The 71,865-nt window shown below is 45.1% G+C and overlaps 3 protein-coding genes, 1 long non-coding RNA gene and 2 pseudogenes across 5 annotated transcripts; 2 read left to right on the top strand and 4 right to left on the bottom strand.

Annotated features, from left to right (window-relative positions):
- The first annotated feature begins 6,545 nt into the window (after positions 1 to 6,545).
- LOC125512724 (uncharacterized) lies at positions 6,546 to 7,189 on the top strand. The gene is made up of 2 exons (XR_015607726.1): positions 6,546 to 6,628; positions 6,843 to 7,189. It is a non-coding gene; the product is annotated as an uncharacterized LOC125512724 (long non-coding RNA).
- An 11,286-nt stretch (positions 7,190 to 18,475) lies between these two features.
- Positions 18,476 to 20,373, top strand: LOC147966310 (uncharacterized). The gene has a single exon (XM_087528803.1). It carries the CDS (start codon positions 19,323 to 19,325, stop codon positions 19,905 to 19,907), a length of 585 nt encoding a protein of 194 aa, XP_087384929.1. The 5' UTR covers positions 18,476 to 19,322; the 3' UTR covers positions 19,908 to 20,373.
- A 9-nt stretch (positions 20,374 to 20,382) lies between these two features.
- On the bottom strand, positions 20,383 to 27,461 carry LOC125515023 (uncharacterized). Of its 2 annotated transcripts, XM_048680436.2 has the most exons (7): positions 27,262 to 27,461; positions 26,970 to 27,168; positions 26,680 to 26,766; positions 23,615 to 23,986; positions 23,010 to 23,166; positions 20,886 to 22,817; positions 20,383 to 20,640 (listed from the first exon to the last, which is right to left on the bottom strand). In XM_048680436.2, the coding sequence occupies exons 1-6, from the start codon at positions 27,342 to 27,344 to the stop codon at positions 20,902 to 20,904; spliced, it is 2,814 nt and encodes a 937-aa protein (XP_048536393.2). In that variant the 5' UTR covers positions 27,345 to 27,461; the 3' UTR covers positions 20,383 to 20,640; positions 20,886 to 20,901. The 2 variants fall into 2 exon arrangements, with proteins under 2 accessions (XP_048536393.2, XP_048536392.2); XM_048680435.2 differs by lacking the exon at positions 20,383 to 20,640 and having other exon boundaries at positions 20,723 to 22,817.
- Positions 27,462 to 33,584: 6,123 nt separating this feature from the next.
- On the bottom strand, positions 33,585 to 34,308 carry LOC125516935 (anthranilate O-methyltransferase 1 pseudogene; annotated as a pseudogene).
- A 1,937-nt stretch (positions 34,309 to 36,245) lies between these two features.
- Positions 36,246 to 37,868, bottom strand: LOC125515024 (anthranilate O-methyltransferase 2-like). Its single transcript, XM_048680437.2, has 4 exons — positions 37,748 to 37,868; positions 37,243 to 37,656; positions 36,764 to 37,036; positions 36,246 to 36,684 (listed from the first exon to the last, which is right to left on the bottom strand). Exons 1-4 carry the CDS (start codon positions 37,829 to 37,831, stop codon positions 36,325 to 36,327), a joined length of 1,131 nt encoding a protein of 376 aa, XP_048536394.2. The 5' UTR covers positions 37,832 to 37,868; the 3' UTR covers positions 36,246 to 36,324.
- A 12,624-nt stretch (positions 37,869 to 50,492) lies between these two features.
- LOC125512750 (pathogenesis-related protein PRB1-3 pseudogene) lies at positions 50,493 to 51,687 on the bottom strand (annotated as a pseudogene).
- Between the last annotated feature and the right edge of the window lie 20,178 nt (positions 51,688 to 71,865).

The following is a 71,865-nucleotide window of genomic DNA, read 5'->3' as shown; positions in this document are numbered from 1 at the left end:
TGTCTCAGCTAGTTTCTCAGCTGCACCAAGTTCCTCAGCTGGCCCCTCACTGCTGCAGACAAAGGCCACTGATGGGCGAGGTCCTCACCCAAGTCCTCAAAAGAAACAAGTCGCTTTCCAAGTACCGTCTAAAGAAGACAAAGCTGATGATGATGAATTTGTAGAAATCATCAGAGACAGGCAAGTCAGGGCCGCTAGAGCCAAATGATCAGAGGTGTCACTGCTTTTGGATCCCAAGTTGATCCTCGACTACATTGATGTCTGGCACAAGGACCCTAACACTCCCTTGCCTGACTTCAAGCTGACTCCTGGCTAGAGTCACATGCTGACTCACTTCATTCAAGAAGAAAAGTGGAAATTTGAGAAGGCCAGGCAGATCAAGAAAGCGCAGTATAAGAAGGAGCGCTATCTGAAGAAAAACGTTGTCTCTATGACAACTGAAAAACTTGTCACTATTCAGACTAAGATTAAGAAACTCATTGATGACTTTGACGCATATCGCGCTGATTGGCTTGGAGCCAAGGTTCGTTTTGTGAAACTTGCGGATAACTTCACTTCCAATGTTGCAGCCCCAATGCAACATGAAATTCCTCAGGCTGAAGCATCTGCTCAGCCTACTGAAGAAAATGCCAGCACCGCTGATGACAATCAGGCTGCTAAAGAAAATATGAGTTCCAGGGCTGATGACTCCATTCCAGCCACTGAAGAAATTGCCAGGGCACCCACTAGTGGTCCGCCTGAAGAAACTGAAGAACTCAGGGCAACTGCATCAGTTGTGCCTGAAGAAAATCAACCAGATTCCTCAGCTTCTCCTGCACCAACTTCAACTCCAATCCTTCCATCTGCATCGGATGTGAAGAAGACCAAGGCTGCAGAGCGTGCTACAGTGAAGAAAAGGAAAGCATCAGCTGCTTCAGATTCTTCAGCTCCGAAGAAAATGAAGTCTATGACAAGTTCATTTGCAAATCCGATTGATGATGTTCCCATCTCAACCAGGCCATCAAAGGACCTTGTTCCTTTTGATGAAGAATATGTGATCCCCAGCGGATCTGATGAAGAAACTCCTTCTGCTGCTTCGTCTGAACCGTTGGATGAAGAAATTGAAGTGGATGCGATCCCTTCAAAACCTATCATCTCCTCGCCTATGCCTTAGTTCACAGCTGAAGAGGCTGGCATTGAAGAAATGGAAGATGAAGATGTGGACATTGGCTGCTCCACACCCATAATCAGTGATGAATTCTGGGAAAGTCAGCACCCAAACTCACCAATGTTCACCCCTCTACAGCAAATTCCTCGGTCCCCCACACAAAATGTACATATGGGCTCTGAAGAAACTCATCCCACTGCATCTGTCCATGAGGAAATTCCAGCCACTAGCACTGAAGAAACTGCTGCTGCTGAACAACCAACGACGCAGACTGTCACTGAGGAGGCACCAGAAATTCATCAGCCTGAAGAACCTGTGATTGAGATTCCTGAGGTCATGATGCAACTCACTGACACTCCTCTGCCGAAGCCAAAGGACCCATTCTCACGCAAGCAAAATTTCAAGGCTGATGATTTCTTCGGCGAGCACGTATTCTTCAAAGATTACAACCCATATAACTCTGCTCGCATTAGGAAGAGGCATTTCTGGACTGCTAGTCAAGCCAATTTCTATTCCTCAGTGTTGTTCAACAAGGAGAAGGTTTTCTACCATGAGCATATTCCTCACGTGGATATGGAATCTCTACCGTGCTTCGCACCAGTCCTCAGTGTTCTTCACGACGCTGGACTGCTAAACTTTTGCTCTAACATCTACGATTGGAATGAAGAACTGATTCTTCAATTATATGAAACGCTGCACATCACTGGAGATGCTGAAGATGTGAATTCCTGGGTGTTGGACTGGATGTCTGAAAACACTCACTACACTGCACCATCCTCTGAATTGCTTCGTGCTCTACCACTCAATCCTCCCCTTGAAGAAGCTCGCTGCATCTACAGTGAACCTGAGCTCACACATCATTACATGCAGGTGCTGATGAAACCTTTGAAGCCAGGTCAGGCACTAAGAACCAAATTCCTCGTGAAGGAATTGATGTACGTGCCCAGAACTGTCTATCGTATTCTTATGAGGACAATCAGTCCTATCAAAGGCCACGACTCATCTGATGAGGAAATTGTTGGCATCATGAAGAATCTGGTATTCAACATCGTTCATGGCATTCCTGTCAATTATCACGATTTCTTCATGAGGACTATGGCCAATGTTGCACTGTCTCCGTTTGAGCTGAAGCCTTATGCACCTTGGATTATGAGATTCCCCAGGACAAGGTCTTCACTCAACTACAAAGTTGATTTCCAGAATCACCTCAGCTACTTTCCCCCAATTGAAATCCTCAAGCAGACATATTCCTCAGTTGATGGAAAGGGCAAGGCACCAGCTGTAATAGATGAAGGCATTCGTCCATTGGATGGTCAGTTTAGCAAAGCTGCATCTTATTCCACCAATGATGAATCTGCCGCACATGACTCTGCCAATGCACCCAAGTACACTCCTCGAACCACTGCTCCGCGCGTGATGACTGACCGTGAACTTCTGCTTAGTCTTCACCAGAAGGTGGATCGAAATCACAAATGGGTTAAGCGTCAGTTTGGTTCACTTCTTCACAACATGACTGCCACACACAATGTAGTGAAGAAAAACCACTACTACCTCCATCAAGTCTTCGGTTGCACCTGGGCAATCCTGTCACATCTGTATGGTGAAGAAGATCTGAAGAACATGGGTCTCAAAGAAGATTTTGACTGGTCTGCACCTCCACCGAAGAAATTCAAGAAGGTCAAGGTTCCTTCTCTGGTGGCCAGCTCATATTCTTCATCGCGTGACACTGATGAAAATGAAGACTTGGACGACACTGCGGCAGGCCCTACTACAACAAACGACCCCAACAACGCTGGTGCTCCTTCATCAACTTGATATTCTTTAGGGGCATTAGTCCTCATATTTGTTCCTTTTGGTCATTTGATGACAAAGGGGGAGAATTTTGAGTTAGTCTTCAAGCGGGTCTTTCTATATGGGCGTTTTTTGTTAAGTTACAACTCTCGTTCTTCTGCGACTTTATTGGATCGAATTGTAAACTTAAACCCGATGGTGCTCTGATACTCTTGATACGGTTTTTTGCATGCTTATTCCTCGTTAATATTATTGCATGCATGCTGAATTACATCAGTCACCATATTTCATCATGCATTTCAAATTCTTCACTGTTATATATCAAATGCGTGTATGAATTACAAGATATAGGGGGAGATCTCCATGATTCAACTCTTCAAGTGTGCATTGCCTCAAAAGCAAATTCCTCACTATGCACATCTTCAGGGGGAGTTCTTCTATATCTTGCAATCAAATTCCTCAATATTAGTAGTTACACTTCATATGTTTATCCCCATTGAAAATTTAACCTATATTGTCATCAATCACCAAAAAGGGGGAGATTGTAAGTGCATCTAGTGCCCCTTAGTGATTTTGGTGTATTGAAGACTTATAGGTTAAGGGACTAATGTGTTTATGAGTGTACACAGGTCTATAAGTCTATGAGGAGTTTGATATTTATAGAGAAAGTCGACCCCTAAAAATGAAGTTCTTCGTCTGAAGACTTTGGTATTCTGAAGACTTTGAAAGTGAAGAAAATGGTGTGACCTTGAAGACTTGGTATTCATTCGAGGAACATAAAGCGTGAACACTTTTGTTTTCATAGTTTCATTTTCTCTTTCTTGAGTCATAGGAAACACCGTATTGTTAAAGGGGGTCGAGGAAATAGTAAGGAAAATTTTCCATGTGATGCTCAACTCAAAATCCTACACCTACCAATCCCTTCGAGTGAAGCCATTGGAAATCTCATACAGTCCAGTCATATTCTTCAGTGAGAGAGACGAAGTTCTTCTGGTCCCTGAGGAATTTGTTCTGACTGAGGAGTTAGAAATTCGCCAGTGCGGATTTCCTACACAGTGAGGAACATGATAGCCCTGAGGATTTTGTTACTCAAAATTCCGACCGTTGCTGTGCTATGCGCCAGCTGTCCCAAAATATCTATCCACCTAACGGTCATATCATTGAAGGGCATTTATGTCTTATCATGTCAGGCTGCTCCCTAGGCTATAAATAGCCGCCCCCTATAACCACTAGCTGGTTGGCTGCTCCGAGAGAAACTGACACTTGTCATTTGAGAGCAACCCATCCTCCAAGGACTTTGAGCGAAAATCATCAAGTGAGGAAAAACCAAAAAACCCAAAACCCAAACACCTACAAACCCCAAGTGATTGAGCATCACTGAAGAGATTGATCCTGCGTGGATCCGACGCTTGTTACCTTTGAAGAATGTGCTTCTTCCAGACGGTTAGGCGTCATGCTCTAGGGCATCCAAGAGGAATTGTGGATCGCCGAGTGACCAAGTTTGTGAAGGTTTGGAAGTCACCTGAAGACTTACCACGAGTGATTGGACGAGGTCTGTGTGACCTTAGTTCAAGGAGAATACGGTGAGGACTGGGTGTCCTGAGCTACGTGTTCAGGACTGGGTGTCCGGGACTGTGTGTCCTCGAGTTTAAATACTCAGCCGCTCCAACCAGACGTACAACTGAGACAGCAGTTAGAACTGGTCTACCAAATCATTGTCTTCACCAAGCTTACTGGTTCTATTTCCTCAACTCTTTCATTTTCTCATAACTGTGTTGTGTGCTTGTTCATATCTGTGTTTGAAGACTTTGACTGAAGACTTTCTTAATTTCCTCAGTTCAATTTCTTTAGTCTGTTTGTCTTCATCCTGTGTTATCCTGTGTTTACGCTTCTGTACTCTGTGTCTGTCTTCATTTCATCATGATGACTATGCTTGTAATCTGTTATGTTTACTTTTGAGTACTCATTCCGCTGCTGGTAGTTCTTCGCTAAGGAATTTCCTCACCAGCAAATTCCTCAGTGAAGAATTTCATAAAAATCGCCTATTCACCCCCCTCTAGTCGATATAACGCACTTTCACTCCCGCGTCTCAAGGGTGGCGGGGCCCCAACATACGTGGAGGTGCCGCCGATCTAGAAGCGACGGTGTTGGCTTCGACGATGGCGGTGCTCGACCCTGCCTCGGGCCACAGGCGGCGGCTGCGGCGATTGGCCTGAATCGGGCGGCGGCGCGATGCGGTCTTCGGCGGCATGTCATCTGGCTTTAGATTGGCGGCGGTGTCAAGGGCCTGGTGGACTGCTTGGCGGCACCCATGGCAAATCTGTTCTAGCCGGTGTAGCCAGTGGTGGTGTCCATCTTCTTCGTCGGCGGTGGCCGGCCAGAAGCTTGGTGACCGGATCTCGAGATCCATCATCTAGTCCCGGCTGCGAGTTGGGGAGACATGGTTGCCGGTGAAAACTGAGCCGACGGCAGGCGAGGGCGGCGTTCTATGTTGTTAGCTTGATGAAGGCATCGTCTTGTAACTACTGTCGACCCACTCGTGCTGCTCCGGGGGAAACCCTAGGATCTGATGTTCCAGATCAGACGAGGCACTGCGGTGTCGTTTCTCTCTTGGGAGCATCGTTCATGGAGCAGCGCTGGAAGTCAGAGGCAGGAGGTGGAGCGGCTTCGTCTTGCACGGAGCTTCGGTGGAGATGTCAAGTCATGCTTGACCGACAGGTGCTACGTCTTGTCATGCCTGGTCGGCAGGTGCTACGCACGACAGATCTTCCAAGGACTTCAAGCTGTGTCGGCTGGTGGTACTTGGCAGCATGGAGCTGAGGTGTATCAGTGGCGACCGTGACGTGCTCAGCTGTTTGTGCGCAGGGAGGAGGTGCCGTTGGGCGCCGTGGTGGCGTCGATGATAGCTAGACCGAGCAAGGTTGATGCGTCAGTACAGTTCTGAAGATGGAGTGGTGGCAGTTGGCGGCGGCGGCCTCTGAGAGCACGCCGGACCAGTGAGTGCCCAAGACCCGACAAGTGGCTAGGTTGGGGTCTTAGGTCTTAGATGTTAGGCTTGGCTGTGATGTCTGTTTGGTATTAGGCCCTGGCTATCTGCGCCTCTTCATCAACTGGATAGGTGTAGCGACATTTGTTGCTTAGACGGCGGCTTTAGTCTTACTGTTGTATGATTTTATAAGGTCTTGTGAAAATAATTAATAAAGTGACCGTATGCATCGCCCAGATGCAGAGGCCGAGAGTCATTCTCCTTTTCTAAAAAAATGAATATATACCTGACTCGCTCGCAGAAGCAAAGAACATATTCCGAGCCATGCATGGACGATGGCAATCATGCATACACGTGAAATATCTAACTAACAGCAAACCATTCGAATAAAGATAAGACACGGCGTGCTTTGGCACAGAGGAATAAGACAGAGAAAGCAACATATTATTGGCAAAAAAAAAAGATAAAAAAAACCATAAACGAAAGCAACATATTCCAAGGAGAGAAATGGGTAAAGATAAAGATAAGCATCTCTTGTATGGCAAGACTGGTCGTGCAGGGCATGGCAAATGTGCTTGCTTGTGTATATATTACTAGTTCCATGTGCTCCATGCTCTGCAGATATCAAACAATAATCAAACAAGGCCAGGCGGTCGATATCCACGTCGATCTCCGCTTCATCGCCCCTGGCTACGACGTACGAGGTACATTCCTTTACTGACTTCATCACCATATATAAAACTAGGTAGAAAGCACCACAGTGTGTTGAGTAGAGTTTTGAACTTTCTTTTTTCTTCATTTCATTTCCGACTTAGTTCTGCATGAACGTCATTTTCATTTGCACTGCATCAATAGTTGGTTCCATTATCGTCTTATTTTCCTCATCGGGTTATACTGATATTCAAATTTGACCATCAGCGATCATGGCGGATGCTTCTGAGAACTGCGGCAAGGACATCATGAAAGAGTTCTCCAAGCACATAACAGGGCAGCTGTGGCGAGCGGAGGTGATGATGCTCCTCAACGCCATCTTCGCAGGAGTCATAGTTGGAATAGGCGCCTTTGGCCATCGTTATCGCCACTATGGCTTCACCCGCTATCTCTTGCTGGGGGCAACCACCTTGTTCCTACCCATCATATCTTATGTCCTCTCCACACAAGGCTCCACGGGTGATGCGTTTGATATCGTTATCGAACGTGAATTGGTAGCCACTTGTTGGGCAAACGGCATGCACTCATACATGGTCATAGCATCTGCCTGCCTCATTCTGATTTCTGCTATCAATACAAGCCCGATAGTTGCTACTGATGATCGAGAAGATCGAAGTGTACGCCCCCCCTTTGAACTTCTTGTTCAAGGAATTTGGATTCTTTACCTAGCTATCCCCAACTTTGATGGTGGACGATCTTTTAAGATCGCAAGGGGTTATTTCCTAATAACACCTTTTGCTCTTATTTATGCCAAAATGGCATTGAAATGTTATGCATTTCTAAAGGCCCGGAATGTTGGGGAACGTAGTAACTTCAAAAAAATTTCTATGCACACGCAAGATCATGGTGATGCATAGCAACGAGAGGGAAGAGTGTTGTCTACGTACCCACGCAGACCGACTACGGAGAGACAGTCGCCCGCAAGCCACCTATGTGCAAAGCACGTCGGGGGAACCGGTCTCGCGTAAGCGTACGCGTAATGTTGGTCCGGGTCGTCTCGTCCAACAATACCGCCGAACCAAAGTATGACATGCTGGTAGGCAGTATGACTTATATCGCCCACAACTCACTTGTGTTCTACTCGTGCAAATAACATCAAACCATAAAACCTAGGCTCGGATGCCACTGTTGGGGAACGTAGTAATTTCAAAAAATTTCCTACGCACACGCAAGATCATGGTGATGCATAGCAACGAGAGGGGAGAGTGTTGTCTACGTACCCACGCAAACCGACTGCGGAAGCGTTGACGCAACGTAGAGGAAGTAGTCGTACGTCTTCCCGGTCCGACCGATCCAAGCACCGTTACTCCGGCACCTCCAAGTTCTTAGCACACGTACAGATCGATGACGATCCCCGGGCTCCGATCCAGCAAAGCGTCGGGGAGGAGTTCCGTCAGCACGACGGCGTGGTGACGATCTTGATGTTCTACCGTCGCAGGGCTTCGCCTAAGCACTGCAACAATATGACCGAGGTGGAATATGGTGGAGGGGGGCACCGCACACGGCTAAGGAACGATCACGAGGATCAACTTGTGTGTCTATGGGGTGCCCCCTGCCTCAGTATATAAAGGATGGAGGAGGAGGAGGCCGGCCAAGGCTATTGGTGCGGCCAGGATGGGAGTCCTACTAGGACTCCAAGTCCTAGTAGGAGTCCATCAAGAGGGGAGGAAGGGAGAAGGAAGTGGAGGAGAAGGAGAGGTGGCCGGCCCCCTTTTCCCTAGTCCAATTCGGACCAAAGGGGAGGGGGGCGCAGCAGCCCCTTGGCCCTTTCTGCTCTTCCCACTAAAGCTCATCAAGGCCCATTGCTTCTCCCGTAACTACCCGGTACTTCGAAAAATACCCGAATCACTCGGAACCTTTCCGATGTCCGAATATAGTCGTCCAATATATCGATCTTTACGTCTCGACCATTTCGAGACTCCTCGTCATGTCCCCGATCTCATCCGGGACTCCGAACTCCTTCGGTACATCAAAACTCATAAACTCATAATATAACTGTCATCGAAACCTTAAGCGTGCGGACCCTACGGTTCGAGAACAATGTAGACATGACCGAGATACGTCTCCGGTCAATAACCAATAGCGGGACCTGGATGCCCATATTGGCTCCTACATATTCTACGAAGATCTTTATCGGTCAGACCGCATAACAGTATACGTTGTTCCCTTTGTCATCGGTATGTTACTTGCCCGAGATTCGATCGTCGGTATCCAATACCTAGTTCAATCTCGTTACCGGCAAGTCTCTTTACTCGTTCCGTAATACATCATCTCACAACTAACATATTAGTTGTAATGCTTGCAAGGCTTTATGTGATGTGCATTACCGAGAGGGCCCAGAGATACCTCTCCGACAATCGGAGTGACAAATCCTAATCTCGAAATACGCCAACCCAACATGTACCTTTGGAGACACCTGTAGTGCTCCTTTATAATCACCCAGTTACGTTGTGACGTTTGGTAGCACCCAAAGTGTTCCTCCGGCAAACGGGAGTTGCATAATCTCATAGTCATAGGAACATGTATAAGTCATGAAGAAAGCAATAGCAACATACTAAACGATCGGGTGCTAAGCTAATGGAATGGGTCATGTCAATCAGATCATTCAGCTAATGATGTGATCCCGTTAATCAAATAACAACTCCTTTGTCTATGGTTAGGAAACATAACCATCTTTGATTAACAAGCTAGTAAAGTAGAGGCATACTAGTGACACTCTGTTTGTCTATGTATTCACACATGTATTATGTTTCCGATTAATACAATTCTAGCATGAATAATAAACATTTATCATGAAATAAGGAAATAAATAATAACTTTATTATTGCCTCTAGGGCATATTTCCTTCACGGAAATCCTTTGCACTCGGACGCAATCCTCGTCTTATTGTCGGATATATGTGTTGGAAATATGCCCTAGAGGCAATAATAAATTGGTTATTATTATATTTCCTTGTTCATGATAATCGTTTATTATCCATGCTAGAGTTGTATTGATAGGAAACTCAGATACATGTGTGGATACATAGACAACACCATGTCCCTAGTAAGCCTCTAGTTGACTGGCTCGTTGATCAATAGATGGTTACGGTTTCCTGACCATGGACATTGGATGTCGTTGATAACGGGATCACATCATTAGGAGAATGATGTGATGGACAAGACCCAATCCTAAGCCTAGCACAAAGATCGTGTAGTTCGTATGCTAAAGCTTTTCTAATGTCAACTATCATTTCCTCAGACCATGAGATTGTGCAACTCCCGGATACCGTAGGAATACTTTGGGTGTGCCAAACGTCACAACGTAACTGGGTGGCTATAAAGGTGCACTACGGGTATCTCCGAAAGTGTCTGTTGGGTTGGCACGAATCAAGACTGGGATTTGTCACTCCGTGTAAACGGAGAGGTATCTCTGGGCCCACTCAGTAGGACATCATCATAATGTGCACAATGTGACCAAGGAGTTGATCACGGGATGATGTGTTACAGAACGAGTAAAAGAGACTTGCCGGTAACGAGATTGAACAAGGTATCGGGATACCGACGATCGAATCTCGGGCAAGTACAATACCGCTAGACAAAGGGAATTGTATACGGGATTGATCGAATCCTCGAAATCGTGGTTCATCCGATGAGATCATCGTGGAAAATGTGGGAACCAACATGGGTATCCAGATCCCGCTGTTGGTTATTGGCCGGAGAACGTCTCGGTCATGTCTGCATGGTTCCCGAACCCGTAGGGTCTACACACTTAAGGTTCGATGACGCTAGGGTTATAAGGAATAGATATACGTGGTTACCGAATGTTGTTTGGAGTCCCAGATGAGATCCCGGACGTCACGAGGAGTTCCGGAATGGTCCGGAGGTAAAGATTTATATATGGGAAGTCCTGTTTTGGTCACCGAAAAAGTTTCGGGTTTTACCGGTAGTGTACCGGGACCACCGGAGGGGTCCGGGGGTCCACCAAGTGGGGCCACCAGCCCCGGAGGGCTGCATGGGACAAGTGTGGGAGGGGACCAGCCCCAGGTGGGCTGGTGCACCCCCCCACCAAGGCCCAAGACGCCTCCAAGAGGGAAGGGGGGCAAACCCTAGGGCAGATGGGCCCTAAGGCCCACCCCAGGTGCGCCTCCCCCTCTCCCCCTTGTGGCCGCCACCTAGATGGGATCTGGGGGGCTGCCGCCACCCCTAGGGAGGGAACCCTAGGTGGGGGCGCAGCCCCTCCCCTCCCCTTATATATACTTGAGGTTTGGGCTGCCCAAGACACACGAGTTCCTCTCCTTCTTGGCGCAGCCTTACCCCTCTGCCTCCTCATCTCTTGCGGTGCTTGGCGAAGCCCTGCTGGAGTACCACGCTCCTCCACCACCACCACGCCGTTGTGCTGCTACTGGATAGAGTCTTCCTCAACCTCTCCCTCTCTCCTTGCTGGATCAAGGCATGGGAGACGTCACCGGGTTGTACGTGTGTTGAACGCGGAGGTGCCGTCCGTTCGGCACTAGGATCTCCGGTGATTTGGATCACACGAGTACGACTCCTTCAACCCCGTTCTCTTGAACGCTTCCGCTTAGTGATCTACAAGGGTATGTAGATGCACTCTCCTTCCCCTCGTTGCTGGTTTCTCCATAGATAGATCTTGGTGACACGTAGGAAAATTTTGAATTTCTGCTACGTTCCCCAACAGTGGCATCATGAGCTAGGTCTATTGCGTAGATTCTATGCACGAATAGAACACAAAGTAGTTGTGGGCGTTGATTTTGTTCAATATGCTTACCGTTACTAGTCCAATCTTGTTTCGAAGGTATTGTGGGATGAAGCGGCCCGGACCGACCTTACACGTACTCTTACGTGAGACTGGTTCCACTGACTGACATGCACTAGTTGCATAAGGTGGCTAGCGGGTGTCTGTCTCTCCCACTTTAGTCGGAACGGATTCGATGAAAAGGGTCCTTATGAAGGGTAAATAGCAATTGGCATATCACGTTGTGGTTTTGCGTAGGTAAGAAACGTTCTTGCTAGAAACCCATAGCAGCCACGTAAAACAAGCAAACAACAATTAAAGGACGTCTAACTTGTTTTTGCAGGGTATGCCATGTGATGTGATATGGCCAAAAGGATGTGATGAATGATATATGTGATGTATGAGATTGATCATGTTCTTGTAGTAGGAATCACGACTTGCATGTCGATGAGTATGACAACCGGCAGGAGCCATAGGAGTTGTCTTTATTTATTGTATGACCTGCGTGTCATTGAGCAATGCCATGTAATTACTTTACTTTATTGCTAACCGGTAGCCATAGTAGTAGAAGTAATAGTTGGCGAGCAACTTCATGGAGACACGATGATGGAGATCGTGATGATGGAGATCATGATGATGGAGATCATAGTGTCATGCCGGTGACAAGATGATCATGGAGCCCCAAGATGGAGATCAAAGGAGCTATATGATATTGGCCATATCATGTCACTATTATTTGATTGCATGTGATGTTTATCATGTTTTTGCATCTTGTTTACTTAGAACGACGGTAGTAAATAAGATGATCCCTCATAATAATTTCAAGAAAGTGTTCCCCCTAACTGTGCACCGTTGCAACAGTTCGTTGTTTCGAAGCACCACGTGATGATTGGGTGTGATAGATTCTAACGTTCACATACAACTGGTGTAAGACAGATTTACACACGTGAAACACTTAGGTTGACTTGACGAGCCTAGCATGTACAGACATGGCCTCGGAACACAAGAGACCGAAAGGTCGAGCATGAGTCGTATGGTAGATACGATCAACATGAAGATGTTCACCGATGATGACTAGTCCGTCTCACGTGATGATCGGACACGGCCTAGTTGACTCGGATCATGTAATCACTTAGATGACTAGAGGGATGTCTATCTGAGTGGGAGTTCATAAGATGAACTTAATTATCCTGAACATAGTCAAAAGGTCTTCGCAAATTATGTCATAGCTCGCGCTTTAGTTCTACTGTTTAGATATGTTCCTAGAGAAAATTTAGTTGAAAGATGATAGTAGCAATTATGCGGACTAGGTCCGTAAACTGAGGATTGTCCTCATTGCTTCATAGAAGGCTTATGTCCTTAATGCACCGCTCAGTGTGCTGAGCCTCGAATGTCGTCTGTGGATGTTGCGAACATCTAACATACACATTTTGATAACTACGTGATAGTTCGGTTAAACGGTTTAGAGTTGAGGCACCGAAGACGTTTTAAAACGTCACGAAACATATGAGATGTTTCGAGGGCTGAAATTGGGATTTCAGGCTCGTGCCCACGTCAAGAGGTATGAGACCTCCGACGATTTTCTTAGCCTGCAAACTAAGGAGAAAAGCTCAATTGTTGAACTTGTGCTCAGATTGTCTGAGTACAACAATCATTTGAATCGAGTGGGAGTTGATCTTCCAGATGAGATAGTGATGTTTCTCCGAAGTCATTACCACCAAGCTGCTAGAGCTTCATGATAAACTATAATGTATCGGGGACATATATGATGATCCTTGAGATATTCGCGATGTTTGACACCACAAAAGTAGAAATCAAGAAGGAGCATCAATTGTTGATGGTTGGTGAAACCACTAGTTTCAAGAAGGGCAAGGGCAAGAAGGGATACTTCATGAAACGGCAAATCAGCTGCTGCTCTAGTGAGGAAACCCAAAGTTGAACCCCAAACCCGAGACTAAGTGCTTCTGTAATAAGGGGAACAGCCACTGGAGCAGAATTACCCTGGATACTTGGTAGATGAGAAGGCTGGCAAGGTCGGTAGAAGTATATTGGATATACATTGTGTTAATGTGTACTTTACTAGTACTCCTAGTAGCACCAGGGTATTAGATACCGGTTCGGTTACTAAGTGTTAGTAACTCGAAATAAAAGCTACAGAATAAACGGAGACTAGCTAAAAGGTGAGATGACGATATGTGTTGGAAGTATTTCCAAGGTTGATCAAATATCGTACGCTCCCTCTACCATCAAGATTGGTGTTTGCGTTGAGCATAGACATGATTGGATTATGTCTATCGCAATACGGTTATTCATTTAAGGAGAATAATGGTTACTCTGTTTATTTGAATAATACCTTCAATGGTCTTGCACCTAAAATGAATGGTTTATTGAATCTCGATCATAGTGATACACATGTTCATGCCAAAAGATATAAGATAGTAATGATAGTACCACCTACTTGTGGCACTGCCACGTAAGTCATATCGGTATAAAACGCATGAAGAAGCTCCATGTTGATGGATCTTTGGGCTCACTCGTTTTTGAAAAATTTGAGACATGCGAACCATGTCCATTGGTGTATATGCATGAAGAAACTCCATGCAAATGGACCGTTTGGACTCACTTGATTTTGAATCACTTGAGACATGCAAATCATACCACATGGCCAAGATGACTGAAAGCCTCGTTTTCAGTAAAATGGAACTAGAAAGCAACTTGTTGGAAGTAATACATTTTGATGTGTGCAGTCCAATGAGTGCTGAGGCATGTAGTGGATATCGTTATATTCTTACTTCACAGATGATTTGAGTAGATGTTTAGTATATTTACTTGATGAATCATGAGTCTGAATTATTGAAAGGTTCAAGTAATTTCAGGGTGAAGTTGAAAGATCGTCGTGACAAGAGGATAAAAGATCTATGATATGATCATAGAGATGAATATCTGAATTACGAGTTTGGCATAGAATTAAGACATTGTGGAAATTGTTTCACAACTAATACAGCCTGGAACACCATAGTGTGATGGTGTGTCCGAACATCATAACTGCACCCTATTGGATATGATGCATACCATGATGTCTCTTATCGAATTACCACGATAGTTTATGGGTTAGGCATTAGAGACAACCACATTTACTTTAAATAGGGCACCACGTAATTCCGATGAGATGACACCATATGAACCATGGTTTAGAGAAACCTAAGCTGTCATTTCTTAAAAGTTTGGGGCTGCGACGCTTATGTGAAAAAGTTTCAGACTGATAAGCTCGAACCCAAAGCGGATAAATGCATCTTCATAGGACACCCAAAACAGTTGGGTATACCTCCTGTCTCAGATCCGAAAGCAATAAGGGATTGTTTCTAGACTCGGGTCCTTTCTCAAGGAAAAGTTTCTCTCGAAGGAATTGAGTGGGAGGATGGTGGAGACTTGATGAGGTTATTGAACCGTCTCTTCAACTAGTGTGTGGTAGGGCACAGGGAGTTGTTCCTATGGCACCTACACCAATTGAAGTGGAAGCTTATGATAGTGATCATGAAACTTCAGATCAAGTCACTACCAAACCTCGTGGGATGACAAGGATGCGTACTAATTCAGAGTGGTACATAATCCTGTCTTGGAAGTCATGTTGCTAGACAACAATGAACCTACGAGCTATGGAGAAGCGATGGTGGGCCTGGATTCCAAAATGGCTCGAGGCCATATAATCCGAGAGAGGATCCATATATGAAAACAAAGTGTAGACTTTGGAAGAACTACTTGATGGTCGTAAGGCTGTTAGGTACATATGGATTTTAAAATGAAGACGGACAATGATGGTAAGTATCACCATTAAGAAAGCTCGACTTGTCGTTAAGATTTTTTTCGACAAGTTCAAGGAGTTGACTATGATGAGACTTTCTCACTCGTAGCGATGCTAAGAGTCTGTTGGAATTATATTAGCGATTACTGCATTATTTATGAAATCTTGCAAATAGGATGTCAAACATTGTTTCCTCGACGTTTTTTTGAGGAAAGGTTGTATGTGATACAACCGGAAGGTTTTGTCAATCCTGAAAGATGCTAATAAGTATGCAAAGCTCCAGAAATCCTTCTAAGGACTGGAGTAAGCATCTCGGAGTTGGAATGTATGCTTTGATGAGATGATCAAAGATTTTGGGTGTATACAAAGTTTATGAGAAACTTGTATTTCCAAAGAAGTGAGTGGGAGCACTATAGAATTTCTGATGAATATATGTTGTTGACATATTGTTGATCAGAAATGACGTAGGATTTATGGAAAGCATGTAGGGTTATTTGAAAGTGTTTTTTAATGGAAAGCCTGGATTAAGCTACTTGAACATTGAGCATCAAGATCTATAAGGATAGATCAAAACGCTTAATGGTACTTTCAAATGAGCACATACCTTGACATGATCTTGAAGGTGTTCAAGATGGATCAGTCAAAGAAGGAGTTCTTGCCTGAGTTGTAAGGTATGAAGTTAAGACTTAAAACTCGACCGCGGCAGAAGAAAGAGGAAGGACGAAGGTCGTCCCCTATGCTTTTGTCATAGGCTCTATACGGTATGCCATGCTGAGTACCGCACCTGATGTGTGCCTTGCCACATATCTGGCAAGAGGGTACAAAGGTAATCTAAGAGTAGATCACCAGATACCGGTCTAAATTATCCTTAGAGGAATAAGGATATGTTTCTCGGTTATGGAGGTGATAAAGAGTTCGACGTAAAGAGTTACGTCGATGCAAGCTTAACACCTATCCGGATAGCTCTGAGTAGAGATACCGGATACGTATAATGGAGCAACAATTTAGAATAGCTCCAAGAAGAACAGTTATTTGAAATGGCTCCAAATATAGCGTAGTAGTTGCATCTACAAGATGACATAGAAATTTGCGAAGTACATACGGATCTGAATGCTGCAGACCCGTTGACTGAAACCTCTCTCACAAGCATAACATGATCAAACCGAGAACTCTTTGGGTGTTAGTCACATGGGGATGTGACCTTGAGTGTTAATCACATATCGATGTGAATTGGATTATTGACTCTAGTGCAAGTGGGAGACTGTTGGAAATATGCCCTAGATGCAATAATAAATTGGTTATTATTATATTTCCTTGTTCATGATAATCGTTTATTATCCATGCTAGAATTGTATTGATAGGAAACTCAGATACATGTGTGGATACATAGACAACACCATGTCCCTAGTAAGCCTCTAGTTGACTGGCTCGTTGATCAATAGATGGTTACGGTTTCCTGACCATGGACATTGGATGTCGTTGATAACGGGATCACATCATTAGGAGAATGATGTGATGGACAAGACCCAATCCTAAGCCTAGCACAAAGATCGTGTAGTTCGTATGCTAAAACTTTTCTAATGTCAAGTATCATTTCCTCAGACTATGAGATTGTGCAACTCCCGGATACCGTAGGAATACTTTGGGTGTGCCAAACGTCACAACGTAACTGCGTGGCTATAAAGGTGCACTACGGGTATCTCCGAAAGTGTCTGTTGGGTTGGCACGAATCGAGACTGGGATTTGTCACTCTGTGTAAACGGAGAGGTATCTCTGGGCCCACTCGGTAGGACATCATCATAATGTGCACAATGTGACCAAGGAGTTGATCACGGGATGATGTGTTACGGAACGAGTAAAAGAGACTTGCCGGTAACGAGATTGAACAAGGTATCGAGATACCGACGATCAAATCTCGGGCAAGTACAATACCGCTAGACAAAGGGAATTGTATACGGGATTGATCGAATCCTCGACATCGTGGTTCATCCGATGAGATCATCGTGGAAAATGTGGGAACCAACATGGGTATCCAGATCCCGCTGTTGGTTATTGACCGGAGAACGTCTCGGTCATGTCTGCATGGTTCCCGAACCCATAGGGTCTACATACTTAAGGTTCGATGACGCTAGGGTTATAAGGAATAGATATACGTGGTTACCGAATGTTGTTCGGAGTCCCGGATGAGATCCCGGACGTCACGAGGAGTTCCGGAATGGTCCGGAGGTAAAGATTTATATATGGGAAGTCCTGTTTTGGTCACCGGAAAAGTTTCGGGTTTTACCGGTAGTGTACCAGGACCACCGGAGGGGTCCGGGGGTCCACCAAGTGGGGCCACCAGCCCCGGAGGGCTGCATGGGCCAGGTGTGGGAGGGGACCAACCCCAGGTGGGCTGGTGCGCCCCCCCCCCCACCAAGGCCCAAGGCGCCTCCAAGAGGGAAGGGGGGCAAACCCTAGGGCAGATGGGCCCTAAGGCCCACCCCAGGTGCGCCTCCCCCTCTCCCCCTTGTGGCCGCCACCCAGATGGGATCTAGGGGGCTGCCGCCACCCCTAGGGAGGGAACCCTAGGTGGGGGCACAGCCCCTCCCCTCCCCTTATATATACTTGAGGTTTGGGCTGCCCAAGACACACGAGTTCCTCTCCTTCTTGGCGCAGCCTTACCCCTCTCCCTCCTCGTCTCTTGCGGTGCTTGGCGAAGCCCTGCTGGAGTACCACGCTCCTCCACCACCACCACGCCGTTGTGCTGCTGCTGGATGGAGTCTTCCTCAACCTCTCCCTCTCTCCTTGCTGGATCAAGGCATGGGAGACGTCACCGGGCTGTACGTGTGTTGAACGCGGAGGTGCCGTCCGTTCGGCACTAGGATCTCCGGTGATTTGGATCACGACGAGTACGACTCCTTCAACCCCGTTCTCTTGAACGCTTCCGCTTAGCGATCTACAAGGGTATGTAGATGCACTCTCCTTCCCCTCGTTGCTGGTTTCTCCATAGATAGATCTTGGTGACACGTAGGAAAATTTTGAATTTCTGCTACGTTCCCCAACAATATGCAGCAGCTGCCGCGAGAAGAAGGAAATGATCAACATGATGAGGAGGATGTGAATGTGCCTCCACTTATAGTTACGGGTGAGGATGAACAACAAGTAGAGAAGCAACCTGAACCTCATGGTTACATGTTCAGAAATAACACAAAGGCACTTCAAGACGGCAACTTGGTGACCATTGACAGAGTTTGGCAATTGGACAACATGTTTCTGATGCCAATGCCACAACGACTGAAAGATGTATGCTTGTCATTTGCATTGTTTAAGTTGCTAAGGTGTCGATTTGCAAGGTACAAACTCACCGATGTCATCTCTACAGAGACCCTCAAATTTGTCAGAAGCGTCTTGCTAGAGGATGGTGAACTTGAAAGGGCGTTCAGGATGATTGCAGATGAGCTTTCTTTTCTTCATGATCATTACGATTCACCACTCCCAGTCTTCTACTCAGGTAGCTGGTTTACCACAACACTAAGTATGGTTATCTCACTCTTGAGCATAGGTTACTGCATATTTTTTGGGCTGGACGTCATTGAAACGGTGGCTAGGTTTACTAGGGAAATTTCTCAACATGGAGCCACAGTTACTTGCTACTACTTCTGTATTAGCGAGGGGAAAGTCTACAGACCACCATTATGGTTTGGACGTGTGTATTTTGATCTAGTGCCAGGGCCGTTACTCATTGTGTTCGTGGTGGTTGCTGAGGCGAGGGATATTGCTTCCCACATATGCTCTAACTGGACCAAAGTAATCCTCACCTGCCGCTGTGTGCACCGTGCCTCCTTGAAGCTCTCTCCCGTCGCCCCGAAATGGGTTGGTTTTTTGTTGGGATGCAGATGCGACAGGTTGATGAGGCATTGGAGCGACAAAATGGGACAAAGCTCATTGCTTGTCTTACCTGCCTGCCTCCTTCGTTTGCTGGACCGAAAGAAGAAGAATGTTGAAGTACCAATGGCAGTGTGAAGGCTTGCATCATTGACGCCCTGAGAAGCACAAGCAGTGAAGGTCTAAGCAAAGGCACAACTTCCCTGCGCCAGAGCCAAGATGGCCGAAGCCTACTCTGGGCCTGCAGCAACAGCAAAGGTACATCTGACACCATACTTGTGTGGCATATGGCCACAACCATCCTTGAGGCGAGGCACCCGCACCACCAGCAAGATGATCCTCCTCAGCAAACACTGCAAGGTGGGCGGTCTTCTTCAGTTTCCGAGAATAAGATCGCCGCCACTCACCTGTCGTGCTACTGCGCGTATCTGGTGGCCTCCTGCCCCGAGCTACTTCCTGATGATGATGCATGGAGCAAGTACCTCTACAACAAAGTCAAGAAGGACGCCGACCGAGCCCTCGCCATCGGCAGCAGCACACCAGTGTCGTCCATGTCGCCAGAAGCGGGGTACCGACAGTTGATTGAGATGTTGGGCGCTACACAGAATCATGAGGTGCTCAAGGATGCGGCGAAGCTCGCGGAGCAGTACGGCCAACTGACCGGAGGCGAGGAGACGGCGTGGGAGTTGCTGGCTGGGTTTTGGTCGGAAATGATCCTTTACCTGGCGCCATCGGACAACATCAAAGGGCACCTGCATGCGATTGACCGGGGCGGCGAGCTGATCACACTCCTCTGGGCCTTGCTCACCCACATCGGGATCATCGACAGGCCCGGCGACACCGCTGCAAGTGCTCCAGCCACTGGTGTTTAAGTTTGCTCTTCCTATTCATGCACACGCTGATTTGCATGCTTAGCTGTGGATTTCAGTTCCTTTTATTGCTCTTGATTGTAAGTGTGTTTGAGGTCTTGCTTGTTGGGTGTGAGTGCGATTTAAGGCCTTGTTGTGGCTTCTTTTTTCCTCATTTCTAATATTATCTAAGAAGGAATGAGAAGTGTAAGATTGATGAGACCTGGGGCATGGTGCACCAGTTTTACCGCCTCTGGATTATGGCTTTTGGAGTGTGAGAGATATGAAAAGTTGGTGTTGTCTTTCTTAACGGGGTTGTGATTTTTGAAGCCTGGATCGTTCTAAACCGTTCAGTAGTTACTGGCCTTGGCTTGTAGTAGCCCGTGCGCAAGGCCGGAGGCAGCCGGAGATCGCCGTCCATGTCTTCGAGGGGCGCAACACGTCCCACCGCGCTGCCCATGCCGGCCGCGACAGTCCACAGGCACGCAAGCCATGACCAGACCAAATTGAATGGCACTCTCAAAGGTGACAAACTGTCGACAGATTCACTACACGTGGCACGGCATCGCACCTGATGGTCTCTCCCAGGCTGCAACCACCATACATATATACACATCGTCTGTCACCAACAAGAGCTAATCCAACAGCCAACTCATGCACTGGAGGAAATCTAACAACCATACTTTCAGAGCCCAGCAATGCAGATGAACTGACCATCGTCAATCCCCACAGGCAAACTGATACGACGGCGCAGATCCTACAAAAAAAAGGCAATTGCGATCGCACACTGAGATTCAGTGCCCCTAACAATCAAGTTCTGCTAATTACTAGTGGTACTATGAAAGATGAGACCAATCAAACCTAATGCGTTCCTCAGCAACAAGGTTCAGAAAAGAAGGGAGCATGCACGGGGGGAGAGAAAAAAAGCAAAATAATGATGTCTACTCTACGGGGGTGACACCCTATTCACATTATCCCTAGGAGCATTATTACAGCATTTACCATGTCATTAGCCTGGCTATTGGCTGGCCGGCGGATTCCCCTTGCTAGCCCCATTCACCGCTGGGTTATGTTGACGAATGGCTGGTGGTGTTCCCATGCCGGTAAGCAAGTTCCTGGCTGGTGTTGCTCCGGTGACAGGAGCCGCATTCCTAGCTGGTGGTGTTCCTGTGCCGGTGAGCAAGTTCCTGGCCTGTGGCGTTCCAGTGCCAGTAAGCGAGTTCCTGGCTGCTGTTCCAGTGCCAGGAGCCGTGTTCCTGACTGCAGGTGTTCCAGTGCCGGGAGCCATGTTCCTGACTGGTGGTGTTCCAGTGCCGGGAGCCGTGTTCCTGACTGGTGGTGTTCCAGTGCCGGGAGCCGTGTTCCTGACTGGTGGTGTTCCAGTGCCAGGAGCCGTGTTCCTGACTGGTGGTGTTCCAGTGCCAGGAGCTGTGTTCCTGGCTGGTGTTCCACTGGCAGGAGCCGCATTTTTAGCCGGTGTTCCGGTGGCAGGAGCCGCACTTTTAGCTGGTGTTCCGGTGGCGGGAGCCGCATTCCTGGCTGGTGCTCCAACGCCGGCAGCCACATTCCTGGCTGGTGTTCCGGTGCCGGCAGCCGCATTCCTGGCCATTGCGCTACTATTTGAGTTCATAGCATGCTGCTTCTGAGCCATAATTTCTTGGCACCTATTTTGTTTGCCTGTGGTGCCTGGACCAGCTGGCTTCCGATATATTGCTTTACTCAGCACACCAGCATTGCCTGTGCCAACAAGGCCACTAGAGGCGACAGTTGATGCAAGCGTCGCCCCATGTGAAGGTAGAGCTTTGGTCTTCTTCATGGTTACTGGTGCTCTAAACACAGGGATGCTTTTCCCAACTGTGGGTAGCTGCTTCTTCTTCTGGCTGGCAGTAGCTCCTTGAGCTCCAGGAGCAATTTTGACACCTTTGCTTTTATCAGAATAATCTGTAGTCAAGCATCCTTGGGCAACAAAGCGATCGAACTCCAGCATGTCAGCATCCTTGGGATCTATCATCTCCTCGGCTTTGGGATCTACCATCTCTGGCTGCCTCACCGTCTCTGGCTGCTTCACCATCTCTGGCTGCCTCACCGTCTCTGTCTGCCTCACCATCTCTGGCTGACTCACCGTCTCTGTCTGCCTCACCATCTCTGGCTGCCTCACTGTCTCTGGCTGCCTCACCATCTCTGGCTGCTTCACTGTCTCTGGCTGCTTCACGTCTTCAGGAAACAAGTCCTCCATCGTGACTACACAAAATGTTGAGTCATCATCAATCTCCATATTGTCGCATGGGCCAGGCACTGGTGTGGTGCTCAATGTTCTATCAGGTTCCAACAAATGTGCACTAGCAGATTGTTCCGGGGGATTAACTCCTGCAACTTCTGGTACAACATTAACTTGCTCGGTTGACTGTGTTATCAAAACCGTAGGAGATTGTGTAGGGGCACTGCAGTTTGGAAGTTCTGGGTGTTGAGCACCGCCAGTCTGTGTTCCAGGCTCACCAGCCATGGTGGAGGCTTTAGAGCTTGTAGAAGTTTTTGAAGACCCTTTTCCTCGAGATCTTATGTGCACAGCTTGCGGGGATTGTGCAGCTTTCAATAAATTGGTGGCGATGCTTGCTGTGGCGATTCGTCCACCGGCAGCAATAGCTGCAGCTTGTATAGAGGAAGGAGCATTTGTAGGATTTGCTTGTGCAGTTTGCTTCTTAGAGCTATTCCGTGACTTGATTGAAGCATTTGACACTTTTGAGGGCGCAGCTTGAGAAGGAACTTGTTGCGCCCGAGGAGGTTGAACCTGCACTTGTGCTGACACAGGCCCAGGGGCTGCACTTGGCACTGGTACTGGCAACGAGAATGATGAAGAGGATGTTGCAGATTTTAACTCAGGTGCCGCAGCACCAAATACTGGAGCAGGATGTTGAGTGCTTTGTTGTGAAGCTCCTGCATGAAAAAGCTTCAATGAGCACCAAAAGGCTAGCACAAGGCACTCCAAAGATGCCAGAATGGATTTACATCTCAGATACGCAACGAAGCTATAGAACAATGTTTGACTTGTTGACACTTCGGTAAAGAAGCATTATTCTAAATGAGAGAGCTGTCTGTACTGACAATTTATAAGATTTTTATAAATACCTGATCTTAATGTAGACAATCCACCAGGCTTCCCCATAGGCATATCAAGAGCCATAAAGAATGCCTTTTGAGTAGCTTTCATATCATATCCCCCGGTGACTGGTTTAGCTTTAGCAGGCTTGGTTGTTGCTTGACGCCTGCTAATTACTGCCCATCTCTGAAAAGAACAGCACACATTACCTAATTACACTACAGAGAAATATGTACACGGAGAGACATGGATATCCCATAAAGCTAATCATTATACTATGCATCAGTTATATGCGAATGAGAACTAAACAAACAGACCAAGTAAGGTTGAGATGGAACTTTATCTAGGCACAGATCACAAGCAAAGCAACATAACTACTGCAGCAAGAGGCACATGTATTTGCCTACTTACCTTAGAATATTTGCAAAGCATGTTACCAAGTTATTACAAGTCGGGAAAACTTAAGGTAAACTGAATGGATGTAAACAATGATGAACTGCAGGACAATAATAGATGCTACTCCCTCCGTCCCAAAATATAAGAACGTTTCTAACACTAGCATAGTGTCAAAAACGTTCTTATATTCTGGGACAGAGGAAGTAGTATGCATTTTACAAGGTGACCATAGAGTTACCTGAGACAATTGACCATAAGTTCTTGTGCTATCGAAGTTATATTTACGCAGAATGTCCAGCCAATTTCCTTCACCACACTTATGTACACCAGCCATTAACTCTGCATCCTCATCCTTAGTCCATGCTTTAGTCTTCTTTGTCTTTTTATTATGAGGTCCATTCCCATCAAAAGAATCAGGAGATAACCCTGTATGGGGTGCCTGCTTTGAGTTGGAAACTGGACCTGTACCATTTGTTAGACGATGGCTCTGAGCAAGCTGTTTGTCAGATGAAACACGTGGTATCTTTTCATTTGGAGTGTTTAGCAGAGGAACATCTGAGTTAGCACGATGACTAGAACCTTGCTCGCGTGAAGGTCCATACATCAAGATCTGCAATTTATATGATAGGATCAAGTACATTGTGCATATCTAAGATAACAAGAAATGAAGTGCAAATATGCAACAGAGCAAATAGTACATGGCATGACTGCATTACACTCAACATAGTTAGTAATCAATACGAAATTGCTAATAAAACTAGATATTTGCCTTTTCCATAAATGATGACTATTTTACGTAAGTGAAATGGAAGCTGACATAAGAACTGTTTTTATAGACTAATATGCCAGTGATAGAAGGATGACATTTTGGGTGTAGAGTGTAGACATGGTCCCCAAATACAACTGTGAGTATACTTGATTTCAATTGCAATAAGAATTAAAAAACTTTCATAACTAAAAGCATTTTTTGAGAAAAAATCTATGATTATTATTTTTATCTGTCTAATTTAATATCCCAAAAGATATTCGCTGCCAAAGATTACAAGGTTGACTGTACATATCATGTACTGCCACTCTTTCGTCACTAGAGGGGGCAAACATGATAGCTACCCTTTTCTAACTGGAGGGTGTGAACATTATGACACTTTAATTTTTGTCTTTCTGCATATAAAGGTAGAGATTGAGGTGCACATTCCGGTCCCTGCGGTACCTTAAGGGGGCATTTGGTTCTAAGAAAACCAGATTGAAAGGAATGTGTGAATTACTAGGAATATTACCATGGTAATGAGATAATTGGGAATATGACATTACCCTTAAAGTTTTCCAACGGATACAAAATCGAGTTGTTTTGGTCATTTGGTGCAATATAACCTGTTAATGAGACAATGTATTGTAGATTAATACTGATGTATTTCAAAGACTTGTTTTATTTCTTTATGTCCCTTTCTGACATAGACTTTCAGATTGTCGATTAGTAAGATCTAACTCTTTCTCACAGCAGAGTATTCAAATGGAACTGCTTTTTCGGCTAGTATTTTTTATACCAACACACTTCTTAGACCGAACTACTTATCATTGCAAGGCCGCTAGGTTTGAGTTTAGAAAGTTTTATTCGGCTAGGAAGCTGTTCTTTCACTGCTGATGAGGCTGCTTTTAGCATAAATAAGGGCACGCTGTGAAAGAATCTGTATCTTACTAACTTATACAGAATAAAGTCCAAATTAGGGCACAAGGGTTATTATCAATCTTCAACGAAAACTGGAGCTAGTGTTAATAAGAAAGTACAATTTCAACAAAACAAGTAACTGTATGTTTAATTTAACAATGCAAATGCAAGAAGGAATTGGTTGCACACCATGTCAAGGTCGCATTGTGAAATAGCAGGACATGATGGATTGAATTGTCCCAAGACCATTAGTTGGATGAGTTTTAATTAGTACATAGGCATGGCATGGATATACAGTATGATTGAAGCCCTAAATGGGATGGACACAAAGCGCTTCACAAGATTAGTACAATTCGATCACTATGTTTGAATCGAACTAATATCTAAAGTCTAGCGTTTTTTAGGACGAGATAGCCACCTGTTTCAAAAGGAATCCATAGGTCCCAAACAACTGGAATCCTATCATAGTAATCTACTCCCTCCATCCGGGTTTATTAGGCCTAAAGACAACTTCTCTTAGACCAAGACACATAGTAATTTGCTCACATTAATTCTTCCATTTCACTCCCAATGCACTCTCTCACATGCATGCAGCCAATGAAAAAGCACACATGAAGTGTATTAACTTTTCAGCCATGGCACCAACAACAATAGCTTTCAATACAACCAATGAAATGGTTGCATGCATGCACCTTTCCAACGTGGGGCCTTATAAAAGGGGACATGCTTGTGATGCTGAGAGGCCTAATAAACCCGGACGGAGGGAGTAGTCTCTAACAAACATTCCAAGTGGTTATGCCAAATGCAGGAATCTAACCAGATTGCCCCGCGATTTCTACTAATCTTCACAAGATTCCTGCAACCAAACACAGCCTAAAACTGAGTTACCGCAGGTCCTGAGCAGCTCAGCTCACCACATTAAGCTCCCTTTGCAGCAAAACTCCTGCCATGGCAGCATTCTGGCTGTTTGGTTGTGGTCAAAGCACCATGAGTGCCGGTCAGCAACGAGCTGGGTTGCTCCGGACCCGTGAAGACTCACCTAAAATATTATAAGGACCGGAATCTGCACTTTCATATATTTAGGACTAATTTAACAGCACCTCAATACTTTTAGGAGGGCAGATGCACTTTACTCAGTACTGAATATGTCACAGTTACACGCTTACTACATGAAGCTCCTAGTGCACAACAGCATTACTAGGAAGTAAATCCAAGTAGGTCACACCTTGCAACTCCTTTGTATAAGAAGATAACAAAGCATCTATATGGACAAGCCAATAATTATGTAGCATACATAGCACGACATTGGATACTGATTTGTGGTACAACAGGACACAATGACCTTAAGCAGATGCCAAACAAAACTTTGTGCACATCTCGCACTCGATTCCGGATGTGCTTGATCAAAGAATCAAATAAACGAAAAAAATATGTAATTACTAAATACACTGATGGTGTTTAAGTTCATATGTCCGGGATTATGGGTTCCTAATGAGCACAGATAAACAAGGCAAAGGGGTGAAACAGAAAATTAGGCTTTTGGCATCCTCAATCGAGAAGGAGCATCTGATAGGCAAATGAAACGTATCGGCTACAGTACAGATAGAAATGCTTCTGACAAAAACAAAATGCGGTACCTTGGCGAACCGTGAGGCCTCAGCTGCGGCTTCGTTGCTCGGCTTAGGAGATGGTTCAATCTCACACTCCAAGTCGCTCTCATCACCCTGCCATGATCAATCAGGGCAACATAAGCACCACAAATACCGTTAGGAAAAGATAAGGCAACAGTAGAACAAACTGAATTTCTTCTATACACCAACCTCTTAATAAGATCTAACAGCTCCTGACACGACACTACTGGCTAGAAGACACAAATTGAAGCTAGCCGAAATTAAACTGACAGGATAATCCATCCAAGAGTACAAACCAGCGGCTGGGGGCTGCCGTCCTCGACGTTCTCGACGAAGTCGTGCCCGTAGGCGATGTAGCGCCAGAGCATCTGGTACTCGCGGGCGGAGGTGATCCCCGTGGCCGTCTTGGCCACCAGCGCCCGCCAGTCGATGCTCCTCCGCTGCGCGTGCTGCGTCACCTCCTGCAGCGCCGTCAGGATCGTCGCCGGCGAGTACCTGCGGGGAGATTCAGCGGCGCGTCAAAACCCTAGCTAGGGCGGGCCGGGGGGAAGCGGCGAGCCGGCGCGAAGGGCGAGGAGAGGGACCGACTTGTGGAGGATGAGGTAAAGGTCGTCCTCGGATAACTGTCGCTTCCCCGCCGCCGCCAGCGCCGCCGCCGCCGCCGACGCCATCTCGAAGCTTGTTGACTCGTCGGCGCCTCAGCGGTTGGCCGGGGAAAGACTGCAACAGGATCAGCTCGGCTGTGGTCCGTGGGCCGTTAGATCGGATGGATCGCCCAAGGCTAGCCACGCCGGAGCTCGGGGAGGCTCTGTAAAATTCGCAAAAACCACCCCGATTACTAATAGCTCTATGAGAAAGGCCCCGCCAGCTCTCGTGGCTGACCAAAATCATCCGTCGGAGATCCAACCCCCATTCGTTTTTTTTTCTATTTTTCACCCTATATAAAAGTCTGCTTCTATTGTAGGCTTGCACTCTTGCTATTCATCTTTTGTTGCTGTAATTTTCTCTTTATTATTAATATTCTACCATTGTTAAAAAGTTGGTAAGCTTTGCCTCACCTTCCTAGCTTGGAGGTGCCAGCCCAAAAATGGATGTTGACCAAGAGTTGGGTGTTCATTTGGATAGCCACCGATAATTTGGCTCCCAAACTGAATCGAAAAACCCTCCTAGCTGCTTGCGATTGTAATGGCATCCCTAATGAAATTAACCTCATAAACAAACACATAGCTCAAATGAAACTGTGAGTTTGGATTAGTCCATAAATAATTATATTTTTTTTGGTTGTACATAAATCATGAAAACATGGTATAACAATAGCTATAGTCAAGAACACAATCACAGGCCTTCTTGATCAAGGAGGAACCAAAACTATGCAATTCTATAACAAATACAAAAGTTTCATAAGAATCTAACAAAAGAAACCAACATGTAAAAATATAATTAATCATGACACTTGCAGAACTAGAAAGTTCCAAAAAAGAGGATAAATACTAGGCATGTGTGGCTCTGCCATCATTGACTTCTAGCACCATATTGTCTCCGGTAACGAAATTTTGGATCTGCGGGCATCATTTCTCGAAGAAACTCTTCATTCTTAGGGCCTATTGGAGAAACAATCATTTGACTTTATCGTAAGCCTTTTCAATGTCAATCTTGAATACTACTCCACTCATGTTCTTTTGGTACGTCTCGTGCACGGTATCATGTGGGATTACTATCCCATCGAGTATATCCCTTCCTTGCACAAACGTCATTTGAGATGGCCAAACAACATGATTAGAAACCGCATTGAGCCTATTAGTAGTAACTTTGGTGAAGATTTTAAAGCTCGAGTTAAGGAGACGAATATGTCTATATTTTTGTATTCGGTCAGCGTCCTCCTTAATCTTCGTGAACAAAACAATCTCTCCAAAATTAAGCGTGAAGAAACCGAATGACTCCATGAGATTGGTCTTAATAACATCCCAGAAGTTTTGATAGAACTCTATATGAAAGTCATCAGGGTCTGGAGCTTTTTAGTGTTCCTTTTGGAACACTGTAGCTCTAATCTCCTCTTCAGAAAAAGGGGCCGTGAGGATATCGTTCTCTTTTTGTCATGATTTGTGGAATATCATCCGTTCGTGCCTCATCTAGGGTGCGGTTTCTTTTGTCTGGAGCTCTCAACAGAGATTTGTAGTATCTTGTAATATATCGATTAAGATCCTCCTAGCCTTTGATCCTTCCCTCATCTTGATGGACACTAAAATACATTGTTTCCTGTGCTGCTTGTAGAAGTGCATGCTCTAGCCAATGCAACCAAAAGACCAATCTGATGGAAGAGACTAGGCAACACATTATACGTCAACACTCCCCCTCACGTGTGGCTCTCTCAGGCCTAAATGTGGACCGAAAGTGGGCTGCAATTTAATTGCGTCAGCCGGGTCTTGAACTCAAGACATCTTGGCTCTGATACCATGTAGAAGTGCATGCTCTAGCCAATTTAACCAAAAGACCAATCTGATGGAAGAGACTAGGCAGCACATTATACGTCAACACTGCCCATTGGCGATCATTTGGAAGTATCGTGTATTGTTATCTCGCTCCAAAAATGAAATCGACCTTGAATCTTTGGTACCATTCGATCTCCTCTTGCAATAGATGTGCGATTTTTTCATCAGATTAAATTTTTCATATCAAACTTTTTCTCGAGACAAAGTGTGAGTCACAGCAATCTTATCAAGGTCGTCGATAATGGTGGCAAGATGTTGCTTCTCTTTTTTGTACATGTCATTGGTGTGTTTCGCCCATCCAAACAGGAATTTCCTTGTAGCCCTTATTTTAAAATCTAATCTCTACATCGATGAACTACCAACGAAGGGTCTCTCTCATACATTCTTAGTTATGTCTGCAAAGCCCTCCCGTTGTAACGAAAGGATTGGCGAGCGGAGGTCGGCTAGTAGATTTAGAATCAAGAATGATGTGTGCATGGTCTAAAAGTTCTCGATGCGCTCTAGTGCACACACGGTTACCATAGGAAATTGCAATTCCCATTTGGTATCCATGAGTACCTTATCAAGATTCTCATATGTCGGAAGGAAAAGATTGTGTACTACCGGCTTGACATACTATCTTCCCTTAAATTCAAACTGTTGATTACAACGCTCAATGAAAAAAGCTAGTAAGTGGCAAAGGGGCCGTCATTTTTCTCTTGTTGGTACCTCACGATTTTAAAGCCTCCCCCAAATAAGCATGGGGTGAGGGTTATCCTTTGCTAGGTTAACCAATTCCCATAGAAAGTCAGATTTATTCTCGTCTTGGGAAGGCCCATAGACTGCCAACAGGCTTTGTGTGAAATTGTAGGCTCTATTTCGGAGGTCAGATTTGATTCGAAATTCACCAATAAAAAAGCTAGCAAGTCCATGGCCGTGGTCTGTATTCCAAGTAAGGTTCTTCCCGTCCTTCCACGCGGCGGTAGACAATGCCATATGTAGTAGAAACCACCCGACGAATGCTCGAGGACATACTCAAGGATGTCTCGTATGCCAGCCGTGGAAAGCATCATAAAATCCAACCTAAGTTCACACACACAATCACTGACATGTTTATGTCAGCCAAGTCTAAAAGATCTAATGATATGTCAAAACATGCCTTTTGTGTCGAAACCCATGTGGGGTTTGTGACCTTAGTGAAAGAACATGCGGTGCCCCCATGTTTGGTTTTGGTAATTGATGGCAATCACTATGGACTAATGGTTGCCTTGAGTTATATTTGAAGGATTTGTCCATAGGCATTTCTTGAAGTCCATGTGTTGCTTTCAAGGAGTTTATGAGTCGATCAAGGTGCTATTAAGGAATTATTGTAAGATTGGTCATGTGAGTGTTGAGCTTATTGCAAGCATGTCTTGAAGAAGAAGATTGTGTGATCATTCATGTTTACCTTCAAGACATCATCCAAATGAAGAGAGTTGGAAAGATTCAAGGTTGATCGAGACTAAGTCAAGAGTGAATCAAGTTGATCAACTCACAAAGCGTAGAAGATGTACCGAGAGGGATCAAGTGATCCCATGGTATGGTAAGTATTGTCCATTGCGCTTTTGTGTACTAACCCATGGTCTATTGAGAGTTCTATGTGGGGTTAGGTACGTGTTCATGGGCTTGCGTCAAGTGGAAGATATCACTCAACCCATGGAGAGGATGACATCAAGTGGTGATCATCATCAAGATTGTCGTGTGCAAGTTCAAGTGAAGCATCACGAAGAGATCAAGTGCTTGAAGCTTGCCATTCATTGTGGTGTTAATGGACTTTGTGAAGATGTGCCGAAGAGTGGCTCACCCATAGTGGAGTATAGGGAAGCAATCATTTAGTCTTCATTGAGCCAACACAATCAAGAAAGGTGGTCCAACTTGAGGGAGTCAAGATCGTCTTCATCTAGCTCAAGTGGACCATGTGCAAGTCAAAGGTTTGCCCTTGATAGGTTTTCTATTTTACTGGTCTCACGGTGATAGTTGGGAGACCGGGTTTTAGGTTCGATTGTCGTACTATCAAGGGAGGCTCTCGATGAGTAGCTTGATCGTATCATTCATAGAGAGCTCAAACCATTGCATCCTTGCATCATCTTTATTAGTTCTTGTTTGGTTCTTCTCTTTGTGAGTTTTGGAGCTTATGGTCATCTTGGTGACATGCTCGAGTTCATCAAAACGGAGTTCACTCGCATCTTCTATGATGTTTTCGATATTGGAGGTTATGCCGGTTCTTCTCGCTTGGAGGTTTCACTCCTCTATTTGTTGGCATACCTCCCCTGCATCTTCTTACTATAACTAGCCGTTGTTTTGATGCTACTCGTCTTCCTCTATCCAACAAGCTCCAGTTTGCTCAGTTCGGAGCTCTCATGAAGAAGTTATGGCAGTTTTGGGTTTTCTCCCTGTGGTAGTACCGTGGTCGGTAGCGGTAGTACCGCTCCAGTACCGCTCTACTACTATCGCCTCGATTTTGGGTCCTGCACTTTTCGTGTCGGGTTTAGCAGAAGTTGCACGGCAGTAAGGCACGGTAGTACCGCCTATAAGCGGTAGTACCGCTCCGGTCGAGCGGTAGCACCGCTACTGCATTACTGCCGTCGTACTCTGCTCTGCCCTGCCTCATTTGGTCATGTGTTCTGCTCCTCCAGCGGTAGTACCGCTAGGGTGAGCGGTAGTACCACTTACTACTGCCCCAAGGTTTATGTTTTGTTGCTCCATTTCCCTGCTTCTTCCGCCCGAGCGGTAGTACCGCTCGTGTGCGGGCTGAGCACATAACGGTTGGATTTTTCTCCTCCTATAAAAGAGGGTCTTCTTCCCCAATGAACCTTATCTCTTTAGCTCGTGTTCTTCCCCCATTGTTGATCTTCTTCGAGCTTGCTAACTCTCAATCCCTTCATGGATTCTTGCTAGTTTTTAAGGAAAAAGAGAGAGGAGATCTAGATCCACATTTTCACCAATCACTTTCTCCTCTATGTGAAGGGAACCACTTGGATCTAGATCTTGGAGTTCTTCGTGTTCTCTTCTTTGTTCTTCCTTTCATTTTCCTCCCTAGCATTTGTTGCTTTGGTGGGATTTCGGAGAGAAGGACTTGGGCACTCTGTGTGCCCTTGCCACTGCATTTGGTGCATCGGTTTGAGTTCTTCACGGTGATACGTGGAAGTTACAAGTTGAGAAGCTTATTACTCTTGGGTGCTTAGTATCCTTGAGCTTGTTCCTCTTGGGTGCTTGGGTGCCCTAGACGGTTGAGGTCACCGCGGAGCCATATTCCATTGTGGTGAAGCTTCGTGGTGTCGTTGAGGGCCTCCAATTAAGTTGTGGAGGCAGCCCCAACCTTGGTGGTATTCGGAGCTCAATCATTGTGGTGTAAAGCTCCGGGCAAGCGTTGGGGTCTCCAATTAGTCTGTGGAGATTGCCCCGATCAATTTGTACGGGTTCGGTGACCGCCCCCAAGGATTTCCATTTGTACGGATTTGGTGACCGTCCTCAAGGGTCCCTTAGTGGAATCACGGCTTCTTGCATTTGTGCGAGGGCGTGAGGAGATTACGATGGCCTTAGTGACTTCTTGGGGAGCATTGTGCCTCCACACCGCTCCAAACGGAGATTAGCATCCGCAAGGGTGTGAACTTCGAGATACATCGTCGTCTCCGCGTGCCTCGGTTATCTCTTACCCGAGCCCTTTACTTATACACTTTACTTTGTGAGAGCAATATTGTTTCTTGTTATATATCTTGCTATCACATAGTTGTTTATCTTGCTATCACATAATTGTTTATCTTGCTTAGTATAAGTTGTTGGTGCACATAGGTGAGCCTAGCCATTTTAGGTTTTGTGCTTGACAAATTAACCGCTAGGTTTATTCCGCATTTGTTCGAGTCTAAACCGTAATTATTTTAAAACGCCTATTCACCCCCCTCTAGGCGACATCCACGATCTTTCACTTAGCCTTCTTGTGTAGTTTTTGTTTATTTTTTTAAAGAATGGAACTTAGATTTACATGAAGACATTGTGAAGTTACAAATACATGGACCATGTCTTGCTTCATCGAAACAACCTCCGTGACCTCACCAACTAAATGGGAGAGAAGTGTACCATCATATGGAGTATCCGCCTCCTCCTCAATATCGGGGTTACGTGGGGTGCTCAGACATATAGGATAAATCTTTAAACGGTTTATCTTCATATGTTTGAACACCCTGATCGGCAAACCCACAACAACATCATTCTTTCCATAGTGACTCCAACATTGTTTAAGGTAAAAGAAATACGAGAATCCAAAAAGGAAAGAAAAGATTTAGTTGTGGAAGTACATGTCTGGGTGTCCACATAGATGCATCATGTAGATAGAACATAATTTTATTATCAAGGGAGCTGGTAAATACATAAATTACAAGCAAACATGAAACAATCACATATGCCTCAAATCCTTGTTAACAATAGAGTAATGACGGAGTACTTGGTCTTCTCCGTGTCTAGGTGCACCTTGACATTGTATGCAAATTTCTTGAAGAGCTCATCGAGGACAGATTCGCCGAAATGGCTTGCAAACAGGGGCTCCATCACTGCCCTCAAGGTCTTGGATACATTTATGCCACTTTGGACACTGTCGTGCACATCATTGCCTTCCGAATTGTCATAAGGATCCCAGTTGGTCTCAAACAGCTTGATATGATTCATGCGAAACTGTTGGCTTTTCTCAACGATTGCTTTGACTTCTTCCATCGATGGGCCGTACAAAGGTAGATTAAAGGAGTCTAGCTTTTCTTTCTCCACGAGGCCCTGTCATTACCAGTATGCTTTAGCGACAAATTTGAGTCCTGAATTAATTACCAGAAAATGCTATTTTTTATAAGGGCGTTTTATTACTTAAAAATTTTAAGTATTACACCCGACAAATATGCTATATCCTTGTGTAGAGACCTCCTTTGTAGGCATCGCCATGTTTTCTCCCCAGAAATGTGAGCATCATCTGTCGGCCTCCAACTAGTTCTTCGTGTCGCAGCCGGAGGAACAACAACATGTCCTTCTCAAACTGCTCTTGATACATTTTCACCACGGAGGGTGGGGTAGTCACCGCAATGTCGATGTTTCCTTCGTTCAGGTACGGACTTTTCTTGCCCTCTAACCCATTGGGAAGCTGCATGTAACGTGTATACCATTTTGGAGAAAAGTATGTTTTTGGTCCCTCAAGTTCCCACAAAGTATAGACTTGGTCCCTAAAGATTTTTTGGTATGTATTTGGTCCCTCAAGTATCAAAACCGGATAAGTTTGGTCCTAAACCAGATTTTGAGCACGTTGACCGGGTTTGACCACCACAAAACCGCCCGATAAACAGTAAATATGAAAATTGACATTATTTTGAGCTGTCAACTTGGCTCCACCACCCCGACAAACAGCTATATATGAAAAGCCCCCACCAGTTCTCTCCTGGCTGACCAAAGCCATCCGTCGGAGATCCAACGCCCATGTTGTTTTTCTATTTTTCACCCTATAAAAGTCCGCTTCTATTGTAGACTTATTTTTTTCTTTATTATTAAGATTTTACCCCTTTCTGCGGGTGAAGATTTTATACCATTAGAGGGAGTTGGTATTTTACCACACCTTCCTGCTCATCATACTTATGGTTTTGTTTGCTTTAGAGTCTAGAGGTGCCAGCCAAAAAATTGGCATTGACCGAGCGTTGGTTGTCTGTTTGGATAGACACCAGTAATTTGGCTCCCAATGCTTATTTGGGTTTCCTCTTTCAATACTGGCATGGCAAGGTGTGTTGGCCTAGTCTGGCTATATTTTGACGCGCCAATCATTGGCGGGGCAGACACAAGCAGAATATAAACAATGCCAAAGTGCAACTTATATGCATGTTCATTTTTCTTATAGGTAAGCAATGAAGATTACAAAGGCCAAACTTCTGAAGATTGATCGATCCGCAAGTATGATGAGTAGGAAGGGCAGGCAAAATATCAACTTGAGAGTCTAAACAAGAAGTGAAGATTACAAGGCTAATCTTCACTCAAGTTCTGTTTATGGCAACATTTTGCCATTCTGTAATGTTCAGTTATCTTACAGTTTAAATTAGTTCCCTTTTGCCGCCTACAGATTACAGCTACTTTCAATTCAGAGACCAAAGTCTAAAAGACCTTACTTTCAATTGAGTATGGAAGATCATTTGTGACTGAATAAGCTGAATTTTTTAGTCTGTTTGGCCAACACACCTCCATGATATTAAAGCCTCCACCAAATAAGTAAGGGGTGAGGGTTATCCTTTGCTAGGCTAACCAATTCTCATAGAAAGTCAGATTTATTCTTGTCTTGAGCAGGTCCGTAGACTGTCAACACGCTTTGTGTGGAATTGTAAGCTCTATTTCGGGGGTCAGATTTGATCTGAATTTAACCAATCGAAAAGGTTAACAAGTCCATGGTCGTGGTCTGTATTCCAAGCAAGATTCTTCCAGTCCTTCCACGGTGCAGTAGACAATGCCATGTGTAATAGAAACCACTCGACGGATGCTCGAGGACATACTCAAGGAAGTCTTGTATGCCAGCCATGGAAATCGTCACAAAATCCAACCTATGTTCATGCACACAATCACCAACATGTTTATGTCAGCCAAGTCTAAAAGATCGATGCTATTTCAAAACATGCCTTTTGTGTCGAAACCCGTGTGGGGTTTGTGACCTTAGCCTTCTTGTGCAGTTTTCTTTTTCTTTTTTCGAAGAATGGAACTTAGATTTACATGAAGACGCTAGCAAGTTACAAATACATGGACCCATATCTTGCTTCATCCAATCCAACCTCCATGATCTCACCAACTAAATGGGAGAGAAGCGTACCATCTTATGCAGCATCTACCTCCTTCTCCTCCTCAATATCGGGGTTAGGTAGGGTGCTCGGACATATAGGATAAACCTTTAAACGGTTTATCTCCATATGTTTGAACACCCCGACTGGCAAACCCACATCAACATCATTCTTTCCATAGTGACTCCAACGTTCTTTAAGGTAAAAGAAATACGAGAATCCAAAAAAAAGACTTTGTTGTGGAAGTACCTGAGTTGGGTGTCCAAGTAGATGCATCATGTAGATAAAACATAATTTTATTATCAGGGGAGCTGGTAAATACATAAATTGCAAGCACACATGAAACGATCACATAGGCCTCATATTCTTGTTAACGACAGAGTAATGACAGAGTACTTGGTCTTCTCCTTCTTTAGGTGCACCTCGACGTTGTATGCAAATTTCTTGAAGAGCTCGTCGAGGACGGATTCGCCGAAATGGCTTGCAAACAGGGGCTCCATCACTGCCCTCAAGGTCTTGGAGACATTTATGCCACTTTGGACACTGTCACGCACATCATTGCCTTCCGAATCGTCGTAAGGATCCCAGTTGGTCTCGAACAGCTTGATATGATTCATGCGAAACTGCTGGCTTTGATCGACGATTGCTTTGACTTCTTCCATTGATGGGCCGTACAAAGGTAGATTAAAGGAGTCGAGCTTTTCCTTCTCCACGAGGCCCTGTAATTACCAGTATGCTTTAGTAACAGTTTAGAGTTTTGAAATATAAATGCCACAAATATACTATATCCTCGCGTACCTCGTCAACAAGTGATTGCACAGACCGTGAAAGTAGCCCGAGTAGACGGCAGAGACCTCCGCTGTAGGCATCACCATGTTTCCTCCCTAGAAATGTGAGCATCATCTGTCCGCCTGCAACTAGTTCTTCATGTCGCAGACGGAGGAACAACAACATGTCCTTCTCAAACTCCTCTTGGTACATTTTTACCACCGATGGTGGGGTAGTCATCGCAATGTAGATGTTTCCTTTGTTGAGATATGGTCTTTTCTTGCCCTCTAATCCATGGGGAAGCTGTGTATAGCATGTAGCATTTTTTTATAGAGATTCTTATGTAAATTGACATTATTTTGAGCAGTCAACTTGGCTCCATCAATTGACCAACTTTTGCGTATTATTAAGTGGAGCAATGTAGATGACTAAAGGTAAAAAAAATGCAAGCAGTCCTTTTTCTAGCAGCAAGATATGTGAATAAGCCGTGTGTTTGTTAGTGGTGGTACCCGAGAGCGCCAATGCAGGCAATACGACGAGTGAAAGAGGTGAACACTGCTGCGAGGCAGAAGCCTCCTGTAGTAGGAGCTCGGCAACCCGGCGATGAAGAAAGCAGGTATCTCCTCTCCCTTGCGACGACACATACCACCAATCGAGTTCTTGAATCGTTGAACCGATCGAAAGACGCGGTTGAAGTCATTTCCTGGTAAATCATTGAGAAAGAACTGGAGCTCAGCGGTACGGCCACCGAGCTTCTCAAGATGGTCGGCGACCGCTTTGATCACATTGGAGACGAAGAAGAGCGTGTTCTCGCCCGAAGAGCAGCCCAGGTCAACAATGGTCATTGTTGGATGGGGGAGAGCCGCGTACACTTGTGTCACGGCCTCCTGGAGAGCCGGCTTAGTCTCAACCAAGGCATTTTCCTAAGATAAACGGGAAGGGAAATCTTTATGAGCAATTGCAGCTGAATCCAGCAATCAAATTAGGACTGTGAGAAGATATACAGTATGAGACCTGAAGCCTTGAGTTCTTGGCGTAGCTGTTGTCGTCTTCTCCTTCGGCCATATGGAAGTCATGCTCCATCCTCATGACTGCCATTAAGCAGTAAGCCTGATCGCTGCTTTGCTCCCGATCAGAGGAGGACAGTTGAATATATAGAGGAGGAGCAGGAGTGGTTGCAATTCGAGCATTAATATTGTTTGCATGCATGCGTGCGTGTACGGTCACGAACCTGGCCGCGCGGTCGGTTTTCGGACCAGAGGCTTATTCCATATACGGTAAGTGCTCGTCCACCCATGTAGTACTAAATAATTCCGTTTTGGGTAGGCTGCCTCTCCCCTTTTCCCTTGGGTAGGCAACTTGAGCGTTGTTTGCATAATAGCCGCGGACAGAACGGATGAAAGCGATGCTAGATCACCGCGTTGCGCTCATGGCGCATGCGATGACCGGGTTGCGCCCTATGGCGCATGTGAGAGCATCTACATCTGAATATTTTAAATTCTCCTCAAACGTCTGCGAAAACGCCTGGTTAATGCCCGGACAAGAGCGTGGAATCGGAACTCTCATATTATTTCTAATCGTTCGGGCTATCCGCGAACTTTCAGTATTGAGCATAAATATGTAGAAAGGATATAAAGGCTCGCCGACGTGGCCGGTCAGTCCGTCACGGAGGACGCGGCCCACCCGGACCACCTTTTTCTCTTTGTTTATTCTTTATTTTCTTTCTTTCTCTTCTCTTCGATCACCAATCACATGCAAATGATCGGACATATGAGATAGAAAATAAGAAGTGTAGATGTGTGAACAAACAAATAGAGGCTCAAAATAGACACGTCCGGTCACTGATTGGGTGCGTTTGCGAGCATTTATAAGTTAGATTTGCTTTTTTTTAGATTATGAGTCAAATTTGCTTTTTTTGAGATTATGAGTCAGATTTACTAAGTCCGACAATAGATGCTCTGACCTGAAATCACTAATTAAGGAGTACTCATTGCAAAGAGCACTCCACTTTCCCAGGTCGCGACAAGTGGTGCACATGCAGCGCGCCACTTGTCGCAACTTGGGAGTTTTCCCTTTTTTCGTAGATCTGTTTATTCAAAATGTTTTATCTCTTAAACCGTGCGTTCAAATCTCGAACCGTTTTCACCGTTGGATTCATCGCGTCGAGATCTTTAAAACTAGATCCCATGTTGATAGGTTTTGACGAACTTTTTTTTCACGAAAAAACCGGATAAAAAAACCGGGCAAAAAAACCGGACCGGAAGCATGTTTTTTTTTTCATTCCAAAAGAGGCACGTCCGTGCCTCTCGCGAAATCACAACCGTACCTCTCGTGGAAGGAAAAAAAATAGAAAACGCATTTTTTTCGTTTTCGAGAGGCACGGCCGTGACTCTCACGAAAGCACAACCGTATCTCTCGCGAAAGCAAAACCGCGACTCTTGCGAAAGAAAAAAAATAGAAAACGCGTATTTTTTCCCTTTCCGAGAGGCACGGCCGTGACTTTCGCGAAAGCACAACCGTGCCTCTCGCGAAAGCAAAACTGTGACTCTCCCGAAAGAAAAATAAACAAAAAACGCGTTCTGTTTTCCCTTTCCGAGAGGCACGGCTGTGACTCTCGCGAAAGTACAACCGTGCCTTTCGCGGAAGCAAAACCGTGACTCTCGCGAAAGAAAGAAAAAATAGAAAACGCGTTTTTTTTGTTTTCGAAAGGCACAGCCGTGACTCTTGCTAAAGCACAAATGTGCCTCTCGCGGAAGAAAACCGTGACTTTCGCGAAAGGAAAAAAAAACGCGTTTTTTCGCGCATAAAAATTTTTTTTGATCGAAAAGCTAAGAAAGACCGGGGAAAAACCAAAACGTCGAAAACCCCGGAAAAAAAACCGTTTCAAAAGACGAAAACACGTGCGGAAAAATAAAAAAACAAAATCCGAAGGGAGCGTCCAGAGCGCGACACGTGGCAAATGGCTGAGAGCACGCCAAGTGGCGCTGATCGTTGCGAGGCTCCCGAAGGAGCGCTCGTTAACTAGTTGCTCCCTGCTCTGACCAGGCCATCTCTTTAACTAGAACGCAACATCATGTCCTAAATCTGTCTTGCTGACAGTGGAATTGGTTTTTTCTAGGCTGACAGTGGAATTGGTTATACACATTCAATGCTAATCCGGTTCAGTGGCCCTTCTCATTTCTCAGCTCAATATCATTTAGGATTTCATGGTGTGGCCCAATTAGTGAATCTGATTGTGTTGCAACAGGAGCACCTTTAGTGGCGAATTGCCGCCAAAATGCGCATTGGCCCATGACTCACAAAGCTCCCACTCGCTCGCTCCTTTGCTGCTGGCTCATCTGGAAAAAACGGCTATCTGTTTTTTGTTAGTTTTGAAAAGGTTGTGAAAAAACACAGATTTTAAAAATGTTCATGGATTTTAAAATTTGTTCATGAATTGTAAAACATATTCACAATTTCAAAAATCTTCCCGCGTTTTGGAAATGTTCTTGAAATAAAACATATTGGCATTTTTCTAAAACATGGCTTTGAAAATGGTCACAATTTTAAAAATTGTATGCAAATTTTAAAAATGTTCATGAATTTAAAAAAATTCGCAAATTTGAAATACGTTTACTAATTTGAAATATGTTCACAAACTTTATAAAATTTTCATTCATTTAAAACATATAAAAGGAGAAAGAAAATATTGAAGATGGAAATATAAAAAATGAAAGAAGGAAAAAGTAAACTGAAAATGAAAAAAATAATAAAACAGAAAAGAAACCTAATAACCTTTTTTTGTGAATCAATAACCTAGGAGAGAAAACACATCTATATCTATATCTATACCAACATAAAAATACACAAAGGGGCAGATCCAATTAATCTCCGCCATCAAATCATATCAATCCAACGACCTAGATTGCTTCAATATCGAGCGCTCAACACGTTTAGCATGCAGTTAATTTCATGCCAAATATAGTGATAATCACATAATAACACGCAAATAATATCCTATTTAATATCCGCATGCACTTAATATACTTCCAAATTAACGTGTATTGATCTAAACTATTCACATAAAAAACGTGCATTGCACGTACACATTGGCTAGTAAATGAAAAGAAGAAGAAAATGGTCGGAACCTTCTCAAAACCAGGTGGAACCTTCCCCAAACCGGGAAACAACACCACAAGGGCCGAGAGGTGTGCATACATGGGCCGGCCCATTACCTAAAGAACACTGCAATGAGTGTGTGTGTTGTATGATTTACTAAGTATCCCTGCAATGAGTGTGTGTTTTGTATGATTTATTGCAATGTGTGTTTTGCCTAAAAAAACTAAGTATCCCAAACATTGTGAAGTTAGAGTAATAAAGCGTTGAGATTCCTAAAAAACTAAGTAGTAAGTTTCACTAAAAAAAGATAAGTTTCGCTAAAAAAACTAAGTAGTTAGTATGTCCCACCCCTAAAAAACTAAGTATATCCCAAAATGAGCGGGAAATAGGATTTTTCATGTTGTGCTAACATTGATAATATTCTTAACTCTCCTTTTGCGGTTCACTAAAAAAACTGTTTTTTGAAGTCATGCACTAGTAGAAAAAGGGTCAAATGTGAAGCACATTAGTGCCGGTTTGAATTTGAGCCGGCACTAATGTAACCATTAGTGCCGGTTCCAACGGCTAGGCGGGCGGGCATCATTAGTACCGGTTCGTGGGTAACCTTTAGTACCGGTTCATGCCACGAACCGGTACTAATGAGGCTGTGTCAGGCTATGGTCAGTCTGGGGCCCCCACGAAGACCTTTAGTACCGGTTCATGCCATGAACCGGTACTAGAGTTTCTTTGTAAGCTGATTTTTAGTCCCACCTCGCCAAGAGAGAGGCAGTATGAGCGGTTTATAAGCTGTGAGTGCACAGACAATGACGAAGAGTTGCAATGCTCACCTACATGTTGATTAGCTTCAAGCCTTGTGGAATAGCATAGATTGCACTGAGCTATGTGCAGTGCAGTCTACACTATACCGAATGACTTGAAGCAAATTAACCAGCATTGCATCTCTTTTTTTATTTTTAATAACTTATTTGAACTCCGGACTTCTTTTGTGTTCAGTATGCAGCATTCAAAGCGACGTCATCAATTTCCAACATGTTCTGACATCATTTGTTGTTTTTCGGTCATTTACCTAATTGTTTAGAGAGCTAAATGACCGTGAAATTAAAAATCACTACAAAATGAATCCTGAAACTGTTGAAACTTGGCATGGTATCATCATATCACCCGCATAGCATGCGCGAAAGACTAGAGAGGGTCACGGCAAAAACTGGACGCACTTCGTGTACAAACTGGAAAAACTCTTTCGGAGTATCAGGGTTTCAGACGAGAACTCATCTGTTACACGGCTACTTCAATGTTTTTTAAACTTATTTGAACTCCAGACTTCTTTTGTGTTCAGTATGCAGCATTCAAAGCGACGTCATCAATTTCCAACATGTTCTGACATCATTTGTTGTTTTTCGGTCATTTACTTAATTGTTTAGAGAGCTAAATGACCATGAAATTGAAAATCACTACAAAATGAATCCTGAAAATGTTGAAACTTGGCATTGGTATCATCATATCACCCGCATAGCATGCGCGAAAGAGTAGAGAGGGTCACGGCAAAAACTGGACGCACTTCGTGTACAAACTGGACATACTCTTTCGGAGTATCAGGGTTTCGGACGAGAACTCATCTGTTACACGGCCACTTCAATGTTTTTTAAACTTATTTGAACTCCGGACTTCTTTTGTGTTCAGTATGCAGCATTCAAAGCGACGTCATCAATTTCCAACATGTTCTGACATCATTTATTGTTTTTCGGTCATTTACCTAAATGTTTAGAAAGCTAAATGACCGTGAAATTGAAAATCACTACAAAATGAATCCTGAAAATGTTGAAACTTGGCATGGTATCATCATATCACCCGCATAGCATGCGCGAAAGAGTAGAGAGGGTTACGGCAAAAACTGGACGCACTTCGTGTACAAACTGGACATACTCTTTCGGAGTATCAGGGTTTCGGACGAGAACTCATCTGTTACACGGCCACTTCAATGTTTTTAAACTTATTTGAACTCCGGACTTCTTTTGTGTTCAGTATGCAGCATTCAAAGCGACGTCATCAATTTCCAACATGTTCTGACATCATTTGTTGTTTTCGGTCATTTACCTAATTGTTCAGTATGCAGCATTCAATTTCCAGAAGAAAATAAATAGAATAAAAGAAATAATGCAGAAAATAAAAAACTATACAAAAAATTACTCAAAAATAAATAATGCAGAAAAGAAAAAACTATATAAAAAACTACTCAAAAATAAATAGAAGAAAAATAAATAATGCAGAAAATAAAAAACTATATAAAAAATTTGTTAGCGCGCTGCCCAGTGGGCCTGCCAGACCTAGGGTGTGCAAATGCAGGCCCAGAAGGGCCAGTAGGCTCACAGGGCAGCGCGCCCTAGTTAATAAGGCCCAGAAGCCTGCTATATAGAGAAGCTCGAAGGAGCAGCCGCGGCTGGGTTTATAAACCAGTGCGGCTGCCCTTCGCTCGACGAGGTGGGACTAAACATTGTGCAAGGCAGCGCACAACCTTTAGTACCGGTTGGTGGCTCCAACCGGTACTAAAGGGGGGGTCTTTAGTACCGGTTCGTGGCACGAACCGGTACTAAAGGGGCCGTTTCCCGCCCCTTGGCCTGGCGAAAATTGGCCTTTAGTACCGGTTGGTGGCTCCAACCGGCACTAAAGACCCCTCCTATATATATGGAACCTACGAAAAAATCAGTTCATCGACCACCAGTAGTTCTTCTCGATCCAAACTTCTTCGCCGCGCGCCCGTCGCCCCATCGCGCGCCGCCCTCGCCGCCCCCGCCGCCCGTCGCCGTCACCGCCCGACCCGTCGCCCCCGCCGCGCCCGTATGTCGCCGCCGCCTCTCGCCCGCCGCGCCCGTCCCCTCGTCGTCGCCCGCCGCCGCCCGTACGCCGCCGTCCCCCGGTCGTACGTACACACACACACACATACACACACACATTGTTAATTTTTACTTATTTTCTATTTTCTGTTGTTTAGATTAATGTTAGATAAATTACGTAGATAATAATATTAGAATGTTAATGGTTAGATGAATTATATGGAAAAGATGTTAAATATTAATGTCAAATATATTTTACATGAATTAGAACAAGTTGAACTAGTTGAATTAGTATAGCTAGATATTAATTAGGTATATATATGAGATTATTTGAACTAGTTGAATTAATATAACTAGTTTATTTTTAGTATGAAAATTAATAGAACAAGTTTATTTTTAGTAAGAAAATTTAGGTATATGAGATTTGATGATCTAATCAAAATATTACTATATAGAACTGTTGGGGAACGTAGCATAAATTCAAAATTTTCCTACGTGTCACCAAGATCTATATATGGAGTCATCTAGCAACGAGGGAGGAGTGGATCTACATACCCTTGTAGATCGCGCGCGGAAGCGTTCAAGAGAACGGGGTTGATGGAGTCGTACTCGTCGTGATCCAAATCACCGATGATCCTAGCGCCGAACGGACAGCACCTCCGCGTTCAACACACGTACGGAGCAGCGACGTCTCCTCCTTCTTGATCCAGCAAGGGGGAAGAAGAGGTTGATAGAGATCCAGCAGCATGACGGCGTGGTGGTGGAAGTAGCGGGATTCCAACAGGGCTTCGCCAAGCGCTGCGGGAGGAGGGAGATGTGTCATGGGAGGGAGAGGGAGGCGCCAGGGCTTAGGTTGGGCTGCCCTCCCTTCCCCCCACTATATATAGGGCCAAGGGAGAGGGGGAGGCGCAGCCTTGGCCCTTCCTCCAAGGAAGGGTGCGGCCAGGGAGGAGTCCCTCCTCCCCAAGGCACCTCGAAGGTGCCTTCCCCCTTTAGGACTCTTCCTCTCCCTTGATTCTTGGCGCATGGGCCTCTTGGGGCTGGTGCCCTTGGCCCATATAGGCCAAGGCGCACCCCCTACAGCCCATGTGGCCCCCCGGGGCAGGTGGCCCCACCCGGTGGACCCCCAGGACCCTTCCGGTGTACCGGTGACCCCGAAACTTGTCCCGATGGCCGAAATAGCACTTCCTATATATAATTCTTTACCTCCGGACCATTCCGGAACTCCTCGTGACGTCCGGGATCTCATCCGGGACTCCGAACAACTTTCGGGTTACCGCATACTAATATCTCTATAACCCTAGCGTCACCGAACCTTAAGTGTGTAGACCCTACGGGTTCGGGAGACATGCAGACATGACCGAGACGTTCTCCGGTCAATAACCAACAGCGGGATCTGGATACCCATGTTGGCTCCCACATGTTCCACAATGATCTCATCGGATGAACCACGATGTCAAGGACTTAATCAATCCCGTATACAATTCCCTTTGTCTAGCGGTACGATACTTGCCCGAGATTCGATCGTCGGTATCCCGATACCTTGTTCAATCTCGTTACCGGCAAGTCTCTTTACTCGTTTCGTAACACATCATCCCGTGATCAACTCCTTGATCACATTGTGCCCGTTATGATGATGTCCTACCGAGTGGGCCCAGAGATACCTCTCCGTTTACACGGAGTGACAAATCCCAGTCTTGATTCGTGCCAACCCAACAGACACTTTCGGAGATACCCGTAGTGCATCTTTATAGTCACCCAGTTACGTTGTGACGTTTGGCACACCCAAAGCACTCCTACGGTATCCGGGAGTTGCACAATCTCATGGTCTAAGGAAATGATACTTGACATTAGAAAAGCTTTAGCATACGAACTACATGATCTTGTGCTAGGCTTAGGATTGGGTCTTGCCCATCACATCATTCTCCTGATGATGTGATCCCGTTATCAATGACATCCAATGTCCATGGTCAGGAAACCGTAACCATCTATTGATCAACGAGCTAGTCAACTAGAGGCTTACTAGGGACACGGTGTTGTCTATGTATCCACACATGTTTCTGAGTTTCCTATCAATACAATTCTAGCATGGATAATAAACGATTATCATGAACAAGGAAATATAATAATAACCAATTTATTATTGCCTCTAGGGCATATTTCCAACAAGAACTACCTACTTTATTTTAGTAAGAAATTAATAGAACTAGTTTATTTTTAGTAAATTCTTAGTTGAATTAATAGAACTAGTTTATTTAGTTGAATTAATAGAACTAGTAAGTGTTTAATGTTTCACCTATATATGAACATATATGTTAGATATTAGATGAATTAGTTCAATTAATTAGTTGAACTAGTTAGTTGATTTAGTTTAATTAATTAGGTATATTCTTCGTAAGTGCTTAGTTGAACTAGTTGAATTAACAGAATTTGTTGAATTAATAGAACTAATAAGTGTTTAATGTTTCACCTATGAACATAGGAATGTCGTGTGACGACGAACACGATTTTATTATGTGTGAATACTGCGAAGACCAGCGCGGCATGTGCGGCCAAAATTTTCTAGTTGATCATAGACGCTTCAGCATCAAGCTGGATGAGAACTTCGAAGTGGATACAGTAAGTCACAACGACAAGTCTTTTTTCGTAATTAAGCATGACTTATGCTTCATTTTGCTTCACCTTTTAATTTTAATTTTTCACTATTTTAATAGCGTATCCCCTGCCATGCAAGATTTTTTGTCTTGGATAAGATAGGTTTCAGTCCTAACGAAACTATGGAGGTAAAAAGAGTTTACTTGAAGACCGAGCATGGTTATACCTTCAACGTCAAATTATACAATGCAGACACATACACCTATTTTGAATGCAAAACTTGGCAAGCACTATGCAAGGCTTATGCATTTAAGCCTGATATGGTTATCACCTTTGATATTCGTCCGGAAGATGATATTGAAGGTAATAGAGACATCTGGGTCGATGTGCAGACGCCTCCAGTTCTACCATTATGTAAGTTTCTCAACCATATTTATGTCTTCGATATGAGATTATTTGAACCAGTTGAATAATTAATGGATCTCAATTAATATTGACAGCTTACTTCCAGTCAAGCAAACATGTCCGGCGCTTGGTAGACAGGACCATCCACTGTTCCGGGGCTGAACTAAACTGCGAGGAGACAAGTCATTATGTTTCATGGCTTGAGGATCTTGATGCTGTCAAGACAAATTTCTTTACTGCACTTAGAAATGTTAGTACTCAAAACGTGCGACCAATAGTGTTCGTACTGAACTACGGTCACATATATTTAGGAAAGATGGTAAGATTTCTACTATTTCTTCTCAGTGCATCTTTTGCATACATTATTTTTTTAAGCTAAACTTCATTGCTAAGTATGTTACTATACGATGTTCTTCAACAGGGACTCCCGATGAATGTTGTGCCTGATTGGATCGAGACTAAAGGTACCATGAATATTGTTAGCTTACGGCCAAGATATCCTACAATGCACTTTAGTGCATTCAGGATTTCTAATAGCGAGGAATGCTTAATAGTAAAAGACTGGAGCAAAATTGTGAACGATCACAGAGAAGTACTAGGGGACGGCAATCAGAAGCGCAACCCACGATTAGGAGATAGGTTCATCTGCATGCTCCAATATGATGAATCAGCAAAGCTATACATGTTCTATGCTATTTTACCTGAGAGAGAGCATCATGAGTGATTAATTAGCTAGTTCATGCTCTTAGTACTTGTACTCTCATGTCCGTGTTCTTCGTCCTGAACTTAATCTCAAACAGTGATTTGCTTTTGTGATGTTATGAACGCTTATAATATCATTACCATGTTGAACTCGATGATATCTTTGCTATGAAAACCGTTGGTGATGATATATATGATGCAAGAGTTTTTATATTAATTAATATGATGATGATGATGATGATGAGTTATTATATCATTTATGAAAGAAATTGCATATTAGTTTCAACTGGATGGATTCTAGCTAAGTGATCAAGTATATATATGCCATATCCATATTACCTCGATCACTTAAGTAGGTGATCAAGTATATATAATATGGATATGACATATACTTGATGACTTAGCTAGGATCCACACGCATCCAGTCAAACTAATCACCTAATGATTTAACAACTCATTATAATGTAAAACAATCACTAAATTAAATTGAAAATACATAATTAAAGTAAAAAAACCAAAACACACCAAAACATTTAGTACCGATTGGTGTTACCAACCGGTACTAATGTCCTACGCGCCCACGGAGCTGGCTCGTGCCACGTGTTTGCCCTTTAGCACCGGTTCGTGCTGAACCGGTACTAAAGGGGGGGGGGCTTTAGTGCCCACAATTTAGTGCCGGTTACCGAACCGGCACTAAAGCCCCTTACGAACCGGTGCTATTGCCCGGTTCTGCACTAGTGATGGTATTCTTAACTGTGGTGAAAGAATGACACGTGTAAAGTTATGTGCTATCGCTCTGCTAAAATACGAGTTAACGTGTGAAAATCATGCAGCAAATACACTAAAATAATAAATTGAAAACCAATAGTATCCTTAAATGGAAATGGAGTTTACTTGAACAAAATCAACACCAACGAGATAAAATGTACAAGGAAAATGTGTACGACACGAACAAGTCTATCACATCACATCATCTCATGCTACTGCTTCTACATAAATTGTATTGTGTGGCCATGTTTTACAAGAGAGAACAATATTGATGCAACAATAACAATTCCCAGCGGATGAGATAACAACAAAGGGGGTCATAGCTCGACCTAGGCAGGAGTGTGCCATGTCGGAGCCACGACATGCCATAGGTGGGTGGGGGCGAGGACGACCTAGGTGGGAGTGTGTCATGTCAGAGCAGTGACGTGCTACAGACAAAGGGGCAAGGGCAACCTGGCGCGACATGGCGGTGTCGATCTGGGCCAAAAGAGGCTGAGGGGTGGTCCGGTGGTGTCCTATGCTGAGCTCGTTAGTGATGCTGATCTAGGGGGAAGGGGACAATGTGAAGCACCAGATACCTCCAATGCTCCATGACTCGAGGCAATGGTTGCCCATCGTGAGAGGAGGGCAAGAACTGCCTGAAAAGCTCCCTCCACGCATGTCGTCGCCATCTTCTTATCTTATACTCTCAATTTCCTCCCAAATTGAGATAGGCCTAGGAGAGTGGTGACTCTATTTTATATACTATTTTTCGAGGGTATTTAGCTTGGTTTAACCAAGGGTTTTTCCTCTTCACAGACGAATATTTATCGAAACTAGAGAAACCTCGTATTCTTGATTGATTTTCAGGACCAGATACTTCTAGAAGGATATAAAACCATACTTGGGTGATTGAGGGGGAAATATATATTTTTCTCTTAGGAACAAACTGCATATCACGTCAATATAAGAGAAGAAGACACGTCATATGAGCGTGACTGCTTGTATAGTTGGTCGTACTAAGAGCCGTCGCCTTCCCCTCATCTAAACTAGCAACTTCCGTAGCTAGGAGACACACAACAGAACAACGGGGGAGGCAAAGACAACGACCAGAGTAGAGGAAGAGAGATCCAGGTGAGAATCGCTCCACCCTTATCCATTCCGGTTCCTTTACACCGACATCCTCCATTACATGACCGACAACACCACCATTAGAGAAAGATTCCAACTTATAAGCTTAAGGTTCATAAACTGTATTCATACTTTGACCTAGAGATCCTAATATGGTTAATCATTCATCTTCGTGACAAACTACCATAAAACCGAGATGATTCCTTTTATTTGATCTATGTGTTTTGTTATTATTTACCTCTCATCTGCGAGTAATTCCCCTGGGCATGGGAGATGTAAGGGGTTGGTAAGATGTGTTTGTCCATGTTCCTTATCTTGATAATCTTGTGGGATTAGTTTGATGACTGGTTATTAGGTTGATTATCCTTGGCATTCATAATGCTTGTTCTCCAATTTAAGGGACCAGAGAACATGATTGAGAGATTTACAAGGGTAAGCACTTATTGTCCATGACTATAGAGTTACCGTTGACCCTTCGAAGCAAATACTTGCATGCAGCTGCCGACAACTTGATAAAACTGGTACATTGTGTGCTCATGCTCGTATCTTGGTTTGATGAATATCAAGTCATTACCTTCATAATATGTGTTAAAGTGATGGGCACGAGAAGCACATAGTGGAACAATATAGGACAACAAGGTAATCAATATGATAAAAGAAACAAATATGAATGCAGTGCTTCGCTATGGATTTATGTCCCACAAAATTTTCAGATTGAGCAGCCAACTTTCTAGAATGCACCGTGTTGTAGACAACAATGTTAACATCCTTGGTAAGCAAACTGAAAATAAAAAACAATGCATGTACAAGCAATTACAAGTATATCCATGTACAGTTCCCACAAATGTTAGTCCACCAAAAGACTCTTTGATTAATGTAGCCTAAAAAAATGGAGGTTGGAGCGAAAAAATCAAAACGACAAATAACTTGGCTCGATGAGACGCACATGGCTAAGAAAAAATAGATAAACAAAGTTAGATCGCGGTTTGGGGAGGAGTTGGGGAATGATGATGCACATGCACAGGCAGCCTATATGTTGGTAATAACAATTGTGTTCAACTCCCTCCGTTCCTAAATATTTGTCTTTCTAGATATTTAGAAAGACAAATATCCGCAATGAAGATTACAAGGCCAATCCTTGCTTCACTCAGTCAACTTCTGCCTATGGCAACACTTTGCCATTCTGTAATGTTCAGTTATGTTACAGTTGAAATCAGTTCTCTATCTAAGTTGAGAGTCTAAACAAGCAATGAAGATTACAAAGCCAATCTTCACTCAACTTCTGATTATGGCAACATTTGCCATTCTGTAATGTTCAGTTATGCTACAGCTTAAATCAGTTCCCTCCTGCCACCTGCAGATTACGACGACTTCCAATTCAGTGATCCAAGTCTAAAAATTTCAGCTCATTCAGTCACAGCAATGACATTGAGTTACGTACATCCATCTCTATTTGTCACACTCAATTCAGTCACGACGGTGACACTATCATTATCTGCTCTCAAATTGGAGTAGTTTACAATATGCTCCTAGAGTCTCGACAGGAACAGCACTGCCATGACAGACAGCGCTGAGGCCAGTGTCATATGGCAGTAGTATATGCTCCTAGAATGTCGCGCCGCAGCTCGCCGGCGGGCCGGGTCAGTAGGGCCGCTCCCCGACGACGTTCCCCGGCGGGTAGTAGTTGCAGGTGATGAAGACGCCGCCGTCGTCGCAGACGACGCGCGCGCAGCCGACGTAGGCGGTGCGGCGCCACACGATCTGCGTGTAGTGGCCGCACTCCCGGCCGGGCGCGCACGCGTTGGCGGCGTACGAGTAGTCCACGCCCTCCGCCGCCCAGTCCTTCACGGCATCCCCGGGCCGCCACGCCGCGCCGGCGCCGCCCCAGAAGATGTTCTCGCCCAGCGCGAACTGGCCCTCCGGGAACGAGTGCCGCAGCGCGCAGTCCGCCCGGCGCTGCGACGCCCACGACCGCGCGTACGACTCCAGCCGCGGCGACCACGCCAGCGGCAGCTCCCACCGCGCCATCCGCACCGCGTTGTGGTAGTAGAGGAACTCCGCCGCCTCCGCCCACGCGCCGAGGCCGCCCAGCGCCGCGCCGGCCGCGGCGCCGTCTCCCCCGCCGTCGCAGTCCGCGCACCGCGCTGCCGAGGCGTTGTACACCGTCGCGTTGTACTTGTGGTGGGCTCCCGGCGCCGTCGCCGTGGCATGTGCTCCCCGGAGTAGTAGGCAAAGGCAATGGATGTGGAGGCTGGAGACGAGCAGAGCGGCGAGAGGCTTCATGGTTTCTCACTCCCCCTGATTCTCCAGAGTAGTGGTCAGTGGAGTGTGGGTGCGTTCTGGAGCAGAGCTGGGATTGGATGAAGCGACCCAAAAATATATGTACTGCGAGCTCACAGACACAGAGCAACACGCGATTCGTTTGTCTTTTGCATTGGGCGCGCGCCCGTGACCGTGAGAGCGGCGGCCGCTTGATAATTGCATTTCATCAAGCTGGGTTGTGCCATGAGCACTGCTACATGAACAACATTTACCCGACGATATATGCACGACATGCATATCAAGCCATCCATAGACAAAGCTAAAGCAGCAGCTAACGGCTGGATTAGCCATCGTCCGAGTGTCGTTCAGCGCTGTATCATCTGTGAAGTATTTCCGTTGTGTCATCTTGTGTGCTACTCCAACTTGGGTCGTGGCGACATGGATTCTGCGAGGACGAAACATTCCTACGTATGCATGCACTAGGTGCTTGTGTAAATTTCCGTGACACATTCCCACGGACAGAGCGTTTATGGCACAGTGTTGACCGCTGGGGTTGCCAGAGGTACGTAGGACGGGTAGGTGGATCCGTGGATCAGCACTCACTACCGCATAACTGCCATGTCGTCGGTAAGACTCGACTGCGAGATTCACACATTTTCCCCATGCGATACTTGTACTGATCGGTGATCACATTCGATAACTTTACCAAGGCGATGCAGCGAGCTTGGCCCGTGACCACGGTCGGTACCGACCGGTTTCATTTCAAGACGCTTCCACAGTCACGAGCGCGCACCACCGGTCACAGGCCGGCATCGCTAGCTGCCCCTGCCATGCCCGGGGGTCCAGCTCCGCTCCCCCGTGCAGCCACTGTGTGAAGGACGTGTGGTGGGTGCGCGCGGCGTGACGTGACCAACCGCTCCGTGCATGGGGGGCTGAGGAGCTTGGCGTTGCGTGCGTACGTGTCTCCTCCGAGAGCGTTCTCCGCGGACGCCGCCAAATCTCGGATGGTGCATGGCAACGCCCAGCCAACCGCCGGCTCGCTCGGTTGTGGTACGTGTCCCCACCGCCAGCGCTCCGGGCTGCTGCTGGAATGGCAGCGGTGCATGCCAACCGCCGGCTCGTTCAGTTATGGATATGCTCGGGCCAAGATCACTCGAGCTGTTTTTCTGAAACATAAGTTCATATATATACACAGTGGCGATTCTACATGTAGTCTGTGGGTCAATTGACCCACAGCCCCCCACCCCTCCAACACCCCCGCGCAAAAAAAAAACGAGCCATAGTTTTCTTTAATCACTGTACATGTACTATATACTATGAAGGAAATTATCCCAAGAATTACTAATGACCCCACAAAAAAGCATTCCTATAGATGCACGCATGCATATGTGCTATTTCTATGAGCACCTTCTGACTCGGCGGGTCTTGCGATTGATGAAGTCATCACGTATGCCTCGTAAATGATGAGAACATTGCCTTCCATTGAAAAACATTCTGCCATAATGAGACCCATAGGTTTTGACCAGATCCAAATAGTTCGATAGATTGGGCATTTAGCAGTATTTTTTCTAGAAAAGGAGGAACTATCCGGTTTTCTACATTATTGTGATACACACAACCATGTCTTTTTAGAAGCGCAAGAAGTGAAAGAGTTGTGTTGCTAGATTTTTCTTTTGGGATCATGAAGCTAGAAGAGGGCATTCTAAAAAAATAAAGCTAGCACAGTGTCACCGGGAGCTATACTATGCTGGCGCAAACATTAACAAAACCTCATAATGATGGAGTTCTATGGCTTAAGAGAGATTTACGGCTTTCACATGGCAATGCTGGCGCGACAGGGATGGAGGATGATCCAAAATCCAGGGTCCTTGTGCGAGTCCTTGGAGCATAGTATTTTTTGGACAATACTTGTTGAATGCTATTCCCTCCGTCCCATATTAAGTGCCGCTCACACGGATTTATCTAGCACTAGCATCTCATAATCGTGGAGGGGCATCTTAGGCACAGGGGAGAAAATAAAACATGTGGGGCGATCCGTGACTACCCTGCCCATGGGAGGAACTCTGTAACCGGTGGCAGTGAGGGGCATGAACTTGCTGAGCCATGTTTTTGTGCTTATTTGCCCTGTCACAAAAGAGTGGGGCAGTGACCTAGTGGAACAATGCTTTGGAAGGGAGGATGTTGCAGTGATAAAATCAATTCCTATGGGGGAGAATTTTGAAGACTCGCTTTGCTTGGCACTATGACAAAAAAGGGCTTTTCTTGGTGAAATTTGCTTACAGGCTCTATACTGAAGATAGAAAACCTTAGCAGTAACGCTGGGTGTCCCTCTTTTATTTTTTTTGGCAAACCACTGGTTGCCCCTCTAGTTCCAGTGTTAGTTGAAGAGCCTCCACCTTCGCCCAGTATCTGAAAGTTAACTGTTCCAAACAGGATAATGCACTTTGCTTGGAGGTTGGCGCACTGGCCGTTGAGATCAAACTCAATCGAACAGGGATGGTTATCAATCCAAATTGTTTCCTATGCAGTGGGGATTTTGAAGACTGCGGGCATTTGTTTTTCAAGTGCAAACTGTAATTAGTGAAGCATGTGTGGAGCGAATGTGGATTGGAAGAACAAAGAGTGCTCCTTAGCCCCAAAGTAAATGCTAGAGAGGTGATGAAAAAAATTCTGCAGCATGAAGGAGGACGACCATTATAGGGTTGTTGCGGACACTGTGGAATCGACAAAAAAATCAGAGAAGGGGGAAGGCAAAAAAAATCAGGAGAAGCAGCGTGGATTATCGATCAAACACCCGACAACAGAGTTCCTGAAACTGTCGAAATCAAACAAAGAAGAGAAGATGGTGCATAGGCAAAAATGGAGACCTCCTGAGAGGTGTGGAAGCTGAAAGCTCTGATTTGTCACCCCTGTGTGTGATTTTTGAAGACGTGAAGGCTTTTGCTAGACTGCATTTTTTTTGAATTTCCAGAGTCCTGTACTGTCCATGAAAATGTGATGGTATTGCTCATGCCCTTGCAGCAATGGGCAGCAAGAGGATAAACAAGTCCAGTTTTTTAGGTAACTGACCTGTGCCTGATCTTTAGTGGAGAGCGATTTAGCTCTTTCGACCAGTTAAATGCAATGTTATGCATTCCAAAATAAATAAAAGACTATCCTAGCCTTGTTCTGTGTTCTTTCTTGGCTATGGCCGGCTGCACCTGGTGTGGCCTGCTTAGCCTATCATGTAACTGATCCTGATCATCCAGGCTTTGTCTGTTTTGAAATGCACAAGGTAGAGATTGCTTTTGTTTCAAGGTATATATAAAGGACACATGGAAGAATGCAAGCAATATCCAGAATGCATGTGATGCAGTGGAAGACCGAGCAATTGAGATATGAAGCAAATGAACCACAAGGTGTTAATACACCAAGAGATCCACGCACTAACAGAAGCAACTCCACAAACACTATATAGGCATGCAACCGGACTAATAGTACCTGAAAATATTACTTGGGACGGAGGGAGTAGTAGATAGTCGTAATTCAGAGAAGTTAGCGAATTACACACTAAATCCTACAAGTCCACTTCACAGGACGCATCATACAAAGCGGAAGAACCTACATTCTGCTCCATATATTGTCAATGTCAGTGTCGGCCACATCAGCAGCCACGGCATACAAAAGCTGAAGGACATGCAGCAAAGTGCCATCTCCGCATTTCTGCGTCTCCACAAACCAAAGAAAACTCCAAATACCTGAAGAACAATAAATGCCATATGTCAAAACCAATTTATACAACTCACTCACCAAGAAGCCGATCAAGTTATATCTCATACATGTAGAGTGGAAAAAAGGGTATATCTCATAATTTTGCATGATTACAGCAATAATAAGCATCAACTCACACTATGGAGGTCATACAACAATATGCAAAGATGAATCATCCCAGCACTAGTAGACAAAACTGCCTATCATCCTAGCAATAGAATAACATTTAGTTCGTAGTTTACGCTACGGGCCATCAACTTCTACTGTTGACATGTTCTCGAGGCAACCCCTAGTGTTGACTCAATGCCCTCCATCAGAGGCAAATACTGAACTTTCTAGATTATCAAGCCATTCAATATATTTTCTGTATAATGTGCACATGAGAGGGCTCATGGAGTAGAAAGCGGGAAACTCCGGCATCTAAGTTGTATGCAGAAAAGATAAATTTACATCACCTGTTTAACCAACATAGCACATTAGCAGATCTCATGTGTTTGCATTTTCAGCTCCACCAGCAATTCTCCTACCTACAAGCAAAAGATGTAATGTAACTTGAGGCCAAAAGGCTATCTTTTGTGACAAGGATAGAAATGTGCAAATGAAGCCACATATATCCCCAAATGCAAGGAAGAAGGATAATAATCATTACCAAGTAACGAAGGACATGATATGGAAATTTTCATGTTCAGAGAAGATGTGTTAGTGAAGAACTGTTCACAAATACCTGCAATCAATCCTTAAGCACACACACACTACTGATATTACTGCCAGTTTCCAGATGAAAAAACTATGCCAGGACAAAACCATAAGTTAGCATTTAGCAATGCCCAGACAACAAAGCAATAATTATATTCCTGCTCTAACTTTAATGGGCCAAGTATTGGAGACGCCGGGGGAAAATCAGGTTCTGTGTCTTGGGCGACGAGAACACCAAGTTTTTCCATGCATGTGCGTCTGCACGCCGCCGTGGAAACCAGATCGCATGCCTCGTCCGCGACGGGGTCGAGCACCGAGCCCACAGCGACAAGGCTTGCATCCTGCGTGACTTCTACCTGAACCTGCTTGGGACTAAAACACCAGTCGATGACGGTCTGGACCTGCATCAGTTGATGGCTGGAGCTAGATTGGACTCTGCCCAGTCGGCCGCTCTCGATCGGCCTTTCTCCACCGCTGGGATCAAAGCTTTTGTCTTCGGGATGCGTGCGGGGGCCGCCCCTGGCCCAGACGGATTTGGCCCTGCCTTCTTCAAGCACACCTGGGCCCGTCTTGCCACTGACTGATCTCTACTACACAACCTTCTTCTTGTAGACGTTGTTGGGCCTCCCAAGTGCAGAGGTTTGTAGGACAGTAGCAAATTTCCCTCAAGTGGATGACCTAAGGTTTATCAATCCGTAGGAGGCGTAGGATGAAGATGGTCTCTCTCAAGCAACCCTGCAACCAAATAACAAAGAGTCTCTTGTGTCCCCAATACACCCAATACAATGGTAAATTGTATAGGTGCACTAGTTCGGCGAAGAGATGGTGATACAGGTGGTATATGGATAGTAGATAAAGGTATTTGTAATCTGAAATTATAAAAACAGCAAGGTAACTAATGATAAAAGTGAGTGTAAATGGTATTGCAATGATAGGAAATAAGGCCTAGGGTTCATACTTTCACTAGTGCAAGTTCTCTCAACAATAATAATATAGATAGATCATATAACGAGCCCTCAACATGCAACAAAGAGTCACTCCGAAGCCACTAATAGCGGAGAACAACGTAGAGATTACGGTAGGGTACGAAACCACCTCAAAGTTATTCTTTCAAATCAATCCGTTGGGCTATTCCTATAAGTGTCACAAACAACCCTGGAGTTTTTACTAGAATAACACCTTAAGATACAAATCAACCAAAACCCTAATGTCACCTAGATACTCCATTGTCACCTCAAGTATCCGTGGCATGATTATATGATATGCATCACACAATCTCAGATTTATCCAACCAACATAAAAGTACTTCAAATAGTGCCCCAAAGTTTCTACCGGAGAATCAAGAATGTGTGCCAACCCCTATGCATAGGTTCATGGGCGGAACCCGCAAGTTGGTCACCAAAACATACATCAAGTGGCACGTGATATCCCATTGTCACCGCAGATAAGCACGGCAAGACATACATCAAGTGTTCATAAAAGACTCAATCCGATAAGATAACTTCAAAGGGGAAACTCAATTCATCACAAGAGAGTAGAGGGGGAGAAGAAACATAAGATCCAACTACAATAGCAAAGCTCGGGATACATCAAGATCGTGCCATAGATGGAACACGAGAGAGAACACGAGAGAGAGAGAGAGAGAGAGAGAGAGAGAGATCAAACACATAGCTACTGGTACATACCCTCAGCCCCGAGGGTGAACTACTCCCTCCTCGTCATGGATAGCGCCGGGATGATGAAGATGGCCACCGGAGATGGATCCCCCCTCCGGCAGGGTACCGGAAAGGGGTCCCGATTGGTTTTTCGTGGTTCTGGAGGCTTTCGGCGGCGGAACTCCCGATCTATCTTCTGTTTTGGAAGTTTTAGGGTACGACTGTATATATGGGTGAAAGGAGTACGTCGGTGGAGCTACGGGGACCCCACGAGGCAGGGGGCGCGCCCAGGGGGGAGGGCGTGCCCCCCACCCTCGTGAGCACCTCCCGTATCTTCTGATGTGGGGTCCAAGTCCATCAGGTGGGTTTCCTTCAAAAAATAACTTCTCTAGTTGATTTTGTTCCGTTTTGACTCCGTCTGATATTCCTTTTCCTCGAAACACTGAAATAGGCATAAAACAACAAATCTGGGCTGGGTCTCCGGTTAATAGGTTAGTCTCAAAAATAATATAAAAGTGGAAAATAAAGCCCAATATTGCCTAAAACAGTAGATAATATAGCATGGAGCAATCAAAAATTATAGATACGTTGGAGACGTATCAAGCATCCCCAAGCTTAATTCCTGCTCGTCCTCGAGTAGGTAAATGATAAAAAAAGATAATTTTTGATGTGGAATGCTAGTTGGCATAATTTCATTGCAATTCTTCTTACTTGTGATATGAATATTCAGATCCGAAAGATTCAAGATAAAAGTTCATATTGACATAAAAATAATAATACTTCAAGCATACTAACAAGCAATCACGTCTTCTCAAAATAACATGGCCAAAGAAAGTTATCCCTACAAAATCATATAGTCTGGCTATGCTCCATCTTCCCCACACAAAATATTTAAATCATGCACAACCCCGATGACAAGCCAAGCAATTGTTTCATTCTTTAACATTTTCAAAACTTTTTCAATCTTCACGCAATACATGAGCGTGAGCCATGGATATAACACTATATGTGGAATAGAATGGTGGTTGTGGAGAAGACAAAAAGAGGGAAGATAGTCTCACATCAACTAGGCATATCAACGGGCTATGAAGATGCCCATCAATAGATATCAATGTGAGTGAGTAGGGATTCCATGCAACGGATGCACTAGAGCTATAAGTATGTGAAAGCTCAACAAAAGAAACTAAGTGGGTGTGCATCCAACTCGCTTGCTCAAGAAGACCTAGGGCATTTTGAGGAAGCCCATCATTGGAATATACAAGCCAAGTTCTATAATAAAAAATTCCCACTAGTATATGAAAGTGACAAAATGAGAGACTCTCTATCATGAAGATCATGGTGCTACTTTGAAGCACAAGTGTGGTAAAAGGATAGTAGCATTGTCCCTTCTCTCTTTTTCTCTCATTTTTTTTATTTTTTTATTTTTTTGTTTGGGCCTTTTCTCTCTTTTTTATGGCCTCTTTTTTTCTCTTTTTTTAGTTTTCGTCCGGAGTTTCATCCCGACTTGTGGGGGAATCATAGTCTCCATCATCCTTTCCTCACTTGGGACAATGCTCTAATAATGATGATCATCACACTTTTATTTTTCTTACAACTCAACAATTACAACTCGATACTTAGAACAAAATATGACTCTATATGAATGCCTCCGGCGGTGTACCGGGATATGCAATGACTCATGATTGACATGTATGAAAGAATTATGAACGGTGGCTTTGCCACAAATACAATGTCAAGTACATGATCATGCTAAGCAATATGACAATGATGGAGCTTGTCATAATAAACGGAACGGTGGAAAGTTGCATGGCAATATATCTCGGAATGGCTATGGAAATGCCATGATAGGTAGGTATGGTGGCTGTTTTGAGGAAGGTATATGGTGGGTTTATGGGACCGGCGAAAGTTGCGCGGTACTAGAGAGGCTAACAATGATGGAAGGGTGAGAGTGCGTATAATCCATGGACTCAACATTAGTCATAATGAACTCACATACTTATTGCAAAAAATCTATTAGTTATCGAAACAAAGTACTACGTGCATGCTCCTAGGGGGATAGATTGGTAGGAAAAGACCATCGCTCGTCCCCGACCGCCACTCATAAGGAAGGCAATCAATAAATAAATCATGCTCCGACTTCGTCACATAACGGTTCACCATACGTGCATGCTACGGGAATCACAAACTTCAACACAAGTATTTCTCAAATTCACAACTACTCAACTAGCATGACTCTAATATCACCATCTCCATATCTCAAAACAATTATCAAGTATCAAACTTGTCATAGTATTCAACACACTCATAAGAGAATTTTATTATTCTTGAATACCTAGCATATTAGGATTTTAAGCAAATTACCATGCTATTTAAGACTCTCAAAATAATATAAGTGAAGCATGAGAGTTCATCTAATTCTTCAAAATAAAACTACCACCATGCTCTAAAAGATATAAGTGAAGCACTAGAGCAAATGACAAACTACTCCGAAAAATATAAGTGAAGATCAATGGGTAGTTGAATAATTATGCAACCATGTGAAGACTCTCTAACATTTAATAATTTCAGATCTTGGTACTCTATTCAAACAGCAAGCAAAGCAAAATAAAATGACATTCTAAGAATGACAAACATCATGTGAAGAAGCAAAAACTTAGGATCAACCAAAACTAACCGATAGTTGTTGAAGAAGAAAGGTGGGATGCCAACCGGGGCATCCCCAAGCTTAAATGCTTGAGACTTCTTGAAATATTATCTTGGGATGCCTTGGGCATCCCCAAGCTTGAGATTTTGTGTCTCCTTAATTCCTCTCATATCATGGTCTCCCTAAATCTCAAAAGCTTCATCCACACAAAACTCAACAAGGACTCGTGAGATAAGTTAGTATAAACCATTGCAAAAACCTTATCATACTTTACTGTAGCAAATCGCTAAAATTATTATTCAACATTGCATACTAAATTCCTATGCATATTTAATAGTACTATCTTCAAATAGAATAATTAAAGAAGCAAACATATGCAAACAATGCAAACATAACAGCAATCTGTCTAAACAGGATAGTCTGTAAAGAATGCAGCAACATCCATACTTCCCTAGCTCCAAAAATTATGAAAGAAAATTCCCACTGTAGTAAATTTATAAGATCTTAATATGCAAAAGGTTTCAACATTTTATCACATTCTGAATTTTCTAGGGAATTATTGCGACAGCGGTAAACTTTCTGTTTTCAAACAGCAACATGTGAACTTGTAACATAGGCATAGTAAGGGCTATCAATGCCACTTTTATTGAAATAAAAGATGCAAAACATTTTTCTAAATAACAGCAAGCAAATTCTAACAAAATAAATTTACGCTCCAAGCAAAACACATATCATGTGGCGAATAAAAATATAGCTTCAAGTAAAGTTACCGATGAACGAAGACGAAGGAGGGGATGCCTTCCGGGGCATCCCCAAGCTTAGGCTCTTGGTTGTCCTTGAATATTACCTTGGGGTGCCTTGGGCATCCCCAAGCTTAGGCTCTTGCCACTCCTTATTCCATAGTCCATCGAATCCTTACCCCAAACTTGAAAACTTCACAACACAAAACTTAACAGAAAACTCGTAAGCTCCGTTAGTATAAGAAAATAAATCATCACTTCAAGGTACTGTAATGAACTCATTCTTTATTTATATTGGTGTTAAACCTACTGTATTACAACTTCTCTATGGTTTATAAACTATTTTACTAGCCATAGATTCATCAAAACAAGCAAACAACACATGAAAAATGGAATCTGTCAAAAACAGAACAGTCTGTAGTAATATGAATCAAACATATACTTCTGGAACTCATAAAATTATCAAATAAATTTCTGGACCTGAGGAATTTATCTATTAATAATCTACAAAAATAATTAACTAAATATCACTCTCCAAATAAAAATGGCAGCAATTCTCGTGAGCGCTAAAGTTTCTGTTTTTTACAGCATGATCAACAAGACTTCCCCCAAGTCTTCCCAAAGGTTCTACTTGGCACAAACACTAATTAAAAGCATAAAACCACATCTAAACAGAGGCTAGATGGATTATTTATTACTAAACAGGAGCAAAAAGCAAGGAACAAAAATAAAGTTGGGTTGCCTCCCAACAAGCGCTATCGTTTAACGCCCCTAGCTAGGCATGATGATTTCAATGATGCTCACATAAAGGATAAGAATTGAAATATAAAGAGAGCATCATGAAGAATATGACGAGCACATTTAAGTATAACCCACTTCCTATGCATAGGGATTTTGTGAGCAAACAACTTGTGAGAACAAGAATCAACTTGCATAGGAAGGTAAAACAAGCATAACTTCAAAATTTTAAGCACATAGAGAGGAAACCTGATATTATTGCAATTCCTACAAGCATATATTCCTCCCTCATAATAATTTTCAGTAGCATCATGAATGAATTCAACAATATAACCAACACCTAAAGCATTCCTTTCATGATCTACAAGCATAGAAATTTTATTACTCTCCACATAAGCAAAATTCTTCTCATGAATAATAGTGGGAGCAAACTCAACAAAATAACTATCATGTGATTGAAAATTAAGATCAAGATGACAAGTTTCATGGTTATCGTTATTCTCTAAAGCATACGTGTCATCACAATAATCATCATAGATAGGAGGCATGCTTTCATCATAATAAATTTGCTCATCAAAACTTGGGGGACAAAAAATATCATCTTCATCAAACATAGCTTCCCCAAGCTTGTGGCTTTGCATACCATTAGCATCATGGATATTCAAGGAATTCATACTAACAACATTGCAATCATGCTCATCATTCAAATATTTAGTGCCAAACATTTTATAGATTCCATCTTCTAGCACTTGAGCACAATTATCCTTTCCATCATACTCACGAAAGATATTAAAAAGGTGAAGCGTATGAGACAAACTCAATTCCATTTTTTTGTAATTTTCTTTTATAAACTAAACTAGTGATAAAACAAGAAACTAAAAGACTCGATTGCAAGATCTAAAGATATACCTTCAAGCACTCACCTCCCCGGCAACGGCGCCAGAAAAGAGCTTGATGTCTACTACACAACCTTCTTCTTGTAGACGTTGTTGGGCCTCCAAGTGCAGAGGTTTGTTGGACAGTAGCAAATTTCCCTCAAGTGGATGACCTAAGGTTTATCAATCCGTAGGAGGCGTAGGATGAAGATGGTCTCTCTCAAGCAACCCTGCAACCAAACAACAAAGAGTCTCTTGTGTCCCCAACACACCCAATACAATGGTAAATCATATAGGTGCACTAGTTTGGCGAAGAGATGGTGATACAGGTGGTATATGGATAGTAGATAAAGGTATTTGTAATCTGAAATTATAAAAACAGCAAGGTAACTAATGATAAAAGTGAGCGCAAATGGTATTGCAATGATAGGAAATAAGGCCTAGGGTTCATACTTTCACTAGTGCAAGTTCTCTCAACAATAATAACATAGATAGATCATATAACGAGCCCTCAACATGCAACAAAGAGTCACTCTGAAGCCACTAATAGCGGAGAACAAACGTAGAGATTATGGTAGGGTACGAAACCACCTCAAAGTTATTCTTTCAAATCAATCCGTTGGGCTATTCCTATAAGTGTCACAAACAACCCTGGAGTTTTTACTAGAATAACACCTTAATATACAAATCAACCAAAACCCTAATGTCATCTAGATACTCCATTGTCACCTCAAGTATCCGCGGGCATGATTATACGATATGCATCACATAATCTCAGATTTATCCAACCAACATAAAAGTACTTCAAATAGTGCCCCAAAGTTTCTACCGGAGAATCAAGAACGTGTGCCAACCCCTATGCATAGGTTCATGGGCGGAACCCGCAAGTTGGTCACCAAAACATACATCAAGTGGCACGTGATATCCCATTGTCACCACAGATAAGCATGGCAAGACATACATCAAGTGTTCATAAAAGACTCAATCCGATAAGATAACTTCAAAGGGGAAACTCAATTCATCACAAGAGAGTAGAGGGGGAGAAGAAACATAAGATCCAACTACAATAGCAAAGCTCAGGATACATCAAGATCGTGCCATAGATGGAACACGAGAGAGAGAGGTCAAACACATAGCTACTGGTACATACCCTCAGCCCCGAGGGTGAACTACTCTCTCCTCGTCATGGATAGCGCCGGGATGATGAAGATGGCCACCGGAGATGGATTCCCCCTCCGGCAGGGTACCGGAAAGGGGTCCCGATTGGTTTTTCGTGGTTCTGGAGGCTTGCGGCGGCGGAACTCCCGATCTATCTTTTTTTTGGAAGTTTTAGGGTACGACGGTATATATGGGTGAAAGGAGTATGTCAGTGGAGCTACGGGGGCCCCACGAGGCAGGGGGCGCGCCCAGGGGGGAGGGCACGCCCCCCACCCTCGTGAGCACCTCCCGTATCTTCTGACGCGGGGTCCAAGTCCATCAGGTGGGTTTCCTTCCAAAAATAACTTCTCCAGTTGATTTCGTTCCGTTTTGACTCCGTCTGATATTCCTTTTCCTCGAAACACTGAAATAGGCATAAAACAGCAAATCTGGGTGGGTCTCCGGTTAATAGGTTAGTCCCAAAAATAATATAAAAGTGGAAAATAAAGCCCAATATTGCCTAAAACAGTAGATAATATAGCATGGAGCAATAAAAAATTATAGATACGTTGGAGACGTATCACTGACCTACAGGGGTTAGCCGAGGCCTTTTTTGATCACGAAGCCGACCTGCCGGGCATCAACAGGTCGTTCGTCACCCTCATCCGTAAGGTGGACGCCCCTACGTCGTCGTCGAACTTCCGACCCATCTCGCTCCAGAACTGCCCCCTGAAGATGTTGTCACGCATGATGATAAGTCGACTTCAACCACTCATCCCTTTCCCTGTCCACCCCGAGCAGACTGGTTTCTTGTGCGGGAGGTGTATCTCTGAGAATTTCGTCCTAGCCGCGGAGCTGGTTCAGTGTTGCCACAAGCGGAAGCAGCCGGCAGTTGTGCTTAAATTGGACTTCAGGAAAGCCTTTGACTCCGTTTCATGGGTTGCATTGGACCGTTTTATGGAGGCAAAAGGTTTCTCAAACAGATGGCGCAAGTGGGTGGATGATCTTAACACCTCCAGCTGATCTGATGTTGTGCTCAATGGTGTGACGGGACGATGGTTCGAATGCAAGATAGGCATGCGCCAAGGAGACTTCTTATCCCCGTATCTCTTCATTCTGGTAGCGGATGTGCTCCAACGTCTCGTCTTGGCGATCAGCACGGAAGGAGGCCTTCAACACCCCCTGGACCCATCGTTTCCGTGCACGTCCTTCAATATGCAGACGACACCTTGATCCTGCTTAACGCTGAGCCGGATCAAGTCACCCAACTCAAGAGGGTGTTGGACGTTTTTGCGGTCAACACTGGGCTCACCCTCAATTATGACAAGTGCACCTTTGTCCCCATCAACGTGCAACCTGAGATAGCATGCCAGCTAGCTGCTGTGTTCGGATGCCCCATCGCAGACTTCCCTCAACAATACCTAGGGATGCCTCTCTCCGCTTCAAAACTCAAGCTGGCTGACTTCTATCCGCTGATCGCAAGGGTGGATAAATGGCTTGCGGGATGGTGCGGTTTGCTGCTATCATCTGTTAGCAAATGGACCTTGGTGGACGTTGTCCTCACGTCCCTGCCCACCTACTCCATGGGCTCCATTCAACTGGCCGAAGGTACCCACGCCAGCTTTGAGAAAAAGTGTCGAGCCTTCTTCTGGACTAACGACTCCACGGTTAGCGGAGCTCAATGCAAAATTGCCTGGACTGAAGTCTGCAAGCCTCGTGACCGGGATGGCCTAGGCGTCCGGGATATGAGGCTGCAGAATTCATGCTTGCTCATGAAGCTGTTGGCCAAGATCCATGCCCCCTCTGACGCCGGTTGGCAGACGTGGTTCTCCTCACAGTACGGTTGGGCCGGCGTGCGTGACCTTGGAGACGTCGGTCACCTTGACACCCCACCTGGAAATTTCTGTTGGCGCTCCTACCGCTCTTCCGTGTGCGCACCGCATGTACGGTGGGGGATGGAGAACGTACAGCCTTCTGGTGTGATCTGTGGCTGGGTGAGGCTACGCTTGAGCTCCGGTACCCTGCGCTCTTCTCGTATACGGTGCACCCCAACGCGAGCATGGCTGGTGCCCTCCAGGGGCTGGAAGCCCAGCTACGCCCCCGGCTCTCTACTGCTGCTCGCTCTGATCTCACTCGTCTCAGGGAGGAGCTTGGAAGGGTGACCCTGCGCCCCAGCGTACAGGATGTCCGTACTCTGTGCTCGGGCCGGTAAAAAGCAAAAGGCCTGGAAGGCCAAAAAGGCCTAAAAGCAACATGGGCCGCCGCAACTGTGTCGGGCCGGGCCGATTTGCGTAGCCAGGCCTTCGGGTCGGCACGACACGGCCTTTTATAAAAGGGGCGACACATGCAAATGTTGTGATAGGCCCATTTACAACTGGGTCATGCTTGCTATAACGTCCCATGTGGCCAGGTTTGACAATAACTCAAAACATTTTCGTAAAAAAAATCAACTTTAAATTGTTCCTAGTGAAATGCTCGAATTTACAATTCAACCTCTCCTTCTTCCTCCTCCTCCTCCTCCTCTTCTTCTTCTTTTTCTTCTTCTTCTTCTCGTGCTGCTGCCTCTTCTTCTTCAGATACTTGTCTGACCTCTGTCGTCCCACATTGGCTAAGCCCACTCCATCCTTTTGTTCTTTTAGGCTTCTTGTCAACTCCTCCACACCATGGCTAGAGCTAACAACATCATCAGACGTCACATCTTCCTCCTCCGGCACAAGTTTATCACAGCCCCATTGTAGGATTCAGTTATGAAGGATGCAACATGCAAGAACAATCTTAACCTGGATATGGTAAAGGTGGAATGGCTTCTGATCCAGGATCTCAAACCTATTATTCAGAGCTCCAAATGCCCTCTCAACCGTAACTCTAAGGCTGGAGTATCTGAGATTAAACAGTTCCCGTGGAGTACTAGGATAGTTCCTATCAGAGAACTTGTTCAGATGGTACCTGATTTTTCTGAAGGGTGAAAGAACACCTGACCGACATGCATAGCCAGCATCTCCTAGGTAGAGCCTGCCATCGAAGATATTGATGCCATCAGGTCTACTCATGTTGTCACTTAAAATGTTAGCATCATGTGCTTCTCCTTCTTCCCAGCCAGCCAGTACATATGTGAACTTTAGATCAAACTCAACAGCATCAAGAACATTCTGGCTTGCGCAGTGCTTTCTCCCTTGTATGCTACGGATTGTGATCTCTGCACTCTATGAGTACCATCTATTGCTCCAATGCAATCTTGAAATTACGTGAAGAGATGGTGTTATGGCTATAGCAGAATAATACAAGCATGTCAAGGTCCATTTTATCATCTTCTCCTACCGCTAGGAGGCTGCGTCCATGCATGTGAGCTTGTGCGCGCCGGGTGGCAGTTAAAGCCGTTGCTGCTCCGTCCATGCATGTGACTGCCTGCCTTCTCCCTACGTGAGATGCAGCGACGACGTGATCGATCATGAGACTATACTCGACTTGCTAGGCGGCTATTACCTATTCACTTATTCCTCGCATCACATGGAAGGAGATCAAAGCTCGACCGTGACATACACGTATATTATTGTCCCATGGCAGCACCTCGCCATGTTCAACGTGAGCATCGTCTACGCTAGATTGGACGGCGCCCGCACTGGCGGAGTGGCAGTGCTGTTTTCAACTATGCTGCAGTTTGAATGTCGTGTAGCCTGTCTATTTAATTGGGATCTCACCTGATCGTGCAGGCATATTTGGACGTGCCAATGTCAGGACGCAGCCTCAAAAAAGAACACAAATATATGGGGCTGGTAATGGCATCATGCTTGGGCAACATGGAGGATGTCATCTTGCGTTTCTCTTGGCATATTTTATGGAGCGTGGACAAACGAAACAGCTCAAAAGTATTTCAGCGCACAAGAGATTTAAAGGTTTGACAAATTAATGGTAAGGGCATCTTCCTTAAGTACGCATATGCTAGCTGCTTTCTTTTTCTTTGACAGACGTGAATAATGACGCAGAAGGGCATGAGGGATACAACTGCCGTAGTGTAAAAGACTATAGTACTCGACATCCATGTGCAGGCAGGTATGAGAATAAAATCACATTGGCAGTTCCGACCTACTGTATCCCTTATTAGACCAGCTTTGATCCATCCCTGCTTTGCGGGGACGCTTGGATCTATCCATTAGCTAAGACCTAGTAGTAGTAGCACACACTAGCTACACGCGCGAAGCTCTTGGAAAGCCAGGGGCGTGTGTTCACGGTTGCCTGAAAAACGAGGAGCAGTGTTCATACTTCATAGGGTGAGTGTTCATAGCGAAAAAGACTAGAGAGGAAATGAGGGGCCATAGGGCCTGACCAAAGAAGGTCTGGGAGTGTTCTATTTGGACCGCGGCAAATTTGAAACGTAGAATAGCAAAAACACATGATTGAGATGCCCTTTATCGTGAATTTATATAGGACTTCAAAACACGTCAATTTTGTAAGAGGTGTCTATGCAGAGTTATTTACCCAAAACCACCACACTTCAGGCTAGGGTAACAACTTGGTACCACATTTGAAACAGGGCACAAAAAACCATCGAAAATGAGCCTAATACGTAACGCGGAGCACTGATGCTAGAATTTGTTCGTGAAAACAGCGAAACCGACAGGTAGGGCCCACTGTCAGGCTGACGTGGCGAAGACCAAAAACTTTGACCGGCTAATGTGGCAAATGAGACGCAGGCCCCACATGTCAATGACTAAACGGTTGTGTTCTTCACAACATTCTTTCTACGGGGCATTCCATCGAGCAGCTTCCGTGCGTTCATCTTCTAGTCGCCGAGGAAGGCACATCACGCCATGGGCATGCCGGAGCAGTAACTCGAGGAACGGCGGGCCAGACGCCTCCATCACAGTCGTGCGCTCACGCAGCTCTTCATGTACTCCTACCAAGGGGGTGACTACCTTGCCGAGTTGGCATACACGGCGGCGCGGGCAGGGTGTCGACCGGCCCAAGCTGTGGCCACGCGGGGAAGGAACGAGAGCTCACCCTTGAGCACGTGTGCGTGCTCGGACACAGGGAGGTACCACTCGAGCGACGTCCTCGTCAGCGGTAGCGGCCGACGGAGCATGGCAGGGTGGGGGACACGGCTCAGCGATGTGCAGCTTGTGGATGTTTGCAGCGGAGGCATCGGGAGGATGTGCCGAAGCACAGTGACCAGATGCGAGGCGCAGAGGTTCGCCGGAGCAGGAGATCGAGGCCCGGTGGTGTGTGGTGGGAGGGGGAGAAGACGACCACAACGCGGCTGATTCTGCACGTCCCGATCAAATTGCTTCTGTAGGGTTGGTCAGGGAGGCCTTCCATAGCTCCTAGACAAGGTGGTGGAGCTCGCGGTGGTCTCTGGCCACGAGAATGATGGCCGCCGGCGACTGGGTAACAGGGACGAGTTGCTCCTTGTGCACGCTAGGGAGGCGGGTGGCTGCTAAGCGGTCTGGGTCTCCTCTATGACCAGCGCTGCTAGCTAGCTTAAGAGGTGGTGAGCAGGGAAGGAGCGCACACCGCCGGCCGGAGCAAGCTGCGCACATGCCCGTCGTGCGGCTACAGGAAAAGACCAGCGCCTAAGGGAGGAAGATAATAAACAGACTCATTGACATGTGGGACCCACGACTCCTCTGCCACGTTATTTGCCACATCAGTCGGTCAAAGTTTTTGGTCTTCGCCATGTCAGCCTGACAGTGGGCCCTACCTGTCGGTTTCGTTGTTTTCATGACCAAATTCTAGCATCAGTGCTCTGCGTTACGTATTAGGCTCATTTTCGGTGGCTTTTTGCGCCCTGGTTCAAATGTGGTACCAAGTTGTTACCCTAGCCCCAAGTGTGGTGGTTTTAGGTAAATAACTCTGTCTGCGCAAGAATACATACAATTAGAGGTTTGAGAATAGAGTATAGAGAGACAGAGTCCAAGTGTATTAAACTTTTAAAAGAAAAATTAAGATAAAGCTGGAACATTATTGAGATACATACGAAATAAAAGGCATATGAGTAGCGTATCGATGGTGGACGGTGGGGGACGCCCCCGCGGCGCGATTCCGCCCGCAGATTTGGCCGGAATCGCCGGCGGCGGATAGGCGGACCCAGTGGCGGGCGGTGGCGGAAGGAGGTGGGGAAAGGGCGCGGGCTGAAATGTCCCTCCCGCCAACCGCTTTCCCGCGATACGGGGCACAGTGGGGGCGAGGCGGAAACCTGCGTATTCGCGGGTTGGGGTCAAGATTTTGTCGCGCCCCTCAAAAAAATTTGCGGGTCGGCCGCTTTTGCGGGGTCTGTTCGGGCGGGATTTTCCGCGCTGACCCACATTTTGGCGGTTATTTTGTGGGTCGGGGCTCTTTGTGGGGTCTGCTAGAGATGCTCTAATAAGGTCTGGCAGTGTTCTATTTGGATCGTGCAAATTTGAAACGTAGAATAGCAAAAACACATGATTGAGATGCCTTTATCTTGAATTCCTGTTGGATTTCAAAACACAAATTTTTTGTAAGAGGTGTCTCTGAATGGTTCACAAGAATATATATAGATTTTTAGAGGATTGAGAATATAGTATCGAGAGACAGAGTCCAAGTGTCTTGAACTTCTCAAAGAAAAATTAAGATAAAGCTCGAACATTTTTGAGAAACCTACGAAATAAAAGGCATATGAGTAGCTTCCATAGGAATATGGTGATCACAACCCTATGATTCAAAAGATTTCGCGTTCATTGAGAAATTTAATTCACAACGGTTGCCTGAAAACTTAGTTCACGTCCGTTAATCTGGAAGAACAACAAGAAGAAGAGGGCACGGGGCTGGGATAGGGGTGACGTGGTCGATCGAGACCCCCGGCGAGGGCTCGTTAGTAGCTTGCCAGAAATGGAGATGACACGACTGACAGAGTTGAGGAAGAGTGTTCGCAGGTTCAGGTGATGGCTTTTTCATCTTGACCCTGCCGAGATTAGACAATTCTCGATCTCGATCTCAAGACGCGGCCAACAAGGAGGCCGTAGGCAGGGAGGATGGCCGAAGAAGGAGATGAGTTAGACAAGTGAAGGAGGAAGATGAAGGAGAGCCGTTGGATTTGAATCCAACATCCAGAATTATTGGCTAGCAGATAAAAAATAGGTGGCCACATATTTCATGGAAAATAATCCTATGAACTGAAGCCGTCGTGAATTACTAGTATGATTCATTCATGGCTTTTTTTCCAAGGGATCCCACACTTTATTAATTAGAAACTATGTTCATAGGGATACAAAGAGGGTCATGAGGGTATAGAAGCCACAAATGACGACCTTGCGGAAGTGAGACAGAAAATTTCACAAGGTTGTGCGCCTCTAGATTGGAAGCACGACCTTCAAATACAAAATCACAACTAGCAAAATTACTAGTATGATTCATTCATGGCTAAACCTGAGTATCTGGCGGGACCCGGCTTGCAAAATCCTTATCTGCAAAACACACCCAAAGCTTGAAAATTGCTCTTTTCTCTGACCCGAACCCGGCCCAAAACCCTGAAAGCCCGACCCAAAAACCAAACACCAGAAAATAAAAGCCCAAGCCCGACCCCAAGCATCTCTCTGGCTGCAAGCCAGAGCCGGGCTGCCCATGCCCATAGCCCATGTCCAATCATGTGCACATGTCCCAACCGTGCCTTGGGAGGAGCCGGGGAGCGACTCAGCGGACGACCCTGCCAGTTGCAATTGCAAGCGGGCGAGCACATGCACGCTCCTTCGTCAAGTCCGCAGCGCTCCACCCAACACGCGCCGCGCCTCTGTTGACATTTGCCACACGACCTGCACTGCAACATCCTCGATCCCCCCAAGCGCAGCCGAGACCTTGACCGCCCTCTCGCTCCACCGGGAACGGGATCCCTTCTTCCTCTTTGACCCGCGTATGATACTCCGCCACCAGCAGCCTGCTCCTACTGGACGGAGGCCCGCACACGCCGTGGCGCCGGCCGAGAGACCCCATGGTCGCCGGCGAGGCTTGCAGCGGTCACGCGCATGTACAGCGAGATGAATGCGCGGGGGTTGCAACTTGGCGTGGCACCGCGGAGTTGGAGGGGAATTCAAGGAGCCGGGGCCGCACCGGACCGCAGCATCGGATTCCAACTGCTGCCCCTGCCCATGACGCATCGCACGCCTGGACCTGGG

The sequence above is a fragment of the Triticum urartu genome, chromosome 6A (genome assembly GCF_056163025.1).
Source record: "Triticum urartu cultivar PI428250 chromosome 6A, HENAU_Tu73, whole genome shotgun sequence".
Lineage (NCBI taxonomy): Eukaryota > Viridiplantae > Streptophyta > Magnoliopsida > Poales > Poaceae > Triticum > Triticum urartu.
Note: the sequence above shows the minus strand (reverse complement) of the source record. Positions and strands in the feature narration are given on the sequence as shown.

Bases quoted from the DNA above. Each gene is read 5' to 3' on its own strand.
- LOC147966310 (XM_087528803.1), top strand. From the start codon at position 19,323: ATGGCCACAACCATCCTTGAGGCGAGGCACCCGCACCACCAGCAAGAT.
- LOC125515023 (XM_048680436.2), bottom strand. From the start codon at position 27,344: ATGGCGTCGGCGGCGGCGGCGGCGCTGGCGGCGGCGGGGAAGCGACAG. The intron at 27,169-27,261 runs GTCGGTCCCTCT...ATCTCCCCGCAG, and splicing joins CTTTACCTCATCCTCCACAA to GTACTCGCCGGCGACGATCC. The intron at 23,167-23,614 runs GTAACTCTATGG...TGTTCTTTTCAG, and splicing joins CTTATGGTCAATTGTCTCAG to AGATGGGCAGTAATTAGCAG.
- LOC125515024 (XM_048680437.2), bottom strand. From the start codon at position 37,831: ATGGCAGTCATGAGGATGGAGCATGACTTCCATATGGCCGAAGGAGAA. The intron at 37,657-37,747 runs GTCTCATACTGT...CGTTTATCTTAG, and splicing joins CCAAGAACTCAAGGCTTCAG to GAAAATGCCTTGGTTGAGAC. The intron at 36,685-36,763 runs GTACGCGAGGAT...TGGTAATTACAG, and splicing joins TGCAATCACTTGTTGACGAG to GGCCTCGTGGAGAAGGAAAA.